Below are 64,788 nucleotides of genomic sequence, written 5' to 3'. Positions count from 1 at the left end.
AGAGAGAGAGAGAGAGGGAGGGAGAGAGAGAGAGAGAGGGAGAGATGAGATGAAACGCTTCAAGAAATATTCTTGAAAATGAATATTTGTTTGTTCAATAACCTCCTGAAGATGTAAAGAGTTTGTTTGCAAAAACCGATAAGTCCATATTTGCCAAATGGAGATATTTGCGATTAAAGGTCAAGAAAAATAAAGAGAATGATAAGAAAAATTTTGCTTCTTTTGACCATAACTTCAAATTATAGTGACCAATATATCATTTAAAAGGTATCATTATTTTTGTACTTTATGAAAAAGATCGTACTTCAAAATCTTTAAAAATGGACTTATCGGTTTTTGCAAACAAACCCTTCAATATTGTATCCCTCCTCTTAATTCTATGGAAACTTTATTTGAGGCATACAAACCCGAAGTTTTGTTTTGTCTTCCTATATTTTGTTAAACAATGTAATTTGCTTCAACCCTTGGCATATTAAGTCAACAAATTGTTTTGTTTTTTAAAGTTCCGCTGTATTTATTCCACATAGCTTGATTTGAAACAATTTTTTTGAATAAAACATTAGTTTCCATTCAAAGCTCCAGATATATTGTAAATTGTTGTGTGCGTTTTTATCATTTGCACTTGATGATGTACCTGAACAGATCAATTCAAGTTCCTGAAATAATGTTCATTTCCATATCTTTATTTATCAAACATCAACAAATATACAGTAAAGACATAGAATACCAGATTAAAAAAAAAAACACTCACACACATTCATGACATACAACCCATTCAATGTTCACAACTATTTTGTAAGGTTATGAATAGGAAAAGGGACATTTACAACAGAAAAAGAAACCACAAATCCTGATAAAAACGTAATGTTAGCATCAGGAGGCAATAGAGTATATAGGGTTGTATACATGTACGTGGAAATCACAATAGAATAGCTTACATATTTTGTTTAATCAGTTTTATCAAGTCAGGTACCCGTTTTATGATAATGCACGCAAAAAGTCACGATCCAAAACACTGCATTCTAAATTAGTGGTCAATCACGAGAAATAGAAATTAAGTATTAGCATCATTTCATTTTCAAATTTATTTTCATATCAGCTTTTAGAACAGAAGTTATCTTTTTCCACAGTTATTTGTTTTCAACTATCACTTTATTTCCAAGCAACAAAAGGTGAGAATTTATACTCCGACAAAGTGAAATATTGATTAACACAAGGGCCGCATGGCAGATGTTTTTTTTTCTGTGGTTGGACTCAAGTTTTGAATCGGATACTGATCACCGATTAACGAGTCGGAGGCACAAGTGACAAATGCTTTTGTTTTTATCTTATTTTCCCTTTTATTTTCAACGTACACGCGCATATTACCTGATATCTCATTTACCATTTCGGCCTTCATCCAAACAAATCGAACAAAATTCGAATTGATATCCTCTTGTTGTATATACACGCCATATCATATTGGCCTCTATCTTGTGTATATCCTTTGACTATATAGAATTTGGCAAAACTTGATAAATTTAAGGGGAAAACACACACGAAACCACACAGAGGTAATTTAATCACTAACAGAATACTGAATACTGAATACACAACGTAAGAGATGGATAAAATTTAGGCCTTTCGTTTTCAAAAACAATTAGCACTCGTGATGAGTTTGATTTATGGTGACCCAACATTTGCTCCTGCGACATTATGCTCAGGTCTCATTCTCTTCAAGGACTTAGGATTAGAGTTAGGGTTGAGATAGGGTTTAATTTATGTTTAGTTTGATGTGAGGATTAGGGTTAGGGTTTAATATGTTTGTTGGTAGAATAATTTATGTTTGGCTTAGAGTGTGCAGATATTTCACGGGAGAATTGTCGCAGAACGTCTCATGGGCACGGGGAGTTAACCGATAAGTGTATGCTCGTACCGTAATCTTCCGAGATCCAACCGATCTCTAGGGATTATGTCGATATCCTGGTAAATAGGTTGCCATTGTTTGCATGGTTAATCCGAGAGTCTGGCCAACTGCTAAAATTTGGACGCCATGTCGTTACCGCGCGTATTACGCGTTACAGGTTTAGCGTGTACGCTCAGACGTAACAAAATAACCAAGCCAAATAAGGGGTAGTTAACAATGGGCACTGCGTATGAGCGCACTTCAGTAACGACATGGCGCCTGTAGATCACGGGACCTGCTTTTGACCAATCACAGGCTTCAAATCACATAAGCCAAAAACCGAGTTGGCGGCCAGACTCTTAATATACGGCACTGGTTAATCCGTATCACGTACATAGCGAGAATAGGAATCGGATCATGGTTAGAAATTTAAATTCAAACCGAACTCACACTCAGAGCAGTAACTACAAGTGTACCAGTGAGTACTAACTTCTTGTATTTTTCATAGAGACGTGATGAACGTGCATTGCAACAATTCTTGCACAAGAAACAGTTCACCTATATTGTATGAACTCGATCTGTTTTGAAGTACGACCTAACCAGCGCAACCAGCGGTTCATAGTTATCACGCCACCCTGGCCTACCGGCGTGCTGTTTCTCATGTGCCCGTTGAACTTGAAGTGCTGCACGTTTCTCACGTGCCTTGTACTGCGCAAGGAAAGAGGTGGTGCCATGCATGCATGCCGTGGTTGGTGGGAACTGAGCTGTGCTGTGTGTTGTTCTGTTATTGTCGTCATCGTTGTTTTCGGTGGTTTTGTTGTTGTTGCTGCTGATGCTGTATTGTATTTGAATTGGCCAAATAATTGTGTACAATGTAGGCCCATGGCTCTCTAACCCCGTCGCGGGGCGCTGTAACACACGTATTTGTCCGTATGGGGTCGCTGCTGCGGTTAATGGCTCTCCTACTAGTGGCTAGATCTAGTTGTTTTTCGTCAAATTTTCGATGTGCTTGTAAATATCTGTAAATAAATTGTATTATAATGTAAATAGCACCAGTCTGCAAGAATCTTCAGTCTATTGAAGGAGGCAGACTTAATCAGAAGAAGAAGAAGAAGAAGAAGAAGAAGAGAGAATCAAGAATAAATAGTTTGCTGTCAGTTTCCAACTGCCTGCCCTGAACCCAGTGCAAAGTTTGCTCAACTTGGTCACGAGCAGTGCATGTGTGTGCACAGGGGGGTGTTTCATCAACGTTTGTCAGCGCTGACAACTTGAATCACCATAGTAACAGTCAGTGACCAGAGCATCTCAGCCAATCAAAACCAAGGATTTTGCAGAAACTGACTACTTGTCAGCGCTGACAAACGTGGATGAAACACCCCCTGGATTGTGTATTGTGACCATGCATCACAAAACCAACAAAGAGTCACGCCCATTGATTTTACATGAGGGCTCAAAAAAGGTGAAACAAGTCAACCAAGTCAATCTTGAGTTTTTCACATTATTCCTCAGTTCGGGATAATAAATGCATGGGAAAGTGTGTTTTTAGCAGTTTTTGTAATACAACCTTTTTTTTTTTTTTTTTTTAGCTCACCCGAGCTGAGCCGAAGGCTCAAGTGAGCTATTGCGATCGCTCTTCGTCCGGCGTCCGTCGTGCGTCGTCCGTCGTGCGTAAACTTAAAACATTTTCATCTTCTTCTTGAGAACTCCTTGACCGATTTTCACCAAACTTGACAGGTAGCATCCCTAGGGGGATAGGATCTCAATTTGTTCAAGTGGGCACCATAGCCCACCTGGGGGGCCCAAAATTAAGGAATCTCAAAAAATCTTCTTCTCTAGAACCAGAAATGATAGAGCTATAAAAGTTAATACTATGAATTAGTACATTGATGAATGTAGTTTGTTCATGGCGGAATCAGGGGTGCCCCCCTTGTACTTTTTGTACATTTTCATCTTTTTCTTGAAAATGCCATTATGAATTTTCACCAAAGTTGGCAGGTAGCATCCCTAGGGGGAAAGAATCTCATTCCCATCAAATGGGCACCATGCCCCACCTGGGGGCCCCAGGGGGCCTAAATTTGGACCGAAATTGTAAATTTTCATCTTTTTCTTGAAAACCCTATCACTAATTTTCACCAAACTTGGCAGGTAGCATCCCTAGGGGGATAGAATCTCAGTTCCATCAAATGGGCACCATGCCCCACCTGGGGGCCCCAGGGGTCCCCCCCCCCCCCCCCCCCCCCCGGGAATCTTCCTAAAGGAATCTTTGCAGATTTTCTCTAGAACCAGTAAGTGATTGAGCTAAGTGAATACAATGAGTCAGTATATTGATGACTGTTGTTTCAAGTTTGTTCATGGGAGAATCAGGGGTGCCCGCCCCCTCCCCCCACCACCTTGGGACCCAGGGAAGCGGGATGGGATGGGGGGGGGGGGGGGGGGGTCCAAATGTGGGCATAAATTTTCATCTTCTTGCTGAAAACAACATAACGGATTTTCACCAAACTTGTCAAGTAGCATTCCCATAGGGATAAGATCTCAAAGTTTTGAATGGGTTCCCTGCTTTCCTTGGGGGCCCCAGGGGGTCCAAACCTCCTAAATTAATGAATATTTGATAATATTTTTCTCTAGTTCTAATCAAATGTGATAGGGCTTTAAGTCTTCTTTCCTAAGCTGCATAATCCAACATTCTGTAAAGTATAGTGTACTTGGCAAGATTTTTTTTTCACCAGTGTGATGGAATATGTAAATGGACACCATACCCCCATTCTCAAAGCTATCCCCACCATAAGTTTCCAATTTTCTCAGGTAAGAGTCTGCAAGAATGCATGGAAGGTGAACTTGCGATACTCAGGTGAGCGCGTGACCCCCGGGTCTCTTGTTTGTAGAGTAGTGTCTGCAGTGAGATCAGGTAGACATCTATGTTTTATAGAGGCCCCTTTTCATTTAGCATTAACTCGAAAACCCTTTGCACACTCTTCACTTTCAACTCTTAGAAATCACGTTTGAAAGGATAATGCTACTGCTTTGAAAGTTGGCACTAATCATAGATAGAATGTGTTAATATAAAAGCACGCTCAATTTCAGCTTCAATCTGATAATCCCATTCATTGTTGTTGCTCTGGTGGCAGTGGTTTACATCCTGTCTTTTTGACCCATTCATCAAACAGCTAGGGCGATTTGGTAAGGATTAAATGCTTGAATAGACCCTGTACTTCAGAGCCTCTTTTCTCAGTTCACACTTTTCAGAGTGTGTGCTTCTTTCTGATGTTTAGATGTACCGGTTAGGAGAGTCCATTTGAATTGAGTTAATACACCATTTTGAAACTTAGATTCTCCACTTTCAGAATCTGCCCTCAACTAAAAATCCATGTATGGCGACTTTTTGTTGGTTTTGTGATGCAGGGTCACAATTGTGCTTTTAATAGCTCATAATCTAGGACCAGTACTGTAAAAGTGGATATTTTCACGCGACTAATTTTTCACACTTGGCTGGGTAAGAAGAGTTTTGCTTGTTTTTAATTCCGCGAAATCCAGACGTCAAGTACTGGAACACACGGCAAGCAAAAATATTTGTGTGCTTTTATTATTGCACTGATTTCGGATTGCGCGAAATGCGCAAAACTTTCAACACCGCAAAAATTTCCACTTTTACAGTATGATGCATACACGCTGCTGAATAATCAAGCTTCACTAGAGTTGACCATCAATGATGAGCATTATATGCTTCAGTACACATACTTGCTGATGACAAATTCTATTCTAGCAGGCTTGCACCAGTCATGGTTTTTTAATTTACCATGGTGAATAGCAAGTTAACGGAGACCAGTCCAATGATAGAACCATGATATCTGGCAACTACTACCTTTAACCCCTTGAGGACGGGCTGATTTTGCTATAGAAACATGCATATCCCATCTCAAAGACACCTGCCTGAGTATACTCAGGACTCATCCTCAGTGGGTTAAAGGGGTGTTTCCCCAAACAATATGTGCTTTCAGTGAATACAGAAGGAAATATTCAAAGAGTGAAACACTCCAAATACCTGCTCATGGAAGTTGTAGGAATTTTAGTCATTCAAAAGTTGATAAACTGTTCAAGTCTAGTTCATTCAATGAGCTGCCACAATTAGTGATATGACAGCAATATACACAAAATGTGAGCAGAGTTTCACACAAATCAAATTTTTCAAGGACATCACTTATCAAGACATATTCTATGTAAAATAAGTAAGTTTTCTCCTCTTATACATGTGAGCGAGTGCGACGTGCGTAGACGAACATCTTTGACGTCTTGACCCACAAAGGTACTGAAAAACGCTGATATGTTAGTCTCAGATACAGGATTATTTCGTGGCTATCCTTGCAAAATCTAAAATGAGCTGTTAGTGATATGACAGCAATATGTAAGAGTTTTTTTTTCTCACTTGACCAAGCTAGTTTGATAAACATAATTCAGTTACTTTTCTTGTAATGTAGTTTGATAACCACAAACTGTAGGATCCCCATCTACAGAGGGCAGCATGCAGGAATGTAAACTGTTGTAACTTTTGAATAACTCTATGAAATTTTCCTCATACTTCCATACATGTGCATAGTGTTATAAAATACCAATCTTTCTGCATTTGCTGAATACATATAATTTGGAGAAAACTTTCCCTTCAATAAAATGCATTGATCTGTGGATTTATCACTACTGGATCTGGAAGACATGGAATGTACTGTGATGTTTCAAACTGAGTTCTAAAGATACAGTTCAGGTTTTTGGAAATGTACATGTGTAGAAGTTACATCAGAATGCTTTCCTGGTGTTATTGTATTTTTTCTGTCTCTCTCTTTCTTGGGATCATTAGAATAAAATTTTAGTGAAGTCAAAGTAGACAACCAGAAGTCACAAGTCATCCAATTGACTCCTTCATGAAAATTGAAAAATTATGTTTCTGGTTAATGCATTACATATATATAGCTGGGGGTTAGAATAATATTTGCTGTGTGGGTTATGTTGCAACAAAGCAAAAAATTGAAGGCTTCACAGTTTTTTTACTTCATGTTGAAATTTAAGGAACTTAGGAATTTTTTCTAAAGGTCATTAAAGAGAGACTTGTGAGGCATAATATTGTCACCACATATAATTTGCATATATATGGAAGTTTGTTTGTGTTAAACTGTTTCATGATCAGTCAGTAAATTGAAACTATTCCACAAAAATTCACTTTTTAGCATAATGAAAGAGCGCTTGACTAAATATACTTTAGCACAGAATAAGCTGTGCAGGCAAACATCTACAAAGTGTACAATGTAGTTCATTCAGCATACAAGTGCACTGCAGCTGATGTATGCATCCCAGTTTCAGGGCAGAGTAAGGGATAGAATAATAAAATGAAGATTGGCCTTGCTTCTTTAAGGGGAAATCCAGTCCAAATATAATTCTTTAAGGGGAAATCCAGTCCAAATATATTAAGTTAGTCTTATTTTAAAAAAAAAACTTACGAGTAATAGTTCAGCGGTGAAAATTTGACTGAAATCGGATGAAAATAAGGGAGTTATGACATTTTGAACTTTTGCTAATTTTTCAGGAAACAGCTCTTGAACGGTCAATATGAATATGCACATATGGCAAAGTGAGCATGTCGTCCCCTCACAACTGCCATATAGTTCGTAAATAAAATTTTGAAATTTTCAGTTTTTCATTCAAATGCAATTATACCTGAGGCTCAAATCCTGTATCTAACTGATCACTGTTCTGAAGTTATTCAACCAGGAATAACATCATGTTTCAGACTTCAATGACAAACATTGAATTTTCATTATTTCTTTTTTTTGTATATGATCAATGGAAAATTGTGAGGTTAATCGATGACATGGTCAGCTCACTCATTTGCATGTGCGATATTCATTTTTATAAAATGGGTTCAAGAATGTAGCCAATTGGAAGTGCTCACTGAAATGAGTCACGTGTGCGTGTATTAATTTCTCACTAACATGCACGGCCTGACGTCACAATGTTTACACTAGCAGTGTGCACTCAATCAGTTGTTACAAGTGCGTCGCGCGCTACTATACGCGCTGTCAATCAAATACTATCCACTGTACAAGAACTGTTTTGCAGAAATAAGCAAAACTCCAAATTGTCATAATTTCCTTATTTTTCTTCCAATTTCAGTCAAATCTGTACCGTTGAATTCATAAGATTTTACTCCTTTTTTTATCACACTGACTTATAAGTTTGGACTGAATTTTCCCTTTAAGTTGCATTCGAGAAGGATAACTTGCAACTTCAGGCAAGAAAGTACAACTGAAGAAAGGCATTAAAATTCATTATTCTCTTTGTTTGAGTTGTTATATAGAAATATGGACATCCCCATTTTATTTGAGATTTATATCCTTATAGAATGTAATTTTCAAGACTGAATGTGTCAATTGATTCCCCATGCACTTGGAAGCATGCTGGAGGCAAACTCCCCCCGCCCCCTAAAAACAAAACAAAACAAAAAGCATGCTCCCGTAACATGATATCAGATTTGATATTTGTTCTTTTTATTTTGAGTGGTTTTAAGAAAAGTTTTATATCTAATACAGCTGAAATATGAGATTTTTGTCATTTCTGTATACATAATATGAAATGAATAGGAATTTGTGAGAGCATGACATCATCAACTTGCTGATTTAGATATTCATAAGGACTAATCAAAAAAATGTTTTCTGAGAAAATGTTAATTTTCAAAGTGTTATACCTTCCTTATTTCTTATCTGATTTTTGTCATTTTTGCACCGTTCTGTAGGGAATATTTTTCTCTTTGTTTTGAAGTTTATTGATTTTGGGTGGATTTCCTCTGTAATGATTTTTTTCCCGTGTGTAATCTGATCATTTTTAACATTTCATTTAATTATATTTTGTTGTCATCATAGTAGGATGAGAAGGCTTACATTTCGAGACATGGCAGAACAACAGTATAAAGAAATAATGAAGAGAGTTCTGCAAAATTTTACTTTTCTAGCATACTGAAAGAGCAATTAACTTACTTCTTTCAAAAAGCAGGAGAAATGATAGTACCTTTTTATAAGTCAGTGAACACTCAAAGAAACAAGTCTTTTTCATTAAAAAGTGAAATTAAGTGGATCCTTTTTAAATATTTCCTTTATACCGTTGTTCAGCAGTGACGTCTCAAACTGTTGTAGTCTACTCCCAATCCAGAGATGGCGGCACCAAAATTTGAAAAATCCATAACTTTTGAACGGATTGTTGAATTTTCCTCAAACTTCATGGATGTGTTCTACTTCAGATATTGCTGCATTTACGTAATCCACTTGGGGAAATGTCCCCTATAAGAAGATCAGAGTTGTTGTCCCTGCCGAACGAGTTCGAGCAGGGGACTATGAAACGGGCTCCGAACATGTGTGTGTCCATGTGTCCGTCCGTCTGTCCGTCCGTCCGTCCGTCCGTCTGTGCGTCCGTGTGTGATCAAAATGTTCAATTTGCTACTTCTCTGTCATTTATGAGCCAATTTTGATTCTGTTTGCTTTATATGATAGCACTGCATAGGAGCTTTGAAACTTCTACACAGAATTTCAGTTGTGACCTTTGACCTTGACCTTTGACCTATATTGTACATTTTGCTTCAAAATGCTACTCCTTCGCCATTTCTAACCCGATTTCGATTCCGTTTACTTTATGTGATGGCACTAGGTGAGGGCTTCAAAACTTCTACACAGAATTTTAACCTTTGACTTCTCTGACCTTTGACCTTGATTTTTGACCTATATTGTACATTTTGCTACAAAATGCTAACTCCTTCGCCATTTCTTACCTGATTTCGATTCCGTTTGCTTTATGTGATGGCACTAGGTGAGGGCTTCAAAACTCCTACACAGAATTTTGACTTTTGACTTCTTTGATCTTTGACCTTGATTTTTGTCCCCGCCGAACGAGTTCGAGCAGGGGACTATGAAACGGGCTCCGTACGTGTGTGTGTCCGTGTGTCCGTCCGTCCGTGTGTCCGTCCGTGTGTGCGTCCGTGTGTGATCAAAATGTTCAAAATGCTACTCCTTCGCCATTTCTAACCCGATTTTGATTCTGTTTGCTTTATATGATAGCACTACATGGGAGCTCTGAAACTTGTATACAGAATTTCAGTTGTGACCTTTGACCTTGACCTTTGACCTATATTGTACATTTTGCTTCAAAATGCTACTCCTTCGCCATTTCTAACCCGATTTTGATTCCGTTTGCTTTATATGATGGCACTAGGTAAGGGCTTCAAAACTTCTACACAGAATTTTGACCTTTGACTTCTTTGACCTTTGACCTTGATTTTTGACCTATATTGTACATTTTGCTACAAAATGCTACTCCTTCGCCATTTGTAACCCGATTTCAATTCCGTTTGCTTTAAGTGATGGCACTAGGTGAGGGCTTCAAAACTTCTACACAAAATTTTGACCTTTGACTTCTTTGACCTTTGACCTTGGTTTTTAACCTGTATTGTTCATTTTGCTACCAAATGCTACTCCTTCGCCATTTCTAACCCGATTTTGATTCTGTTTGCTTTATGTGAGGGCACTAGGTGAGGGCTTCAAAACTTCTACACAGAATTTTGACCTTTGACTTCTTTGACCTTTGACCTTGATTTTTTTACCTATATTGTACATTGGCTACAAAATGCTACTCCTTCGCCATTTCTAACCCGATTTCGATTCCGTTTGCTTTATGTGATGGCACTAGGTGAGGGCTTCAGAACTTCTACATAGAATTTTGACCTTTGACTTCTTTGACCTTTGACCTTCATCTTTTTACCTATATTGTACATTTTGCTACTAAATGCTACTTCCGGCGGGGACATATATTACGCACCGCGTAATTTCTACTTTTCCTTGTTTACCTATACAGTGGAAACTCGATGTAACGAGATGGTCGGGACCGAGTCGTTTTCCTCGTTATAGCCGATATCTCGTTATATCAGTAGGCAGAAAAGAAAGCATAACATAAAGACATTAATTTGCACATGTGGGACTACCCATCATATTTCAATCAATACTGATAACTTGATATTGTGTGTGAGGGAATTACTCACCTTTATGGGTGAGAAGATGTTTCTCGCCAATGAAATCCAACATCAAGAATGTGTTTCTTATTAATTGTAGGTGTTTGAATTTGTAAATTTATACAGCTTGCGATTGTGTCAAGATCGTCTGTGGATTGGTACACGTGTATGTGGTTATGGTGTGGATGTGTGTTGTGTGGAAAGATTGAATACGGTCTGCACAATGCTGTGTGTGTATGTGACACATTCTGTATGTACTGTACATAATGACTGCGTGTGTGTGAAGATGGGGATTTCCCTACGTAGAGAGCCAATCACAGCATCAGATTGCCTCGCACCTGCTAAACGTCATGATGATGTCATGTATATGGCCGTCCCACCACATTTTCTGCATGTATCAGTGTGCGCGCACACACACACTTACACGTACAACATGCAGTGCTAGCTGGAGTGCACTGAAGAAAAGAATTATGTGTGTACAAGACAGTTTTTGGTGCATCGAGCTTTACAATCTCGGAAGATGATAGCACAGGCGAAGTAAAGCTTTACCGAAGACATTTGCTTTACCTCGTTATAACATGTTTGATTGGCTATGTTTTTCTTTGTTTGGAAGTCACAAAATTTATCTCGTTATAGCAGTTATTTCGTTATAGCCGATCTCGCTATAAGAGTAGCAATTTACATAGACTTGTGTGGAAGGGGATTTGGGACCGGGAACATTTCCTCGTAATAACCGATATCTCGTTATAGCAGTGTTCGTTATACCGAGTTTCCCCTGTATTTGCTTTATGTGATGGCACTAGGTGAGGGCTTCAAAACTTCTACACAGAATTTTGACCTTTGACTTCTTTGACCTTTGACCTTGATTTTTGACCTATATTGTACATTTTGCTACAAAATGCTACTCCTTCGCCATTTCTAACCCGATTTCGATTCTGTTTGCTTTATGTGATGGCACTAGGTAAGGGCTTCAAAACTTCACAGAATTTTGACCTTTGACTTCTTTGACCTTTGACCTTGATTTTTGACCTATATTGTACATTTTGCTACAAAATGGTACTCCTTCGCCATTTCTAACCCGATTTCGATTCCGTTTGCTTTATGTGATGGCACTAGGTGAGGGCTTCAAAACTCCTACACAGAATTTTGACCTTTGACTTCTTTGACCTTTGACCTTGATTTTTTACCTGTGTTGTACATTGGCTACAAAATGCTATTCCTTCGCCATTTCTAACCTGATTTCGATTCCGTTTGCTTTATGTGATGGCACTATGAGGGCTTCAAAATTTCAACACAGAATTTTGACCTTTGACTTCTTTGACCTTTGACCTTGATCTTTTCACCTATATTGTACATTTTGCTACTGAATGCTACTTCCGGCGGGGACATATGGTCAGTTTCACAGTAAAGGGTGTAACTTTGATGTGGCAAGGGTCAAAAATTAAAGTCGTGTTTCCATTTTTATCTTTGCCTTTATTTTATATAGGAATGTCTATATTTTCAATATTTTGTCATTCCAGAGCTTAATTCTTTGGTTAAATATGAAAAATGAAATGACTATTATGGAATTTTAGATAAATTTAGGTAAAAACAACAAGAATGTTTTGGTCACCCACAGCAACCAAATGAAGATAAATGGTGGATGTAATGCAACTTTTCATTTGCTGTGAACATGTCTTTGAAATATCAAAACACTTTTCCCCCAACAGATATTCGCTCTTGCAATTATTTGGATGTGAACTTCAAATTCCAAGGTAAAAATGGAACCTGACAAACTATTTTTAAGTTAAAAGAATGTTCTAGAAGCAAGAGCCACTCTAAACATAGCCCTAAATTATCTCTTGGTAACAAACATTTATCAACCAAAATCCCAAAGAAATTCGATTATTTTTGACAAAGTTAAAATTTTCAGACTTGTGAGTTTCGGAGGCTTCAGTTAACAAACTAGTGTGTTTCGGAGGCTTCAAAACTGCTAACACAAAGTTCTAGTCTTGTATTCACTTAAAATAATAAAACTACAGTAAGCAACTATCACTACATGCTAGAATAACGACAGGGCATCAATAAAATGTGAATAACAGTATACAGATGTACATTTTATGGCAGTGCATAATGTTTACCCTTCATACTTATTATTATATTAAGGAAATTGGCTTCCACAAAAGTGAATAACAAACTGTGTACACTTTGAGCAATGCTAAGTTCAAATTTTTAATATGACATTACATTGTATGAGGCAATATGATTCTAAAGGGAACTGCAACAGTAGCAATAAAAGTACACTGATTAGGAACATCTTCTTCTTTTTTTTGCGGCTTAAAGTTAGCAGCAATGCATGTTTCGGAGGCTTCATCATAACTGTTAACATGCAAAAATGGTCCATTTTAAGGTGATATGAAGTACATTAATGCAGCTGATTGTTTCCAAATACACAACTAACAATGTTGTAACATGTAAAATAGTATTTATTTGTATGCAGAAAAAAGACTTTCCAACATATATGTTAAGAGACAAAGAAAAATATTTTAAATCTTTATGCTCAGTTGTATACATACACTGTATTTGCTTATGCATGACTTTGGCAATGCAGAACATGATTAGGCTACACACGTACAGCTGTATGCATTTGTCAAACTTTTCATCATAATGCAGTAAGAATTACTTTCAATGAGTTAGAACTGTAGCTAGACTTAATGCAAAGACTATGCTTGCTTGCTTTATAAGTGCAGTTTGTGGGATGTATATTGACATAAACCACCCATCATAATTGTTTTTATGTGAAATCAATTTCAAATGTTGATGAGAAAGGGATAGAAAATAGACTATGTGATGGCATGACGGTTAGATTACAACATAGCATTGTAAAATATAGAAAGGGGAAAAAGGCTTATAAACATTCTTTTGCATATGGACCATGCCTGATATCCCCTACTATAGCTATCAAATGCAGTGATCATGGTCATAGAACAGCAATCTTAAACACTGATCAGCCATTCCATGTAAGGGTCATCATCAAACTGTCATCATCAAAATGGAGTTGGAATAATCAATATATTGGTGATATTGTCATGGAGCTCAATAGAAATTGAAATGGTCAAGATCTCATTCATCTTTTTGAATCGCCTGTTGAAAAGATAAATGTACATACCCTACCCATGACTGTGTATGAATTTGAATTAAAAAAAAAATGTTGACCAAATGTATAGTTCCCTATAATATATGATAGTTAGAATTTTACTTTCTTTTGATGTGGTATACAAGTCACCCCTGTTTCATATAATTTGATTTTTAATTTACTAATTCTTCAAAGGCTTCTTTTTTTATAGTTATTTTATAAAATTCCAATTTGTGTGACTCCTGTGACAGCTAGGAGGCCTGTTTTTGAAGGTACACATTGAGAAATTGCTAACAGAACTTTTACTGTTTCTAAAAATGACAACCTTTTTAGCAAAAAATTAAAAAGCAGCAAATGTGTTTAAATATCTAAGTTTGTTAGAAACCCACAAGTTTGTTTTAAATAGTATATAAACCCACAGACTACAGTTTTAACCCTTTGAATTTCAAAATAGTTAGGGGCTTGTAACTTTTTCCAGAAAAGACAGGACTAAACAGATTATAAAGATTTCAATCATTTCAATATTGTTCTTCATGAACATAACTTCTCCAGTCACCCATCCATGTAAACTACATGTACATGTACCCCATGACAACAGGCTATTTATAAGTAGAGGTCTATATGCCATTTATAAACAATCCTATCCCAACCATTACTGTCCATTTACTGCACTGAGAACTACATCCGCAAACATGTCATAGAGTCTCACACGTGTATGCAAAGAGATGTTTCGTAACACAAGTTACATTTTGTTTAATCAAAAATAGTCAAGTGGTCCATGCCAGCATGATAAAGTATGGAAAATAGGGTATAGTATCAAGATTGTGTTGCACCTAGCATGCATTAGATCTGACATACAGACTGACATGAAAACCTGTCTGAATGAAGTAATCAAATGTCAAAATTCCAAAACAGTACCCTGTGATCCAAGTCACACCACAGAAATGATAATCTGCAAGACGTTAGCTATTTTCAAATCCACTCACAAATTTATTGATTAATTACTTTCCTCCAAATAAGTATTGGAAATGAAAGCCAAAGAACTTGTTAAGAAATGGAAAGCTAAAAAAGTCAAGATTTTAGTATGGCAAAAACAAATGCCATGTGAGTAACAATGGAATGGATTTGTCAATGGGTTAATGGTAAATGGACATGTAAAAGATTGTGTTTCGAAACTATTACACTCAGATGATAGTGAGTCGAAAGTGTAAAAATCCAAAAAAATATTTTCCACCATTTGCTCTTGATCATGCATAAAAGATAGAACCTTAAATTCAAAAGTAATATATTTCTTAGTTAAGTGCATGCTTCCCTCTTGAATAACCATCTATTAAAGTCCTTGAATCTTCAGGACAGGAATAGTGTTCAGTTCTTTTAAAAAAAAGTGTATTTAACACTAAATAATCAAGTAATTGTTTGGTCTTCATCATCAAAGTGTAACCAGTCAAAAGAGTGATACAAATATGGTCACAACACTTCAACTTCTCTCAAGAGTAAAAATGAGTTATCCAACTTAAGAACATTGATGTAACCACAACTACTTGCTTTGTTGCACTACTGTTGCATGATGTGGGCATGCACGCAAGCTGGAAGTCACTTTCATTACTCACAATATCTAGCCTGTTCCATTGTTTCAAAAGGAAACCTACAAAATAAATGCTTTTCATACATTTAAACAACTATCTACACCTTGCTTTAGGAATCATTACGTCTCATTCAGTCGAAACAGTTATTTGATAGACTTAGAATTACACAATTGTAATCAAAACATTCCATTTACATGCTGTTAACATAAAATGAAGCCTCCGAAACATCTGGAAAATTAATTTGGTATGCCGTATGTTTTTATGAAAATCATGTATGTTATGTAGAAAGTGATGGATAAATTGTGTCTTTTTTGGTTGATATACACTGTTTAAACATATTTGTAGGGCAACATCCTCATCTGCTCATATTTAATTGCTGAATGAAAAGGTGAGTTATGTGTGACACGTCTGCACTGTTTAAGAAAAATAGGTAAATCGTATAGTAAATCTATATTGGTGAGTAAACAAAGCAGCCAGAAAACTGAATGTGATTAAATATCTTTAGATATGTCATAAGCAATCATTGGGTGGGTGAACAATAAATCTAATTTGATTTTGTCCAGAGAAAATCACAAAAATGCAGTGTTAAAGGACAAGTTCACCTTCATAAACATAAGGATTGAGAGAATGTAGCAATATTAGTAGAACACATCATTGAAAGTTTGAGGAAAATCAGACAATCCGTTCAAAAGTTATGAATTTTTGAAGTTTTTGTGCGGTACCCGCTGGATGAGAAGACTACTGCAGTGTATGAATAACTTAGATGTCACATGCGTACAACAATATAAGGAAAATATAAAGAGAATTTCACAAAATTCCATCTTTTGAACAAAGTACACATTCCCCTGACTCGTTACCGACAAATGTTATGGGTAATATTATTCCCCCTGCCTTTAGAAAGAGGCAAGTCAAGTGCTCTTTTATTAGGTGAAAAAAGTGAAAATATGTTGAATTTTCTTTTACATTTTCTTTATACTGTTGTACGCATATGACTCACAAGCTGTAGTAGTCTCCTCATCCAGCGGTTCCAACACAAAAATGTAAAAAAAATCATAACTTTTGCATCGATTGTCCAATTTTCCTCAAACTTTCACTGATGTGTTCTACTAATATTGTTGCATTTTCTCAATCCTTATGTTTATGAAGGTGAACTTGTCCTTTAACATCCGTTTGAAGAGTCCGAAACCACTTTTTCTCTATAAAGTGTATTAGCTCAAAAAATTACTGCAGTATCATAATGTTTTTATCATTTTTGTTGTCTGTCCATGTCTGTTGATGATTTCATGGCATAATTTGGGGCAGACACTCAAAGAATTTATCAGAAATATCAAATTAGATGTTTTTGCTGTTTCGGAGGTTTCAATGCGTCTCGGAGGCTTCACGTGTTAACGGAAAATTTGTATTGTCTCCTATTTTCAGAGAGTTTGGCGGATCTTAACTATTTTTGGTCTATTAAGTTAGGGCCCCATATCCTACATTTCGACATATAGATTAGGTCGCTTCTCTTATCTATATTCATATTATTTGACTAAACACTTTGTTTCGGAGGCTTCAAAACTGCTAACGGAAATTTCACTTGATGGAATCAAATTATCACAAAATTTCAAATAGCCCTAGAATCAAGTAAACTTTGATGTAAGTCTAAAGTTTAGATGTACCTTACTATTTTCAGCATAAAAGAAAGTAACCAAAACACACCCACTGCTCATTACTGTCCATCAAAGTTTGTAAACAATTGTTAACGGAAAATGAAGCCTCCGAAACCTCAAATTTGAAGTCATAGCATTCTAAAATAAAGGGCCAGATGCAAACCAAACTAATTTGGTCATTTCAATTGACCATACAACTATGCTTTTAACATAAAAAATTAGATCTCTGCAGTTGCTGTAGAAAATTATTAACATTTCAAAAATGTTATATAAATTTCAATGCAACAAAATAGTCATTTTTAGGGTGCATATGTGACTGTCAAAACAAAACGCATCAATACCTGGACCTGATTATGCTACCCAAGGTGGCTACTCATAAGGTGACTCACATGGGAAAAAATCTTTGAGATCTGTAAATCTATGTGTTCAGGGTGGGCCAAAAGGCTAAAAATTGAAAGTTACACCCTTTACCGTGAAACTGACCATATATTACGCACCGCGTAATTTCTACTTTTCCTTGTTGTTTCTGCTTTAAAGATTAAATCACCTTTTTTGGTAAATTATATTCTGATTTTGTGTTTCTCCACCATGAGAAATGCAGAGCAATTCAAATGAGCCAGTCTAATGATAACAAGATGATGATTTCACCAATCAAATTCTTCCAGAACTTCATGGATAAAAAAATCAAAGCATCATTTTCTTTATAATTAGATATTCTGTTACTGCGCTGCTCTATCTGTGAAACTATGTGTAAACTATATCTTGGTTCCCATTCCTCCACAGGATGTACCCAGTGCTTTAATAGAGGTCTTGATGTGACCCAGTTTTCTCTAGTCTGAATCGTCCTGATAGCACCATTGTAGCTGTGATATACCCAAGGCTACTTAAATGATTCGAGCATTAGTTTTAAAAGCAAATGTAGGATTGCCTGAAGGGTGAATCCAAGAGACAGGAGAGGAAGTAAGAGCGAGAAAAAGACAAAGAGGAAAGAGAGAGAAAAAAAGAGAGATAGAGCGAGCGAGATAAAAAGAAAACTGGTAGTGATGTGCGCTTTCTCACGCTGGGGACATTGAACTTTGGACGATATCTTGGCTAGCAGCTCTCACTGGGATCGTCTGGCTTACCGGCTCTCTTCCTGTTGACTGGAGGCACACTGTTATGACGCACCTTTAGCCCTTGGACCCTGTTTAAGTCTTAAACTTCACTCCGGAGATGACCTTGCGACTGAGATAATACTAGCAGCAGTAAAGAAAGACCAGAAGAGATGAGAAAGAGAGAAAGTATGAGAGATAAATTGATAGGGAAGAAGAAATAGAGAAGAAAAAAAATAAGACATTAACAAGCGACAGAGGTAGAGTAAGTGGTAGGCCTATAAATGGAAATTCAAGGGTATCAATAGGTTACGAGAGAGAGAAGGAAAGAGAGAGAGGAAAAGAGGGGGAGAGAGAGAAGGTTAGAAGGGAGAAGAGAAAGATTATGAGGAAAAAAGATCTGAAAATGGATCCTTTCTTCACTTGAGTGAATCCTAATTTAAATTTGCTGGTAGCAGTAAACAGTGTGTGGTGAAGTTTTGAGGGCATGGTTGTCCATGCATTGTAGGGCTTTTAACAAACTTTGCTCCTGTCTGCATGTATGAGGGGGTGTGTTTGTGTTTTGTCTCAGTGTGTTAGGGGGGTGTGTCTACCGGTCTATCACCGTGTCCCATGGACGTCCCTGGGAGCCCGTTTGGCAGCAGCGCCGCCAGCAGCCCGCCAGCAGTCAGGCGCTGCTGCAGGCACTGTCATGAACTTGATGGAGGGCGAGTAGAGAGTAGCGGTCGCTGCAGTGGTGGTGGTGGTGGCATTGGCATGGCACAGCACGAAGTCATGGAAGAGATGGTGCACAATGGCAGCAGGGCGGGGCCCAGCTTCTCGGACCGACGCAAACGTTTGAGAATGGATGATGAGCAGGAGAGTGAGATGGAACAACTACAGAGGATGCTTTCAGTCAGAGGTGAGTGACGGAAAATAAACATGACTTATTATCGCTTTTCATGATTCATAACTGCAATTGTTTGTATTCACTTTCTTGAGTTGTATTTATCGAAGCTCCTGTTTGTAAAATCATGTGGTGCATGAATAAATGTGTGAATACATGTATATGTACATACAATATGTACATATATTTCTCTCAATTCAATGCAGTGAAGAACCCATCTGTGCAAGTTGGAACAAAATGTTTTAAGCAAATGTAGAAGGGCTTTCAGATTTTAAATGTTCCTCAAACTTTACTGTTCTGATTTTCACCTTTGCTTTTTTTTTTTTTAATGTGATGATGGTTCATATCTTTTTCTTCTTAATGAGTTACTAAGTGTGCAGTGCAACTGTTCCGGTTGATGTGGCATTGCAATTACCAATGAGATATTATCTTGCAAATATTACAAATAATATGGTAGCTAACCTTGAAAGGAACTTAGCAAGAGAGTTCAATGCAACAGAAACCTGACAGCAGAGGGAATTTCCAGCATCTGGTTCCGTTTGACCTCTTTGACTCTCAGCTGCTGATAGGAGGTCAGAGGTCACATGGCAGAGGGGTCATTTGGGGACATTTTTGGTGCAGTCTTGAATGAGACATTGGCCGCCTCTTTTTTTTGCAGCTGTTCCATTCTCAAGAAAAGTTCATGGGTAGATGAAATATTGCCTCCATGTAGACTCTCTCAAACATAATGTGTTCAAATATGCTGTGTACTGTAAGTTACAATCCCACACCACATTGACTCTTATAAGGCAAATAAATGAAAGCAAGTAAACAAAATGGCAGAAGTTCATCAAATTTGGCCATGAAATTGAAAAAAAGTAGTAGTAGTAGTTATAGTAGTAGTAGTAGTAGTAGTAGTAGTAGTAGTAGCAGTAGTAGTAACTACTACTACTACTACTACTACTACTACTTCTACTTCTACTACTACTACTACTACTACTACTACTGCTACTACTACTACTACTACTACTACTACTACTACTACTACTACTACTACTATAACTACTAAAGTGTAATGTACCCTGAAGCAGGGGCCATAAGATAGCCAAGCCTCCCTTTTCAAAGCCACTTTCTTTTCACTAGTACTGATATTTCCTTCAACATTAATCTTCACTGTCTCACCATGGACTATTCCCATGTACAGTGATGAATTCCCGACTCTGAATGAAATGCGGTAGGTGTAGTGGGAGGAAGAATTGAAAAAAGCAAAACAAAACAAATGTCACATGGGAGGGGATCAACAAAGCTGTGAAATATTCAGAGACAGGTCACACTATCTCACTGTGTCATGGGCAATTTCCTGGGGTCAGGAACCCTCACATGATTCAAAATATGAATGTGGCATCTGGGTGAAAAGACCTACTGCGTCGTAGAATAACATTTCCGCTTTGCCTGAAGCCTCTCCACGCGGCCTTGACGCAGCGGGAAATGCTGGTACATTTTGTACAGTGTATGATTTTTAGATGGTTAGCTGTGCACAGCAAAGGGTTCATGCCTGTTTATTTACCTGACAGATTAATCATGGATTTGAATACAATACTGATGTCCCACCATTATAACTCCACAGCTGAGTGTGTATGTGTGTGTATCATGTGTGTCTGTGTTTATGTTTGTGCATGACAGTTTTTTTTTCTGTTTGAACCAATAATTTAGCTTTGCAGAATTGCTATATTGGTTTCCTAACTAAGATTCAAGTATAAAGGCCACCACACACAGTATGACTTTCTGTCGCACGACTAAGCGACTTTGGATCTGAAATGAACAAGTGTGTTTATTCTGAGGCTAATGTGATTTATTTAGGATCCAAAGTCTGTCAGTTGTGCGACTGAAAGTTGTATAGTGTGCGGCAGCCTTAAGACAAAAGCTGTTGTCTCCTTGGAATATTGAAGATTACATAAGGACAAAACAACAACAAAAACAACAAAAACCACAGTAACAGGTAGTTAATTCTCCATCTTGAATATATAGGCACGAAGGCAACTCAAAGTCAATTTGACAGCATTTCAATAGCACTGCTGTAGGAGGCATATTTCAGATCATAATACATTCTAATGAATACCTTAGTATAATACTGAACTAAGGATGTCACTGTCTTTTGACACAGCTTAGGTTGGAACCAGGTGCGAGCATAGTTAACAATGATATGACGTTGTTTAGAGTCAGTTTCCATGGCAATGAATGGCTATGACATCATACTTTGGTACTCTATGTCAGAGTGTAAGGAAATTACATGTAACAAGCCGTGAAACCTTTACTTTTGAGGAACATGTACATTGTAGATCAACCGAATGTATTAGTTCATGTTGTATATTGTATGTTTAAGTTGTTCATACATAATAGAATGTGTGATGTTGTGGTATAGTATGCTGTGCCTGTTAAATTGGCATGATGCAACACTATTAAGTTTCATATTCTGTTAAACAAATACATGAACATGTTTGTAGGAAAATAAATTTTACTTAAGATTCATAGGTCTTGTAATGTTGTATTGCATGACTGTCATCTGCATAATATCATCAAATGGATTACAGTTCATAAATAAAAACTGCCAGTGAAGTGGCTGGGGGGGGGGGGGGGGAGGGGAGGGGGGGCTTTAGTATAGACACTGATGTTATGAATTACTTTCAGAGTCTTCTAATTGTTTGTCGTGACATGAAATGTTTCAAGAGATATGTTTTATAGCAACCTCTGGTTATAAATTAAAGGACAAGTTCACCTTCATGTACATGGGGATTGAGTGAATGCAACAATATTAGTAGAACATATTAGTGAAAGTTTGAGGAAAATTCGACAATCCATTCAAAAGTTATGAATTTTTAAGTATCTGCGCAATTACTACTGGATGAGAAGACTACTACATTGTGTGATGTCACATGCGTACAACGACATAATGAAAATAAAAAGACAATTTCACAAAATTTTACTTTTTGAATAAAGTGCACATTTCTTGGACTTGTTACTGATGTATGTTAAGGATAATATTATTCCCCTTGCCTTCTGAAAGAGAGAAGTCGAGTGTTCTTTTGTTATCCGAGAAAAGGGAAAATAAGGTGAATATTCTTTGTACTTTCTTTATACCGTTGTACTCATGTGACATCACAAGCTACAGTAGTCTTCGCATCCAGCCATGACTGAGCAGAAACTTTAAAAATTCATAACTTTTGAACGGATTGTCGGATTTTCCTCAAACTCTCACTGATGTGTTCTACTAATATTGCTGCATTCATTCAACCCACATGTCTATGAAGGTGAACTTGTCCTTTAACTTGGTGATAAATCTAAACAACCGTGACTGGACATGACAGTCATGACAAGACATGTTCGAAAAGGAGGCTTTTACAGCCTGTCTTTAATACATACAGAGTAATTTTCAAGTGTGTGGGACTCTTATTGAGTGTAATTAGACACGACATAACCAAATTTATCAACTGACTGCACTCTTGATTAGCAGTAAAATTTAGCATGTGCACTCCAAGGAGCAATGGGTAGCACTACACATTATGTTTGTTTTAGAGAGGAGAGTACCTCAACAGCAATGATTAATGACCAATTTCATTTTTGGAAAAATGAGATGATATGAACTTCAGTTTGTTATCTATTTGTGTTTTTTTTCAAGGTTTGGAAAGTCATGCCCCATCAATTTTAGAGGTATGGTACTCAACAGAATGCCTTAGGATGGTCTTTGCTGCTGATGTAAGATTTGAGGAAATTTTGGTATTTAGAAAAATAAACATCACTGCTTGAAGCAAAGTTAATGAAATGATGGGGAAGACATAAGAAGAGGAGACAACAAGCATAAGAAGATAAAAACATTGAGGATGAGGAAAGAACGGAGGAAAGGGAGGAAAACAGGAATATAATAAAGAAGAGGGGAAAAGAAGGAAAGAAAGATGGAAGAACAAATATAAGAGTGAATGATTCATTTTTCTCTAAGGATCTCGGCAATAAAGTCAAAGTGTGGGGAATGTGGATGAGGGCAAGTCCAAGATAAGGTCCCCTCAGAAGGCAAAATTTCATCTTTGCTCAATATTGACATGTTTGGTATCATTTTAAAGCTTATGAGTTGAAGTTTTGGTTTCCGTGAAGGAAAAAATGATATTATGTAAATTTATGCAAATTTCAAGGGCTTCATTTGCATAAATGTGAAACACAGCGTTACGTATGGGACATTTATAAAAATTCATATTAATTTGAAGGAAAGCAAATAATAATTGATTAATATGTGGACATAAGAAGTTCATCACATAGTTTAACTTGGTATGAAAATTTAGGGATTATGCAAATGATTATGCAAATTAGCTCGTGTCCTATCATGAGATGTCCCATACGTAACAAAATGAGGTCATTTTTTTAGGTTTTTTCTGAAATTGCTAAGGTTATTTTAATGCCCTTTTGGAAAGTTCTAATTTATTGTTTAGAGAAATTAAATACCAGAGAAAAAAGAAAAAAAAAGTAAAAGAAATACTTTTTATTAGGCATTGAAATAATGTTACGTTTGGGACAAATGCGTTACGTATGGGACATCCTCATACATATTGCATGTGAATGCATGTAGCTAGCTGGGAAGGTCCCTCAGTACACAAATGGTCAATCATCCTGAAGAAAGCATCCCAACATTGTAGCTACTTTTTGAGTTATAGACACTTGAAACAATACATGAACTTGACCGAACAATTTTCAGAAAGGGGAGGGGAAAATGGCAAAATTATTACACAATGAAAAATCAGCATTAAAGGGATGGTATAGTTTTTTGTAGAAATTGGGATTCAGTTTTCAACATTTAAAGAGATGATTGGAAACCAATTATACGAATTACTTAAGAGCATAAAATCCTAAGACTAGAGGAATTCAAAGTTTATGTGATGGAGATCCAATTTGAAATGGTTGTGATAGTATATATATAGAAGAAAAAAAAGTAAAATGATTTTTTTTTTTATTGCAAGTGATACACAAATTGTCCTTATTCAGTTTTCAGTAGTAGCCACAACAAAATTCATGGGTATACATACTGAGTTGTGACTCGAATCAATGACCTGACTGCTAGACAGACATCATATATCTACTCGATCACTGGGGTTCCACGCAGCAGGTATTGCTTATTTATTAAACTTAATATTTCTTGTGTCAAGTTGTTTTTTATTGAAACTAAATGGCAAACTGCCCATCATCAATGCAAGTAAACACTTTAAACTATTCAATTTTTCAGTAGTAACTATCCTGATAAAAATAGGGCATACTTGTACATACTCAGGTTGGTCATAGAAAATATAGAATATGATTGAATGTGATTATGATGGTAAATATCTGGGGAATATTGTTCCCTTGTCAATCTGGATCAGTATTTGAGTAATTTCAACTGATTCCACCTCAATAATTATGCAAAAATTTGTTTAAATGGGTATTTTGCAAAATTATTTTGCAAAATACCCATAAACATGGTTCTCCACACACTAAACGAATGGGGAACAAAGGGCATGCATACCCAGGTTGGTCATAAAAATATAAAAATATGATTGAATATGATTATGATGGTGAATATTTGGGGAATATTGTTTCCTTGACAATCTGGATCAGTATTTGAGTAGTTTCAACTGATTTTACTTCAATAATTATGCTAAATACCCATAAACATGGTTTTCACACACTAAATGAATGGGGGACAAACTGTCCCATACGTAACTGTCCCATACGTAACACGTCATGTCTGTCTTTAATTAGAACCTGTAATTAGAGCTTTTTGCCTAATGACATGAAACTTACCTGTGATAATCTTGAGTGTTGTGACTTTCATCACAGTGAGTTACAAGTTGTAGAATGAAATACTTTCAGAGAGTTTTGAGGTTGAAAAAAATGTTCAAAAAAACAAAATTTTTCTGGTCCCATACGTAACGGCACATATTTTCTCTTCTAGAATATAATTGTCAAGGTCATTTTTCTCAATTTTTTACATGATTATACTTCTTCTAGATATCAATCACCATGATGAAGTTCAATATGATCAAAGGCCATTAACACTATTTTTCAGGTCATAAAAGTCTCTGAATGTCCCATACGTAACATGCGCGTTATCTTGGACTTGCCCATGAAATCTCAGGATAATCCACTGATGTTTGCAGAATTTCTGTTGTGTGCATGTCCAATGTATGACACGTCTAGTCAAGAGGTGCCCCAATGCAAAGCTCCGTGGGAAGCATTGAAAATATTTCATATGAAAAAATTTACTAACTTGGAAGAAAAACCTGTTATGGCTATGTTTCAGTTTAGACAGATTCTGTCATACATCAAGAGGGAAGGGGGTATTCTGTAGTGTATTTTTCCACAAAAAAAAAAGAAGAAAAGTATGGTAGCATGAAATTACCCCCCCCCCCCAATAAGCAGAAGGGTTCAGGAATGCTGGATGTAGGACTCCCCCCCCCCCCCCCCCCCCCCCCCCATGTGTGAACAAAAATATAGGCATGCAAGACAACATGAAGTTGCTGCACTCACTCATTCATCCATTCACTCATTTATTTATCTATTTATCATTCATTCATTTATTCATTCTTTTATCCATCCATCCACTTGTTCATTCATGCATGCTTTAGGAGAGAGAGAAGGGAAAAGACAGACAGATGGGGGGGGGGGGGGTAGGAGTTAAATTTAAAGGTTTAGGTGCATTCCCAAAACTGTATCATCCCTTCAACTACATCGCTGTTTCATGACTTTCTGGGAATGCACCTAAACCTTTAAATTCCGTATACACTAATGAAGATACAGAATGAAGTATATTTGACCTTTGACCCCACTTTGCACACCCAAGATGGCATCTGAGCAAAAAGTGGTTATATAGTGAAGTGATTATTGTAACATGCCCTTTGCGTGTGCAAAATATGGGAAAGACAGGACATGTATTCACCAACATACAGGATGAACAATTTGTGACCTTTGACCCTAATTTACCTACCCAAGATGGTGTCTGATCAAGTAGTTGTTATTTTATGAAATAATGTACATGACATGAACTAAACATGTGCAAAATATGGGGGTGATAAAGGCTGTTTTTCTTGAGTTATTGCACAGAAAGTTTCAGAAAAAAATATCATAAAACATCGAAGATAAGCTTTAAATTCAACCAAGTTTTTTGACATGATGCCGACGTTGTATGAAGAAACGAATTACACATTACGATAGCCCAAAGTCTCAGCTACAACATATTAAAATCTGGGAGAAATTCCCTTAAGGGTATGTGAGCTAGTTTTCGATAAAGACAACCATGTCAATTTTCACATCTAGAAAAATTTCTTCCCATAGAGATAACACGTCATAACGAAGATAGAGAAAAAAAGTACATATGACCTTTGACCCCACTTTGCACAGACAAGATGGCATCTGAGCAAAAATTGGTTATTTTGTTAAATGATTCTTGTAACATGGTCTTTGCGTGTGCAAAATATGGGAAAGATAGGACATGTATTCACCAAGATACAAGATAAAACATTTATGACCTTTGACCCTAATTTACATACCCAAGATGGTGTCTGATCAAGTAGTTGTTATTTTATGAAATAATGTATGTGACATGAACTAAACAGGTGCAAAATATTATGCTGATAGAGCTTGTTTTTCTTGAGTTACGACAAAGAAAGTTGGAAAAAGAAAGGAATATCTCAATACATGGAAGATAAGCTTTAATTTCAACCAAGTTTTTGGATGTGATCCCGACATCAAATGAAAAAATAGAGGGCACAGTTACGATAGCCCAAAGTCTCAACTACAACATATTAAAATCTGGGAGAAATTCACTGAAGCATAAGGGAGCTAGTGCTCGATAAAGATAGTCACGTCAATTTTCATTTCCAGAAAAACTGCACTCCCATAGAGATAACACGTAAACTGGTCAAATTTGACAAGATTACTTTCAATCCATTTTTACGAGGTGATGCCGTCATCCAATCAAAATGTTTTGTTGTTCTCTCTCTCTTTAGGAGAGAGAGAAGGGAAAAGACAGACAGATGGGGGGGGGGGGGGTAGGAGTTAAATTTAAAGGTTTAGGTGCATTCCCAGAAAGTCATGAAACAGCGATGTAGTTGAAGGGATGATACAGTTTTGGTTGAGATGGGGATTCATATTTTCACCCAGGTGAGATAGCTAGAAATCACATTTCAATTCTATGATATATTAAAGAGCGTACAATCTTAAGAGGAATTCAAAGTTTATTTTGAGACAGTCGGTTTTGAAATTGCCTAGATATCACAAAAAAAAAACCCACAAAAAGTAAAACAGTGGTTCTGATAAAAGGTGGGTCACACCTTTTATTATGAACCATTTCTGTTTTTATATATATCTCAGCCATTTCAAAGCCAATCTTCATCAAGTAAACTTCAAATTCCTCTTGAAATTGTACACTCTTAGTATATTTCATGAGATGTTTCTCATTATCTCACAAAAAAAGTTGGAAACCTGAAGCCCCATCTCAACCAAAACTATATCATCCCTTTAATATTTGACATTGATCAAAGCATACAATGGCATGACAAGTATGCATTAATCCAACAGTTCAAGTGAACATGACTCAACACTTGGCAGTATAAAATATGAAGGGAAGAGAATAGAAAAGAAAGGCATAATTGTATGAATTTAGCTATGAATGGGGGGGGGGGGGGAGGAGTAACATTCTACCAAGTGATATTGCATTGAAAAAAAAGGCACCAACAGCCAAGTAAACTAGAACCGGAATTTGTCAACACTGACAAATTAGGTGATCCGATCTCTTCGAAAATCAATGATTTGAGTCCTGATCCCAATAGGCATGACCATACCGGTTTCATTTGTGTCGAGGAGACATTGGCCGTGTGATGTTTGGATTCTCATTTAGAAAAGGATATCAGACTTGCCATCTTTGGTACCGAATTCCGTATACACTAATGAAGATACAGAATGAAGTATATTTGACCTTTGACCCCACTTTGCACACCCAAGATGGCATCTGAGCAAAAAGTGGTTATATAGTGAAGTGATTATTGTAACATGCCCTTTGCGTGTGCAAAATATGGGAAAGACAGGACATGTATTCACCAACATACAGGATGAACAATTTGTGACCTTTGACCCTAATTTACCTACCCAAGATGGTGTCTGATCAAGTAGTTGTTATTTTATGAAATAATGTACATGACATGAACTAAACATGTGCAAAATATGGGGGTGATAAAGGCTGTTTTTCTTGAGTTATTGCACAGAAAGTTTCAGAAAAAAATATCATAAAACATCGAAGATAAGCTTTAAATTCAACCAAGTTTTTTGACATGATGCCGACGTTGTATGAAGAAACGAATTACACATTACGATAGCCCAAAGTCTCAGCTACAACATATTAAAATCTGGGAGAAATTCCCTTAAGGGTATGTGAGCTAGTTTTCGATAAAGACAACCATGTCAATTTTCACATCTAGAAAAATTCTTTCCCATAGAGATAACACGTCATAACGAAGATAGAGAAAAAAAGTACATATGACCTTTGACCCCACTTTGCACAGACAAGATGGCATCTGAGCAAAAATTGGTTATTTTGTTAAATGATTCTTGTAACATGGTCTTTGCGTGTGCAAAATATGGGAAAGATAGGACATGTATTCACCAAGATACAAGATAAAACATTTATGACCTTTGACCCTAATTTACATACCCAAGATGGTGTCTGATCAAGTAGTTGTTATTTTATGAAATAATGTACGTGACATGAACTAAACAGGTGCAAAATATTATGCTGATAGAGCTTGTTTTTCTTGAGTTACGACAAAGAAAGTTGGAAAAAGAAAGGAATATCTCAATACATGGAAGATAAGCTTTAATTTCAACCAAGTTTTTGGATGTGATCCCGACATCAAATGAAAAAATAGAGGGCACAGTTACGATAGCCCAAAGTCTCAACTACAACATATTAAAATCTGGGAGAAATTCACTGAAGCATAAGGGAGCTAGTGCTCGATAAAGATAGTCACGTCAATTTTCATTTCCAGAAAAACTGCACTCCCATAGAGATAACACGTAAACTGGTCAAATTTGACAAGATTACTTTCAATCCATTTTTACGAGGTGATGCCGTCATCCAATCAAAATGTTGTTAATACATTAATGAAAGAGTATTTATTAAGCTACGTCATACTGAAATCTGGGTGAAAATTGGCCAAGGATAAGTGAGATACGCTTGAGTAAACTTGAAATTTGATGACGTCATTTTGAAAATTTGCTATTTTTATTTCATTAAGAAATTTGATATCTTTTCATCATTTTTCCAGCATCGCCAACCCATGGAATGACATGTACAACTCATCAGCTTTCAAAATATGTAAAGAAAATGGGGGGTCATCGTCCATCCTGGCGAGTAAATTCGGATTTAAAATTGGCGGTTTTTTGGCATTGTTTCACTGTATATCGCCATTGACGCGCGCGCGGAATTTCAACTTTGATGGGCCCGTATGACGTCATATTGAGTCGGATTGACTTGAAACTTGGTAGAAATATTCCTTGACATTTCAGGCATCCGATAAGTGTAAAAAAACGGGAAATTTCTATTGCACAAGAGCTGTGGATGTGTATATGTGCGCGCACGTACGCGTCCGTCCAATTTTTTCAATTTTTCAAAAAATGCTCCAAATGGTCTGAAACGTGTGCAAAAAAAATTTGAGCTCAATTGGAGCATACAAATATTTCAACACGCGCGTACGTGCACGTTTTAAGAGAAAATATGAATTTTGAGAAAATGAATAGAATGGGCATAATTTGAAATATATGTGACGTAAATTTCATTGAAAAATTTCCATTCCATTGATGAGATATGATTGAGAATGTGTTTTCATATAATGACGTCATAGTGACGTCACGGTCGACTGATCACTATGATTTTATTAGACCCGTCGTCTTTAGGACATGATACATATATGGTATAAGTTTGAAATTGATAGGAAGAACACTTTCTGAGCTAATTGATACACAAATTTTGTCCAGAAATAAAGAAAGAAGAAGAAGAAGAAGAAGAACCACCAACAAAGAATCCGTACAGATACAGAAGGTGATCCGAGAGGATACTCGGATCACCTAAAAAAATATAGTTGATCAAGGTTGGTAAATGAGTGCGCTACCTTCTGAAAGAGACAGCTTGCTGTTTGTATGATTTGCATACCTTGATGTGATTGTCCCTGTGGTCGATGGGGAATGTCAAACTTGACCAAAACAATTTCTGCTGCAGTGATTGTGCATAATAACTTCCCTCTTTTTTTGACCTGGTTTTGACTGGCTGTTTATACAGTCATTATTTTGACCACAGATTCTTGTTGCAGCTCCTGTGGAAAGTTAACCTTGATTCCAGGCTTTGTGATACCGATGTGTATTTTATTTCCTCTTGTTCATTGTAGCTCTTTAGCCTCGGTGAATGACAATGGCCATCAGTGCTAGTACCAAGTCATATTGTTGGGTGTGAACAGGGAGGTGGGGCTCGTTCCCACTTCCCTATTGTGAAGCATTACAGTGATGATTGTCAAGTTCACTTTAACAAGAAGAGAAGAAGGTCACATGTTGAGTGAGGAAAACTTTTTGACAAGGAAATAGAACCATAGGTGAGAGAGATTTCAGTCTGTATTGACGTTTCACACTTTGCTCTACACATGTGTCATCACAAGCTGTAGTACTGTAGTCTGCTCATCCAGTGATGGCAGCTCTAAAACTTCCAAAATTCATAACTTTTGAACGGATTGTCCTATTTTCCTCAAACTTTACTGCTGTGCTTTACTATTGCAGCATTCTCTCAATCAACATGTATATTTCTAGACGTGTATTTTTCCTTTATGATAAATGGGAGTTAGATTGTAGCTAACTTCAAGTAGAGTTCTAAAGTATATTAACCTTTCAAGGTAGGGTTCATGTTTAAATGCTCTCCTAGCACAATAGCTTCAGATTATCTGTGAGTAAACGTGATGATCTTCATGAGAAGATATTCCATGGTGAAGCCATGGAAAGCTCAAATATGGGATACCTAGTCTTATGGAGTATCATGGTTAGCAGCCTTTGAAGGCACTTAATTGTAAATGAGCCATATCTACAGTTGTATGTCTGTCCCTCGTGGCTCAACAGATGAACATCTTAAAAATTTTCACATACAAGCAAACCATACATATTGTACGCTACATACAGTAAGCCCTACATTGTAAAACATTAGCATTGTGGGGTGTTTTTTTTTGGGGGGGGGGGAGGGGGAGGGGGAGGGAGGGGGTGGTTGAGTTGTAATCAGGAGGACAGACACTATCCTGAAAGTTGGCTGTCTGAATTCGTGATTGTGGTAGCTAAGTAGTTGCACTGTTTGCTTTGTGATGAAGTATCACATTTTACCATGAATGTGCCCTATGGATGCAACAAAGGTCATCTCAATCTACACACCTAACATATCTTACACTTTTATCCTCAAGTGGTACTTGTTGATAAAAACTACAAGCCTTTATCAAGGATGATAAAAAGCAAAGTGTGAATGAGCTTTTGTTCAAAGTAGCAAATTCCCTTGTGTAGCTTCGACATGTAAGTTTAGTAATGACAAGGTACTTGAACACAGCAGGCATATTCTTGAATCAGACACATGCATATTCTATGTTCTTTAATCAGACACAGATATATATGACAATACAGCACAGCCTTGAAGCTAGACTAAACATGGATAACTACTGGTATAGGGTAATTTAAAGTTGCCAGTACTTTGCCAATATAATTCAGCTATTAACTAGGTAATTTGCATTCCAAAGTACCCATTTCATAAACAGGAGTGCAATTACTGTAAGCCAGCAATAATTGCAGTTGCTACAATGTATGTTAACAAACAGGAATAAACCAATTAGCTGAAAGGATTTGAATCACTGCCATTGCAAGACTGCAGTGATTGTTACCTACAACAATTGCAAATGCTTATAGTTGTGATGAAGGTCCCAGATCATCATAATAAGGCAAGAGATTCAGTTATGCCTAGATATGGTGAACAGTTATGATGTGCCAAACTGATCAACTAAATGCACATTAGAGATGGGAATTTATTCACCTGATCTAGATGCAGTCAAAATGGGACATAGTGCAAACTGGTAGAATGCAGAATGTAGCTTAGTCACAGACTGTGCAAGTTAATCACAGCTGGAAATAAAGTTTTCCACATTTTTGATCAGAGGAATAATTAGAAAATTCAGTTTGCTTGCTTAAACAGTGCACTGTAGTGTCAGAATATATACTCAGGTTAGAACCATTGGAAATGAGGGAAAGGAGTTTTGTAACTGATTGGCAAATTGCCCCCTATTGGCAAAAATGTTCCCCATTTATTCAATGTTTTGTGAGTACGAGCCATGATGAAACTCATGGGCATATTACATACTCGGGTGAGACCCATATCCATGCCTCACAGGTGATTTCCATCATGGCTTTACCCCAAGACACTGAATAATTGTGTATATTTACGATGAAGGGCAACTTGTCATTGAGTTGCAATAAAAACAAAGTTTAGTATACATACAGGAATTATTCATTTGAATCTATAAAATTGAAAAGGAGTATACTGTAAGGACTGGTAGTTTCATAAGTTTCTCCAAACATAATCAAGTTTGGGCCGATTCTATGCACTGCCCTTTATAAATAGGAGGGGATCTCTACAATAAAATGATATTTATAAAGAAATTATTCAGTGAATTTCCCAAGAATTACTTTTTTTTCCTTGGGACAACAGGGAGAACAGAGCTCTACAACAGCTAGAACATGATTCCATACTGTGATAATGCATTATAAACCTTAACATGATTATCACACTACGCATTGACTTTACCTGTATACTACTGGTCAACATTTGTCCAAGATTTCATTCATTGTAGTGCATCATATAGAGAAATATTACTTTTACTTCCATCATTGTTTCATCATTAAAATATCAAAGCTGTTTTTCATAATTGCTGCCATCTTTGTCTCATTTATATTCTAAGGTCGCAATTTTGTGCCCATCCGAGCTTCACCGACAACATTCCACACAGAGACGGTGAAACAGACGAGCGAGACAATCTACATCCCGCTGTCGGACGACGTTCTCGTCAATGTTCGAACTTCAGAGCAGATCAGCTATGGCGCAGGCGTATATTTCATCGGAGACCACAGGGGCAGCTATGTTAGGACCAGCGAAGGTGAGATTGTTTTTTTTGGGGTGTGGATGCAGACCTACCAAGAAATAAGCACAGCTAAGGATATAAAACCTTTGCTGCCAAGAGCCAGATACAGCTGTAGTGTAGCTTATGTGTAGTCCAAATTTCTTACAGCATAAATACAGTGTGTAGTGTTTGGCATCAATTTTTTTTTTTTTCTAAACTGATGTGTCTTGTGATTTTGTGTGCAAGTGTGCTCATTCCCATGGTTAGTTTTCATGTGATTGATCGCTATGAATGTATTTTCTACTTATAGTGCAGGCCTACACCCAAAGCTCCAAACACTGGCAGTGCCAAATATGCCAGTACCATTCACAGTTTGCTATGTAAACAGATTGTACTTTCATGACAATGTCAAAGTCCGATCAGCTGAACTGAATATTGTTCAACATCATTTTTTTTGTGTATTGCATTTGTGTAAAATGTGTTTTTGTGCATGTGTGTGTGCATGTGTTTGTGTTTGTGTTTGTGTGTGTGTGTTTGTAAGTTTGTGTGTGTGTGTGTGTGTGTGTGTGTGTGTGTGTATGGGTGTGTAGGAAGGTGGGGGAGGGGGTGACAGGCACAGAAACGGAAAAAGAGAGGGTAAAGGGGATAGAGCAGTGTAGGTACCAGGGTTAATTATGAGGGCAGCTACAGAGAGCTGCTGGATGAATGAATGGGCTTTAGTCTACATTTATCTAAAAAAATTCTGAGGCAGAATGACCATAGTATCCTAATTGCGTTTGAGGCATTTTCGGGGGTTAGATAAACGCAACCATGCTTTCAAACTCATTTAGAAATGTGCCAAATTGAAACAGCATTCAAAGGGCATTTTGAAATATGTTTGAGACCACGATTGCTTTTCTGCAAATAGATACATTGTCACTGCAATGCCGTCTTGAAACGCGTTTATATCTCAAGGTCAACTTCCAGCTGCTTCTGGTTGTGTTTTCTACCCTTGTGTGTGGATGAGGCATGTTTGGTGGTACGCAGTTCACCTTTGCTTCCCAGGTCGAATGGCGCAAAGCAGCTGCACAGTGACAACATCGAATCTCGATTGTATGATCATGGTTAAAGACAAATGCTGCACCGAGAATCGCGTTTCAAACCACATTCGCAAACACCATGCCAAATGCATTTTAAAACGTGATTCTCACTGTCAAGTGAGATGAATGCAGCCTATAAAGTGTGAATGACTCCAATCTAGTTTGCTGTACAATTTTATGATTATTTAAATTGTTCTAAGTTAATCAAATGAGCTGCTATTTAATTTTGATTTGTACTTCTCCTACATAGATGTAAAATAGAATAGTACACAGGAAAGGAAATATTTTTGTCAATTATGTCCAAATTGTGTATACAGTTGAACCTCTCTTATCCGGCCTCCCTTTATCCGGATCTCTCTATTATACGGACGCAATCTCGCCGTGATTTTTTTTTAATGATTTACAGGAGGAAAGGGGGATTCCCAACTCCTTGAGAACTCCTACACAAACACACATGAATTACATATTACTTCCAACATGATTAACATACATTACATCAAATTTCCTTCCAAATTGCTTACCTTCAGACATTTTAACATCCCCGAACATCCCCAAATGTAACAATGAAAAGTTGCAGTATACACATTACTACATGTGGTACTACAATGGGCTACATCAGTACATGTGTATGTATATGTACATGTATAAAGCATTGAGTCTCCCGTATCCGGCCAAATCCCTTATCCGGATGAGCCCCGGTCCCGACTTGTCCGGATACGAGAGGTTTAACTGTACTTTGTACAGTAGTACTAGTCCTTGTATTTTCTGAATAGTGTGGAATAGAATGAAAATCATTGGGAAAAAAGTGTTGTGTCATTGAGTTTGGCACAGGTTCAATATTCAGTGGCCTGAGCAACTTTTACTGTGTAAATGCTTTTTGCGTTGTCTATGCAAATGTCAATTTCTATTGGTCTAGAGCAAAGAGTACTTGTGAATCTCTTCAAATAAACTGGATCTGGAAACAACCACTTTTCACCATGGATGTGACCAGCAAGGTCAATTCTTATCTTCCTGGCCACAATTTCTGCCCCCCCCCCCCCCCCACCAAAACTTAACTTATTTTTTTGCACATAACTGTATTTCATATGAGATAGATATATTGATTGATTTTTCTTTTATTCATAGGTCTGAAATCCTATTTTGTATCTAATATATGCCTCCGCCACGAAGTGTCGCCAGAGGCATTATGTTTTTGGGTTGCCCGTCTATCCGTCTGTCCTTCCGTCCGTCCGTAATCAATATTGTGGACAGCGTATCTAAAAAACCGTTAGTGGTATCCTAATGAAACTATATATGTACGAGGTGGCGAAGTTGTGTTTATCAACTTTTGGGTGCACATGCTCAAGGTTAAAGGTCAAAAGGTCAAGGACGAATGCTCAAAATTTAACTACAGTATACCTCGCCTAAGTCGACATCGCATAAATCGACAACTCGCTTAAGTCGACAATATAAAAAAGTCCCGATTTTTGCCTTTGTTATTCCTTGAAAGTCTCCTCGTCTTAGTCGACATTTATAAGTCGACAACTCGCGTAAGTCGACCTGATTTTTCAGTGCCAACTGAGCTGAAATACGTGTTAATTCCCTCGTCTAAGTCGACATCATTTTTCGCTCAAAATCTTGTCGCCGTTCTCTGAAAAAGAATTGTTTTCCCGCTCCGATTCGCTGCATTTCTACTCGGTAATTCGCTAGTGTACGGGGCGGTAGCGTTCGCGCCATGTGTCCATTGTCTTGTATGCCAGAATAAAAGGGCATACACTCATTTACACTGGAGTATTACATGTCAGTACCCGAGACAGTTCATTTTACCCCTTTTCTCCCTCTCGTTTTTCTCAAAACGCACAATTTTTGTACACTTATATGTCCCAGTAGGTATTCATTATAAGAACATGAAATAGGCGTTTTTGTAAATCCGAATATTCTAACGTTAATTATTCCGAAGCGGTATTAAAACCTAGGCCCTTTCTAAAAAAAAAAAAATTATTACAACGCAACTATTATAATGCAACTCAAAAAATAAAATGCAGGTGTATCAAATCACACGCAACTTTTGCATTTGAACGCAAGTGCGTTGCTGAAAAGACTCGCGTTTGATAATCATATGAAACTAGAGAATAATTGTACGAACCTGAAACTCAATTGCATTTTAAACGCAACTCTAAAAATCAAATGCAAGTCCATCAAATCACACGCAACGATGTATTTAAACGCAAGAGCGTTGCAGAAAAGACTTGCGGTTTTCGTACGAAACTAGAAACTACGTTTAAAAGCATCTCTATACATCTACGGAAGTGCGTTATTGTTGAAAAGACTTGCATTACTTTTTTTTTTATTTCGTAAGCAAAATTAGAAATTTAACGCAACTCTGAAAATCAAATGCAAGTCCATCAAATCAAACGGAACACTGAAAAGACTTGCATTTGATAATCACACGAAACTAGAAAATTGTATGAAATTTAAACTCAATTGCGTTTAAACGCAACTCTAAAAATCAAATGCAAGTCCGTCAAATCACAAACAATGCTGTATTTAAAACGCAAGAGCGTTGCAGAAAAGACTTGCGGTTCTTGTCCGAAGGTAGAAACTGCGTTTAAACGAATAAAAATTTACGGAAGTGCGTTATTGTTGAAAAGGCTCGCATTATTTTTTATTTCGTAGTTTCGAAGTTTGCTATGCCGAAGGTTTAAATCTCAGTCCAAAGATGAATTAGTCCGACAATGGAAAGAGGTTTAATTTTATGAAGGTAATAGTAGTCCGAATGAAGATGTCGTTTTCGAATGAACAAACTTTTCTCCTTCTTTTTATTTCAGACGGGCCCGCGCCGTACAGAGCGGTAATGTTGCGAATCGGAGCGTGAGAACAATTTATTTTCAGAGTATGGCAATACAAATTTAAGCAGAACAAATATGGCGACTTAGGGAAGGAAAATCACACATACCGTGTATTTCAACTCAGTCGGCACTGAAAAATTATCTTGACAGAATCATGCGAAATCACACGCATATCTTCGCAACAACACACTTGAATTTAAATCGCAAAGTTTAATGCAATTTTGGGGAATTTGCGTTTGATATTTCAAATCAAATTTAAAACGTAAAGTGTCTAGAAACGGACCTAGGTTTCCGATCCCGCTCTCTCAAAATCTCTCTAGAGATTTGGGAATTGTGCGTTGTCGTTACTAACCCGCGCGAGAGTTATGCATGAACTAAAACATTTTTGTTGCTGATGTCAGTAGGCAGTTTTGGCGGCAAAAGGAGTAAGATTTGGGTAGCGATCCGCATAGTGATCCAAATCTTACTCTGTACAGGGGAAATTAGTTTTCATTTATAAGTCGACAAAATGTCGACTTACGCCTAAGTCGACATTCGCGTAAGTCGACGTGTTTTGCTCAGTCCCGACTATGTCGACTTACGCGAGGTTGACTGTATTTCCCGGAGATTGATCTCTGCAATGGCTGGAGGTATTTTCTTAAAACTTGGTGTATACATGAACTACCAAATAAAGATTCCATAGAGAGAGTTTTGGGTCATGAAGTCAAAGGTCAAGGGTCAAAGCTCAAGTAAAAATGTTAACATTTCACTTTTTTCTCCATATCTCACAATTATTTCATGGTATCTTCATGGAACTTACTATGCATGTACTGACTGACAGTGATCATCCGAGTAGGGAATTTATGGGTCATGGGTCAAAGGTCAGGGGGTCAAAGGTTGAGATCAACTCATTAAATTGTCATTATTTCCCTCTTATCTATGCACTGCTTGCAGGATTTTTTCTTGAAACTTACAATGTAGTGTATGCATGTATTACCCAATACAGATTCACTTGGAAGTTTCTTGTCAAAAGGTTAAAGGCAAAAAGGTCAAAGGTCAAGTGAAAATGCTAAATTTTCACTCCTTCTTTAAACTTATAAAAGGGTCAAAAGTTGGGTACAAATCCCCAAATACGTGCACTCTTCTTAGACAGTATAGCTATTCATCCAAATAAACCTAGTTCAAGGAAAGTGAACATTCAATGCATTTGTAACAAGCCTGTCATTTTTAATATTTTGCCAGTTTTGTGAAACTGTCATCACACATTGTCAAGACATTGTGCTATAAACCTATTCGGAGAACCATGCATCATGGCAGAGGCATACCAGTCGCCATAGTGACATTTCTAGTTTAACTCTGCAGTGCCAGTCATTGGTCTATTTCTGTGTTGTATGGTTCATCATATCACTATTGGGTCATGCTTTAGACTGTATAGTCATGCTCTCGTAACACTGTATAGAATGCCCCATGCCCTTTTAACTGTAGCTCACTTGTAATGCTTGCAAATTCACTAGGATGCTATGGGTGTACCCTGTTTGTAGCACCTTTCTGGAAGAAGGAAATATCAATAAAGTTAAACTAGTATTTTCTAAGAATGCTGATTGTGTCTTCCAACAGTTTATTAAAAAGAGAAGGAAAAACAAATCATATGTTGTCTGTGATATTCATCAGATGCATCAAACTTCTGTACTTCATGGAGTCGATTTTCACTTTGTACTCCCCAACTCTATCACATCATTTTACTCATCAGGGCACACATCCTCAGAGACCGGTGCCACAATCTCTCCAAACTCTTTCCAATGATAAACTCTGACCTCTTGTCTCTTGTTTTCATTGGTGCTTTGCCGCAGGTCATGTGATCAACTTGTGGCGGTACAGCGAGATGACCCAGAAGCTCTTCATCTCCCGATCGTTCCTCTTCCTCAACGTTGTGGACTTTGTCCAGATCAAGGAGATTCTGGAGAACATTTGAAGGACACTCTTGGTTGCCATGGAGACCTGGAAGAGGAACTTGTTTTGTGTTTTTAAGCCTGTTTTTTAAACAACTCATACATCTCTTGTGCTCCTCATAGAGAAGAAACTAATGAACGTAACGGCAGCAGATACAAGAGTTGGAATCGTTGAACCTTTGACCTTCCCCTGGATGCAGGAGATCCTGATTTTTGTCTCTACTGACAAAGATGATTCATTCCAGTCAACAGGAGGTACACTGTAAACAGGCCAAGCAGTGTATGCATACTATACATTATGTGATTTTATCTAGAGTATTGAGAACTGGTCAAGACAAAATCGATTCATCATCATGTCTTAAGAATCAGTTTCATCTTGAAGGAAACATTCTTTATTTAGTTGTTTGTTCATCATGTTTTGATTGTAACATTCAATGCAAATGTTGTTAGTTTAAGTGTCTTTTTTAGAATCATTCATTATTTAAAGAAGTGGCTGCTGATATTACCCTTGTGAAGTTCAATACAATGTATCTATATGGCAAGATTTGTCCAGAGTATTGAGAACTGGTCAAGACATTGCTGCAAAATGAATCCACTAACGTGTCGTAAGAATCAGTCTCAACTTTAAGGAGACATTCTTTATTTTATTTGTTTGTTCATCATGTTTCTGATTGTAACGTTCAATGCAATTGTTGTTAGTTTAAGTTTCTTCGTTAAAACCATCAATTGATAAAGTGGCTGCTGATATTACATTTGTGAAATTCAATATATGGCATATAGAAATCTTCACACTAGTGCAGGTGCAATGCAGTTGAAAAATTATGCAAACAACTCCCCTCCCTATGCCAGAAAAGAAAAGAACAAATGATTAAGATGGAATTTGTTCTTTCTGTTATGTATGAGATGCCAAATAAAAAAATGTAAGCTTAATGCCTGTGTAGTACCCAAATATGCATGATATGTTAAATGCATGTTTTACAGAGCTATATTGATTTCATGATATTTCATATTTTTAATGTATACATTGTAACATGATTTGTTAATGGTTAAGTAGGCATTGCACCGCATTCATTGTTTTTATTGTAGTGCACAGTCATACAATATATAATCTGCACATATGGAGTCAATATTTATGTGCATGCACTACAATAGGTGTATGCTGTGCAGTACACTTTTCTAGATTATGTGCACTCACAATGCATTTGTTTTACACCACAGCCTTCATCCATAAGCCAATATTGCATTTACCATGCATATAATCAGGTAAAGTGCCCTTCAGATCATGCATTATAACATGCATGACATGTTGTGTTGGCAGTTCAGCTGCATTTAATAGTACTCCTTGATATGCCTTTGAAAGAGTTAGAGGGCTGGTGTCATGATATATGAAATTCTCTTTTGCCAACAGTGTAATCTAGTGTACTATTTTATGATTATGTCCTACATGTATGTATCTATAAAAAGATACAGTGTTGGTATTTTAGGAGCATAAGGTCCCCCCTCCCTCCCCCCCCCCCCCCCCCTCACCCCAAAATGAATAAATGATTACATTAATTGATGTTGCATTGGAATAACATGTCACTGAAAAGTGGGGTAGGTAGGGTATAGGTAGGGCATCTATTTTTGTTTTTATTTCTTATATTTCTTATTAATTGAGCAACATAGACTATGTGGTGTGCATGACTTTCATTGAGCGAGATATGCAGCAATATGGGTGTGGATATCATCCAAGCAAGTGGCGTTGGGCATGCTCACACAAGTAGAAAAAAAGAAAAGAGCTTTACTGTCACCAAAATGGTGCAAAGTACATATTTTATGATGAGAAAATAGCTATTCTGTCCACAAAACTTCTGGGTTTTCACACAGTAAATTTGATTTTGAAGGCAGCCTGATCATTTGTGATATTGATAGAAATGAAAAAAACAACAACAAAAGAACCCGAGGTTGTAGATATTTTAGGGTCAGGCAGGTTACACCGTAACCATTTTTTTTTTTTTTGGGGGGGGGGGGGGGGCGGCTAAGGACTCCCATCCCTGGATATTTGCCAAATATTAATTCTGGTGTCATTCCGTGGAATTCATTGTGCAAAGAGCGCAATAGACTCACTTCCAAAGTCATTGAAATATACACAAGGGACTTTAAATGGAAATGACCAAAGTTTGCTAATGGCTGTGCTAGATTTAGTCCTTCGAAATCCTCCTGTGTTTATTGGCTGAGGTGATAAAAGTAAAAATGGGTCAACCTTTGATGTCATGATGTCAGGTCTAATTAGCATTAGGTAACAGAGGGGTGCACACTAACCCACTTTTTTTCTACTGGTCCGACCTGTCTGTCAGACCAGTACAACGTGTAGGTACCCAGTTTTTCCATGTTTAACTGGTCCATTCCCCCCAAAAGTTAATGGTCTGACAGTGACTTTTACTTGTCAGGGACTGGCAGACCAGTACCAGTGTGCAGCATTGAGTAACATGCAGGTGAATGTTGAGTAATGGTCTGTAAAAGTGGAAATTTATGCAATGTTGAAATTTTTGCGCATTTCATGCAACCAAAAACCAGTGCGAAAATAAAAGCACACAAGTATTTTTGCTTGCTATATGTTCCAGTAGTACTTGTCTTGATTCAGTGGAATTAAGAAATAAATGAAATGTGACACTCATCTTACTCAGTCGAGTGTGAAAAATTACTCACAGGAAAATATGCACTTCTACAGTTTCATTATGTGACAAAATCAGATTAATCCAGGATCGTTTTCTCTTTAATATTATCATACAATGAAGATAAAGACAAAGATTGGGTTTCATCTGGAATAGCATACACAATTTACCCCTTCACATACTTCTGCAAATGTATGTCCTTGAAAAAAATTAAGACCATGAAATGTTAACATCCAATGTTGTATATTTATTTCTTATAAAGGGAAAATAGAGAGTGCTAAAAAAACCTCTTTCATCCATTGATGGCAGCACTGAATCTTTAAAGATTCATAACTTTGGAATGAATCTTCTGATTTTCCTCAAACTTCTATGATTTTTTCTCCTAATACATGTATTGCTGTATTCAGTCAATCCACATAGTGTATATATTTGGTATCACTGAGTAACAGTGAAATGAGGATAAAATTCATTGCCATACAGTCTGTATAACTTTGTGTTGATACAGTGCACTCCCGTTACAACGAACACGGTTATAACGAAATTTCGTTATTACGAAGTAAATCTTCTGGACCCAAAATTATCACCATTAAAGTCTATGGTAAAAAATTCGCTTATAACGAACACGGTTATAGGGAAATTTCTGTTATAACGAAGTCTTTTCCGAGCGCCACAGACAAAGAAAAACAAAAGAAATGTGCTCCGTTATAACAAAATGCGAAGTGCTTTCGAAAATACGTAGCGGAACATGCAATTATAGCGTCTCTGCATGGGTGAACGCTTCACACCACTGTGTGTTCGCTCCTTGTGTCACGCACAGTTTCTGAAGGGAACTTGCGTTTATTATTGTAATACAGTTATCCCATCACATTTCACATAGCTTTCCTGTGTTTGATGAGTATTAAGCAAACATATGATATATATACGTGGTTCCTTGTTTTCGTATTATATTGTATTTGTTCGGTTATAACGAAATTTCGTTATAACGAAAGAAAACTGCCGGTCCTGAGCATTTCGTTATAACGGGAGTGCACTGTATGAAGTGAGATTCTTTAAGAGGGTCAAAGGTAATGTCATTGCTTTTGTAATGTTTGTAGCAAGTGTTAGCAGTTATTAACTAGCAACAATGCAAAATTAAAGTATCATTCCAATCATTAAATTGCTCCACATGTTTCAGTTACTGTAAAAGTAGAGATTTGCCCAGTGTGGAAATTTTTGCACATTTTGCATGACCAGAAACAGTGCAAAAATAAAGATGTGAATAATTACTTTTTTTATGCCTCCGCAACGAAGTGGCCGGAGGCATTATGTTTTCGGGTCGTCCGTCCGTCCGTCCGTCCGTCCGTCCGTACGTCCGTACGTCCGTCCGTCCCGTTTTGTTTTTGTCGATATCTCAAGAACCGTGTGGTGGTTTTACATCAAACTTGGTATGAGGGTATATCCTTGGGGGATAATACTTTGTGTGGATTTTAGGGTCACAGGGTCAAAGGTCAAAGGTCACAGGTTTGTGAAAAAAAAAATTGAAATTTCATGTTTTTCTCCATATCTCGCGAATGGTTCAAGGTATCTTCATGGAACTTAGTATATATGCTTTTACCGATGGGCAGTGATTATCTAGGGAAGTTGGGGGTCATGGGTCAAAGGTCAGGGGGTCAAAGGTCGAGGTCAACTCCTCAAAATATCACTACTTTCCTTAAAATGCAATATGCCTGAAGGTTTTTTTAAAAAAACTTGATGTATGGCATGTATTACCCAATATATATTTTTGGGGAAGTTTCTTGCCTAAAGTCAAAGGTCAAAAGGTAAAAGGTCAAGTGAAAGTGCTAAATTGCACTTTTTCTCCCACATCTCGAAAGTAACTCAAGGTATCATCATGAAACTTACATATTTATGCATGTTCAACCTAACAGTGATTCTCTTTGGAACTGTGAGGTCAAAGGTCAAAGACCAGGTTTAGATAATGCTATTTTCCCATTTGATACTGAAATTATACTTTTTCTCAATACCTTGAAAATTACTCAATGCATAAACTTATAAAAGGGTCAAAAGTCAAGTAAAAATCATCAATTCCCCAAATACCTGCACTCTTACATTTTAATCATTCATCCAATTGAACCTAGTTCTAGGAAAGTGAACATTCAGCACATTTGTGTCAAACCTGTCATTTTAATATTTTGCCAATTGTGTGAAACTGTCATCACACATTGTCAAGACATTGTACTATAGACCTATTAGGAGAACCATGCATTATGGCGGAGGCATATCAGTAGCCGTAGCGATATATCTAGTTTTTTACATGCCATATGTTCCACAGCATGAATGTCTTGATTCTGTGGAATTAAAACAATGCAAAATTGATCTCATCCAGCTGAATGTGAAAAATTACCCAGGCAAAAATATTTACTTTTACAGTAACTGCACAAGACTGTTATGCAATTGTTTAAGTTTTTGTGGAAGTCATTCCTGTCATGTTTTTTTATGCCTCCGCAACGAAGTGGCCGGAGGCATTATGTTTTCGGGTCGTCCGTCCGTCCGTCCGTCCGTCCGTCCCGTTTTGTTTTTGTCGATATCTCAAGAACCGTGTGGTGGTTTTACATCAAACTTGGTATGAGGGTATATCCTTGGGGGATAATACTTTGTGTGGATTTTAGGGTCACTGGGTCAAAGGTCAAAGGTCACAGGTTATTTTGTGAAAAAAAATTGAAATTTCATGTTTTTCTCCATATCTCGCAAATGGTTCAAGGTATCTTCATGGAACTTAGTATATATGCTTGTACCGATGGGCAGTGATTATCTAGGGAAGTTGGGGGTCATGGGTCAAAGGTCAGGGGTCAAAGGTCAAGGTCAACTCCTCAAAATATCACTACTTTCCTTAAAATGCAATATGCCTGAAGGTTGTTTTTTTTTAACTTGATGTATGGCATGTATTACCCAATATATATTTTTTGGGAAGCCAAAAGGTCAAAGGTCAAAAGGTAAAAGGTCAAGTGAAAGTGCTAAATTGCACTTTTTTCCTCCATATCTCGAAAGTAACTCAAGGTATCATCATGAAACTTACATATTTATGCATGTTCAACCTAACAGTGATTCTCTTTGGAACTGTGAGGTCAAAGGTCAAAGGCCAGGTCTAGATAATGCTATTTTCCCATTTGATACTGAAATTATACTTTTTCTCAATACCTTGAAAATTACTCAATGCATAAACTTATAAAAGGGTCAAAAGTCAAGTAAAAATCATCAGTACCCCAAATGCACTCTGACATTTTAATCATTCATCCAATTGAACCTAGTTCTAGGAAAGTGAACATTCAGCACATTTGTGTCAAACCTGTCATTTTAATATTTTGCCACTTGTGTGAAACTGTCATCACACATTGTCAAGACATTGTACTATAGACCTATTGGGAGAACCATGCATTATGGCGGAGGCATATCAGTAGCCGTAGCGATATATCTAGTTTTTGTTTTTTTTTCTGCAGTGCCAAAGCTTGTTACAGTAAGCACCTCCAGTTGACTGAGGAACAACTGTGTGTGTATAATTATTATAATTATTCCTGTATATTTGTGTCTATAGTACTGTACACGCTATGTGTTTTGCGAGTCTAAATTTTCACTAATCAGGAATTTCTGACGATTTCGCGAGTGGTTAAATTCGCGATCGTGGAGTTCTGTACTGAATGGAGTAGTGTAAATGCATACGTCACATTCATATCGGGATCAGAGTCAATATTTTCGTTTGTCTTTAATTTCGCGAATAGCACCCGATTCGCGAAATTGGCGAAAACAAAAATCTCACGGAATATTTGGTGTATACAGTATGCAAAACAATCACATTTACTCATCAAATGCTACTTCAGTGGTGTTTGTGTCAATAACACCTCCTCCCTAAAAGGTGTAGGAAACATATCATATATCATTTTGTTTTACTGTAAGAATCATACATACAGTAAGTATTTGATTGCATGCCAAATGTATAGCTCTCTTTTGCCACGCTTGGTTGATAAAAGATAAGCATGCTTTGCATTTCACCTTCATTTTGTATTTCACAAGTATTCCACTCTTGATGTTCAAGCGTGCAGCTCTTTTGTTCAATGGCAGTAAACTAAATTGTACCTTTGTGTGTGAATATCAAGTGCCTGCAAAGTTTTGAAGGAGTTACGAGTGACGGTAAGCTCTTGTATAGAGCACCAGTGCTTTAGAGTCCAAAGGTTTTGTTCTACCGTTTATACGTTGTACAACATGTACATTATATTTCCTTTTCAGTGTGTGTAGTACAGTTCGACCTTGATTATCCGGCCATGTCGGGACCGGCGCTCATCCGGATAAGCGAATTGGCTGGATATGGGAGACACAATGTTAATGTATATAGCTGCCGTCCAAGCTGCCGTCCCAGTGCACTGGCAGCCAGGCAGGTAGCGTACCCCGCAACGGTGGTGATGACTGCTTACTTTTGTGATGATAATGTGGTGTGAATTTATATCATAGTTCTGTTGGGAATATTGTAGGTAAATCGAGTGAGTTTTGTAGAAATTTTAGTTGAGTTTAAAGTCACCGTCTTTTCTCAATTTTTGGATGAAAAAAAAAAAGTCCTTCACTGCGTGAACACGTCCAGATAATAGAGATTTCCAGATAAAAGGAGGCCGGATAATCGAGGTCGAACTGTAGCTCAATTATGAATGTATACATTACGTGTATATGTGAGCAAAACTGGAAGCAAATGCAAAGAGCCGTAGGAAATGTGTTACAACTCACTTCAAAAGTTTACTTTTTGTAAAGGGATGGTATAGAATTAGTGGAGATGAGGATTGGGCTTTGAACTTTCAGCCAGATAGCAAGAAACCACCTACAAAATAATACAAATCATACCATTCTAAGAAGAATTCAAATTCATGAGCTGAAAATCGGTTTTGGAATGGCTGAGACCTCCAAAAACAAAGAAAACAAAGCGATCGCAATACAAAAAGTGGGTCCCACTTTTTATAAGGATTACTCTGTTCTGGATATCTCCGCCATTTCAAAACCAATTTTTATCAAATAAAGGTTGAATCCTCCTTGAAATTACTTGGTCTTTCATATTCTATATAAAAGGTTTCCCATTATCCCATCAAAAAATCTTAGGAATCTGAAGTTATGTCTCAATCAGAACTATAAGATCCCTTTAAGAGTCAATGATTTATTTTCTCATTTCTTTCACTGCTGATGTAGGAGCTGCAGCTTAATTAAGTGCAATATTTTTTTTGTAAGCATGATGGACTGAAAATGCTAGTGTGGACAGTACTTGCACCACTTGAAAAACCCCATATTTGTAAATTTGCAGAAAAACACTGTTGTACACTGATTTTTAGGCTTTTGTTTTTATTTCTAGACTTTAACAAGTGACATTGTATCTGCATTTATTGAATGATCTGTGTGTACGTATTCTTGTCTTTAGAAAAAAAAGTGAAATCTGACTGAAGAGCAAAGAGGGGAACTTCACATTTTACTGGTTCAGACAACTTGAACAGTGCCTTGAAATCACCAGCCATAATTATATGCCCACCTAAAAGTCCACATAAAGAAAATGGTGCTAAGCATTTGTTGTATATTTGTGTAAATGTAGAGCAGTCATCATAAGTTTGCTTTTTCATGAAATGAACTCTGCTGCACAGGCCTTGGTGGAATAAATGTACACGTATAATAATGTGGTTCACATATTTGTGATGCAGATTTTTGTTTGTAGAATACAGAGTGTGATTGTGGGACCGATAGAGCGAGAGCAATGGAGCAAGACGCCGTGGAATCTGGGCTGGTTAGTTAGTATACAGAGGGATGTTTTGGTATTCAGCACTGAAGCATGGTGAACTAGAAAAGAACTTGGAGAGTGCAGACCTCTGCCAAACAGCTCATTTCACCCATAACATGCATGCTGAAAATCGCCAAATATAGAAGCCTTTTGTTTACGTCATCATCTTCAAGCTACGCGGCACATCGCCCAAGCAGAGCATGTGCTTGAGAACGCATATGCAAATTTCAAATACTTCCTGCTCAAACTCCCAAATTCATTGACCCTATCTGCCAATAGAAATTCCCAGATCACTAGCAAAATTTGATAATCTCTTCCCTGTGTCACTATCAACTTTTTCTGCAATTTTCATTCAAATCTGTTCACTCACTCTTTGAGTTACTATTTTGCAAACAGACAATAAACAAATGTCGATGAAAACATAACATCCTTTCTTGGCAGAGGTAATGTGCCAGTACAGGGTATGATGCAACCACATAATACAAAAATGTAATGGACATCTAAGATAAATGACCATGACAATTGTTATATCAGATTCTTCATTGCATCGAGAAACAAAAAAAAAAAAAGAAATATAAAGTTGAGGTCTGCAAAATCACCTTTGCTATCAAAGGGTCTGTTATATTTGACCTCTTTCATCATGAGGTTCGAATGCACAAGTCACTGAATCACTCCATCAAATGAATGATTGAGCGTAGGAACAGTACGGTGAACCATAAAATAAGATGATGAGAACATTAAGGAGAATGAAACCCAAATACACCTGAATATGTGGATTGAGTTAATGCAGGAAGATTAGAAAAACACATCTGTGAAGTTTTTAGAATAATTGCACAATCTGTTCAATAGTTATTAATATTTGTTTCAGTGCTACCAGGGCTGGACCAGAAGACTCCAACAGTTTGTGATGTCACCACAGGACAACAGTATAAAGAAACTGTAAAGACAAAGGAACATTTTTTTTTTTTTTAGCATAATGAAAGAGCACATGATTTAGCTCTTTCAGAAAGTAGTGAGAATAACGTCACCCATGTCATATTTCAGTATCAATTTGAGGGAATGTGTCCTTTTCATACTGAAACAAAAAATTAATCTTGTGGAATTCTCGTAAATAGCCCGGTTCATACGTACAAAATAGCGGGATGACGATCGTGATCCATATCTTGAGTTTTTTTGCGAGCGTCCACACGTACCAAATTAGCGGGATAGCGATCGTGATGCTTATCCCGCTAATTGTCACGTTTTTTCTGTCCACACGTGCAAAAAACTAGGGATGATGATCGCGATGCAAATCTCGAGATTTGTATTCCGCTAATTGGTGTATGTGTGAACCCAGCTATAGTGGTCCTATGGTGACATTACAAACTGCTATTTAAGTCTTCATCATCCAGTGATGGTGGCACCGAAACTCTATTAAAACAAAATGAATAACTTTTGAATGGACTGTCTATAATTTTCCCCAAACTGTGCTGATGTGTTTAATACTGCTGCATTCCCTCAATTCCGACATACAAATTTGTACATACAACTGTATGTACATGCACATTGTATATCAGGGTTTCATTTAGCGAAAACACAGATATTTGTCAAGCATTACCACCTTCATTCTCAGCAGGTGCATGGTTTGTTAACCCCAATATCACACCCTGTTAAAGTTGACTTCAACACATGCAGAATAAAATTAGGTGAACACAATGGTAGATTTTTTTTTTGTTGAAAATAAAACAGAATTTGAAAGTTAGGAAATACAAATTGTATCAAACTGACTTTTTTTTTTTTTTTTTTTTTTTTTTTTGCATACAGCTGTATTCTATCACATTGGCAATTACACCTGCCAAATGTTGAAAATTTGACTCTGCATTTTAGAAAGAAGTATATGAAAAATGGCTCCAAATTTGGTTATTGCACAATGAGGCCCCCTGGATCTACCATAAACAAGTTAATGAAACTACACTATTACGAATGTACTGTACATTGTATATACTCAATGTGTTTGTGGTTTCATTTAAGATCTTTTTAAAAGATTGTGTAATTTTGGGGTTCTGGGACCCTTTATAACTGCCAAATTTGGTGAAAATATGACCATGCATTTTAATCAAATAAGATGAATATGTGAAAATTGGGCTCCAACAAGGTTCATGCTAAAGAAGATTTTTTTTTAGATTCATATTTCAGGGGCTTTGGGACCCCTGAAGGAGGCATGGTGTGTATTTGAACAAGATCCCATCACCCTTGGGATGATATCTACCAAGTTTGGTGAAAAATTTATCCCAGTCCTTTCAAGGAGAAGCTGAAAAAGAAAGTTGGGCTCCAATTTGGTCTCCCATGGTCCCCACGGACCCCAAAGGGACCATCTCCGGGTCTGTTGTGAACAACAAATATCAAATTTCTATCTAATTTCATGTGAAGGAAAGAGGAAACTCTATGCAGGGTGCACAGTGCAGTTTTGTGTATATTTAAATTGGCTCTTGACTAACAGTAGACCTTTAGGGCATATACCGGTAAATAGTTGAAGCTGATGTCACTGTTTCACGAAAGCATGTAAAAAGAAAAAGAAAAAAAGAATAAAATCTTCCATGATACCACTGTTATTCTTTTTTGTTTGATTTTGATCTACAGTGTTTTTATCATTGTACAGCCAATTTAAGCAAGCTGTGGACTTGCACTACACTACAGTACAGCCTATAATCTCCATGGATGTATAATGTAAGCCTATGTCACCACACAAATACACATTACGTGTGTACATACAAGTTCATCTCAGCACAAACTTGCTGTCAGAGGTTTGCAACAAATATGACCTTGATTGCACAAAGGATTGTACACATGTATTTACAATTTTATTTCAACTTCATCCAATAGTAAGTTGACATATGTGAGCATCTTTATAAAACATTTTAATATATATATGCATTACAACCTTGACACATGTTTACATGAGTTACATGGTAACTTAAATGTCACAGTTTGGAAACAAAGATAGGCAATGCACTCAACTACCTCTAATACCATAAACATGGAATATTTTGTGGAACTATTCGTGGTTTCCACCCTTTGGAGCTTCTTTGGAAAAAATACACAAATATATTTGTGAGATACAAATGTATTAGGATATGTGTAGATAGACATAAGGCCTAAAATGTGCTTTTATCCAGGGAAATCAAAGACAAATGAAGAGCACAAAAAATGGCAAAAGCAGAAAAAACAAACAAACAACCTCAGACATCCATTTTCTGTTGTGAATTTGGTGATTTGCCTGGATGATAAGAATTCTGTCAGGTTTTTCTTTTCAAGGGGAATCCCCATGCCACAATTTCTGTAAGATTGATTAAAGGACTTTAGCACGCGATAAGAAGATAATAACCAAGATCCTTTCTCTAAGTCCCTTGTCCCATCTTTAAAAAAAAAAAAAATGTCGACAGACTTCGTTCTACACGTACATTGTACTACCTTTGACGTAAAGCAAACCAACCTCGTAGCAATGTTAAGTACATGTACATTGACTGCAAAATACACTGTCTTCAACCAACACAATGTAAAATACAGTTATCTACATGTATGCAGTCTCTTCGGTTCTGATGGATGCCCAAAAGTGATCAATGTTTAATCATCCATAAATGTTACAATTCTGTAAACTGGGCTACAGGAACTTTCCAGACCGAGTTTCTTATATTCACAACATTCAGTGATGAAAGGGCTACTACAAATGTTTACTGGTTTGCAACTTACACTCTGCTTGAACAAAAAATTAAAAAGCCAATGACACTAACGATTCATTCCCTGAAGAAGTATTAGAAACACTATGAACAAAGAGTACATTAAAGTACAATATGCCTTTTATAAATAAATACATCACAGTGTTTTCATGCACTTTTTACACTAAATCCTTCTTGGTTATCACTTCCATAATTATTATAATACAAACATGTACTTGATGATTTGACATGTGTGTTTGCCTTTTTTGAAAAAAACAAGACAAAACAAAAACACCAAACTATTATTACCAAAACAAGAACAGTCTTAAATCTAAACCTTGCAAACCATGATCAGATGGTTGAAATATACATACAATTTCACCAGTCTCAGTTTTAGATGGATAGCAAAGTGTCAAAGTCCAATTTCTTAGATAATGTAAAAGTCCCAGTCTATATTTTCCTTGTGAACCTTTTGCAATCCTGGCAAAGAAAACTGTCCTATGTCAGCAACTTCGACACCCTGAAAATACAGTGGAACGAACACCAAATATTGAGGACAGGAACTGACGGTGCTGTCCTAAATCTTCTCTTTAGCAGCTACAGGTCACTGCAGACAAGGTGAACTTGATCATACAATGAGAATATTGCATCATTCTACTTTGTATTCCTTTTCAGCACAACTCTCTTGTAGTGACTACTTATAAAGATTTTGGCAGTAAACACCCTGCACATGTGGCAAATGTTTGGTGATTTTCTTTTTCCCAGAGAGTGAACTTTCTTGGGGGCAAATCTCACAACCATTGGTGGCCAGGTTTGGGATGTGAATCTACATGTATATACAGTGCACTCCCGGTATAGTGAACATGGTTATAATGAAATTCCAGTTACAACGAAATATAAATCCAGATCGCCAAATCATCGGCTCTATGTCTTTTGCTGTCTATTTGTTCGGTTACAACAAAATTTCATTATAACTTCGTTATAACGGGAGTCCACTGTATTGGTATTGTGGTGGCTCTAAATGATGATTTTTTTTCCAACAAAAGATGAAGGAGCCTCGTCCGCAGAGTCAAGAGTAGTTTCTCGCAGTGAGTTCTCTGCTAGCTCTCACAAAGTCGACCTGCTCTCAGCGTTTTCCAGGTCCTCTACAATGTCCTGCAATTTTTTCAGAATTGTCAATGAAAAGCCTTCAAACTCCCATGTGAGGAGCTGAAGAAGGGCACAGGTGTCTTTATTTTGTCCAGCTGACCTTTGGAATGTCAAAATGTTCTGTCAGGGTGTCCAGTTTGGCGTTGAATTCCTACAGTGTGAAACAAATGGGAAGAATTTCAGGCACATACAGTATGATTACTTGGGTCAGTCCCTGTTACAGCCATGTTTCTGAACACAAATGAACCACAGGTTAAAAATATATTGAAGTAAAAACAAGTGCTTCCTGAGGACACTTTAGTCTGTGTAGTTGCCTTTGTCATTCCTATCCATCACATGTTTATCAAATAAGCATCTTTAGCCTGAAATTTTATGTATTTATTTATTGTATTCATGCACTAATATTTTATACAAGTTATATACTGCAATTCTACTAACATTTCTATGTTTAGAGAAAAATTCTCCCAACTGAGAAAGAACTTGAATACCAGGGTACTGAAATACAGAAAGCATTAGTGACACTGAAGACAACTATTGGTTACATCAGAACCACATGGCCAAATTTTGTGAAAAGTCAAACATTTTATAGTCAGCTATTATTACTCCTAGGAACCTGGAACTCTCTGTTTTTATGCCTCCGCCACGAAGTGGTGCCGGAGGCATTATGTTTTCGGGTTGTCCGTCCGTCCGTCCGTACGTCTGTACGTACGTCCGTACGTACGTCCGTACGTACGTCCGTACGTACGTCCGTCCGCTTTCATTTACGCGATAACTTGAGTAATATTTATTGGAATTTTACCAAACTTGGTCCAAGTATGAAGTATGATGGGGCAATGATTTGATTAGATTTTGGGTGAAATCGGCTGAAGGTCAAAGGTCAAAGGTCAAGGTCAAATCATGAAATTGTATCCGTTTACGCGATAACTCAAGACTGGATGGAGCAAATTTCACCAAACTTTGTTGGAGGATGATGTATGATGGGACAATTACTTGATTAGTTTTTCAGTGAAATCGGACAGAGGTCAAAGGTCAAAGATCAAGGTCAAATCCTAAAATTTATCTTTTTACGTGATAACTCAAAACTGGATGAAGCAGCTTTCACCAAACTTGGTCCAAGGATGATGTATGATGGGACAATTAGTTGAGTAGATTTTAGTGACATTGACAAGAGGTCAAAGGTCAAAAGGTCAAGGTCAAATGCTAAAAATGTTGCTATTTCCCCATATCTATGCAATGCCCGCAGTTATTTTCTTGAAACTTAGTGTAGACATGTCCTACTGCGTTAAGATTCTCCAGAGAGAGTTTCATGTCATAAGGTCAAAGGTCAAAAGGTCAAAGGTTTGGTGAAAATGTTGCAATATCACTTTTCTCGCAAATGGTTCAATGTATCTTCATGGAACTTGGTACATATGCATGTACTGACTGGCAGGGATTATCTAGGGAATTCAGGGGTCATGGGTCAATAGTCAGGGGGTCAAAGGTCAAGGTGAACTCCTCAAAATGTTACTATTTCCCTCATATACTATGCAATGATTGCATTATTAGTTTTAAAATTTAATATATGGTCAATTCCAGCGTAACGGACATGACATTCAGACCACTTTTTTGTGATTCAAACCATCACACAGTAAAATTGGGAGTCTCCAAAAGATTCTAATTGAGTTTATCAGACACATTTAAGTATATGTAATGTACACAGAAAATTTCATGGAAATTTATCAAGTGGTTGTTGAGAAATTGCATTTTTAGCAAGCGTAACGGACATGACACTAAATGGACAAGGCATTTTGATCTACTTACCATTATGAAAATTCCTGTGAATTTTTGGATAAGATGCAGCTAGTTTTGGTCTTGATTAAACCTTGAGGTCATGCTTTACTCATAAAGTCCTAATTTAGAGTAGTTTTACTGTTCATTCTTTTTTAATAGTTTAAAATATTGCATAACGGACATGACACATCGAGTGTAACGGACATGACAGTTTTGTCCACTTTTTGTAAGCTAAGAGAATTTTGTTATTACAAGGTATAGCAGATATTCAATTGTTGGCATAGTAAGGTTAGAACATAGGGACGCACATCATAACGGCAATCATGTAATATTTCTTAAATTTATATCATTTTAGGGGGGTTAGTCTTTGTATATATTTACAAAACAAAGAAATATAAAACAAATTCGCTCCTGCACCAGCTAGCTACAATTAGTGACAAATTTCCAGTTACTACCACCCACCATAGCAAAATAGGACATATTACTATCTTATACTATGGTTATTTTTTCCTTAGTGGCCTAATATTTGATACTTAGTATTATACACTAGCGTAACGGACATGACACCCTTGTAAGGTGAACCATATTTTCACTTCTTTGTTTCAAAATAAAAAGATTAAAATAAATGCACACTGCTAACTACATTATGTTCTTGAACAAAACATCAAAAAGTCCTTTTATTGCAGGTTTCAGTGATCTAACAGCTACTCTAAAGCACATGGAGTACAATGCCCAGAGTACCACAATGGCATACATGTACAACACAGAAGACCATGTCTCCATATCTGCGGATAGGCAAAGAAAACAGAACGAACCAGATCTGTATGAAATAAAAAGTTTGAATACAACATCATTAAAATGCACTCAGGATTGCATCAACTTTTATGCAATGAAACAGGACCACAAAACTGTTTGGTACCATTATCAAAATAGTGTTATCATCTGAAAGAAATAAGGTATGTAAATTTCATTTCTGCAAAGTTCTTTCATTTGGCATTAATGTCATCCTTGGAGTAGAATCATCCTCTGTTATCCAATCTTGGATAGACTATTGTAAAAACTTCCACTGCTAGTACCAGTACTTTATCATTGTCAACAAATGCTTTCTTTTCTTGGCTAGAAGTGAATGATCAAGCCCCCTTTTTTTCTGAGAATTTTCACGACATATAATCCATTTCCATGTAGAGTGGTCACCTGGGCAACAAAGTATTTCTTGTTTTCTTCACGGCAAATTCAGCTTGTTCAAATTGTATAATCAACTTATTGCTTGCCTAGGCACTTCTTAGGCTTGCAAGAGTGGTGTACTGGTTACATTATTCTCACCAGCTTGTGAGTAGGACTTTTTGAAATACTGGATGCTTTCTGTACCAACTGGTTGTACAACATTGTATATGAATTATGATTATACAGTGTACCTTTAAGTGGATAAACATCTTCTCATTGCATCTCAAAATTGTGCTTTTTGTACGATTCTGTGCACTGTCATATATACCGGTATATCCCTTGGCATAGAGGTACATCTAGTTTAGTTGTATTGATGAAATGGATAGGCAGCATTCAGACTGACTTTCTCTGACGATAGAGCTACATGTACTGTCAACAACAAAGCAAACAATTCCATTCTCAGCCCTCTTGGCAAGTGATATCTCATTAACGTGCCACTGAAGGTGTGGATTTACAGAGTCATAGAGATGAGAGAGGTATGTATGGATGTAGCACAAACTTAAAAAAAAAAAAAAATTATGAGGCAACACCATCATTGAAGACATTGATGCTGGATTCTTTGTTGTTGTATCATCAGTGATCATGTTCATTGGATGCACGAGGATCCATTTGTGCAGGAGTTCCTGGCTGTTGTGTTGACTCCATGGCGGATATGTGTTAAATGTGGTCTACAATGTACTTATGTAGAAAGTGCTCATTTTAAGTATTGAAGGGAAGGCCAGCAGTGAAAACTCCATTGTCTAAATACTCCTTGGAATGACAGCTGCTGTTTATCAGTCAGGATTACAAGAGGTGGGAATGGATCAAACCGGTGTAACAGGGTAGCAAGATCATCTGAAATCAACAGTCTTCCAGTGGCAGAAAGCATAGTCTGCTTGTTTTTGTTTTATTGAGTGATGTGCAGACTTAATTATTTACTCAAGTATAGAAATGTCCTACTATGCTCAAGCAATTAAAACTAATCACCACCCTGTTTCACTGGGCCACAGTGTTATTTCTGCAACTTGTCTAATATGAGGTGTCATGTCCGTTACGCAAAGTGTCATGTCCGTTACGCCATTTACAGGAAAACTAGAAGTGGTATAGAAAAGTGGTTTTCACACATGCAAGGGGATTCAATCCTAACATAGAAAATGAATTTGCAGCAACTTTACACTAATTTCCTCTTGGCTATGAAAACTTGTAGTAAAAAACGTAACGGACATGACGCTTCAAATGTTATAGAAATCACACAACTTTGAGGATCAATGGGTCAAAAACTGATGAATGCTAAGGAAGTTGGTTGTGATTTTCCGTTGATATATACATTGGATTATAATTTAAAAGCTGAACAAGGCCTCTAGGACATATCTGGCCTTCTTTAGAGACAGGAACACTAAACTCTTTAAAAATAACCAAATTTTTGCATCATTGCAACACATCATACAGTATTTTCATTGACTGAGAAAAATACACAATTTTGTAATGACAAAGATGCGACTAGTGAAAAATGAAAATATATATGTTACTTTCTCAGAATATTTGAGAACTTAAGTGAAACTCAAAACTTCATTTTTTCACCAAAGTGAACATTTCTCATGGAATTGCCCATATTATGTATTACTTAATGGAGATTCTCTTGGAAATTTCCAGCCAGAAGGTCAAAGGTCAAAGGTTAAGGGTCAAAGGTCAGGTTTAAATGAAAAAAAAGAGATATATTTTGTACTATAATTACACTCTTCATACCTTGAAAATTATACTCAATGCATAAACTTATAATAAGGTCGGTCAGAAGTCAAGTAAAAATTTTCAATTCCCCAAATATGTGTACCTGCACTCTTTAATAGACAATTATAGCAAACCCAGTTCGTGAAAAGTGAACATTCAAGATATTTCTGACAAACCTGTTATTCCGATATTTTGCCAGTTATGTGAAACTGTCATCACACATTGTGAAGACATTGTACTATACACGTATTGGGAGAATCATGCATTATGGCGGAGGCATCAGTCGCCATAGCGACATTTCTAGTTTAAATTTGTTTTGCCACATATCTACAGAGAATGTTTTGCGCATAGTGTTTCTAAAATGCATTGTTCAAAACATGACCATAAAGTGTTTTATCATTATTATTATTGAAGGTGCAGAGTATCTCTGCCACAGATAAGCTGGAACATCCCTTTCATTTATTGTGAACAAAATCTTTAGGTGCGGTCAGACTGGCAAAAGATCAAGAAGATTGCGTTCGCGATCTATAAGATCTCGAAATTTTGTCAGTGTGACCGCAAACTTCCCGCGAAACTTCTCACAAAACTTCCCACTCCAACTCAGGGATATTAATTTCCCTCATCCCCGCTAAACTTCTCAATCTGTTTGTGGGCAGTGTCTCCGAAGGGCACGGCCATTGTCATACAGATGTGCATTGTTACTTCACGATCAGTATCCATTTGACGGCACGCTATTTCCTCTTTTTTGTGCACGTGTACCAATGACCCAAACTTCTTGATCCAGCTGGCTGCCAGTGTGACCGCACGACAGAAGATCTCGAAGACTTCGCCATGTTAAAATTCTCGATCTTTTGCCAGTCTGACTGTGTTTTTCGAGCGCATGTTCCTCTTGTGAAAGCCTAGTTGCTATCTGTACATATTACTAATGTTCACTGACTCAATGCACTGGACTGCATGCTTAACTATTGTGTTACTGTTTTCAAACAAATTGACTGCCACTGCAGCATGCCACCTTGTACAGACTGGAATCAATTTTGCCCTTTTGGTCAAATCAACATAGCAATAATTTACTTTCTGCATCCTATCAAATTGATGGGCCTACCAAAACAGCATGTGGTATGGTTTGCTTTGAGAGAGCTGTCCAAGGCACCGATAATCATCATAATTATTTCCATCAATACAATTTTTTGAGAGGCTAACACTTACGTTGACTCTTTCCTTATGCTTCTTGGAGGCCTTCTCAAGAACCCTCTCAACTTGCTGCAGAGTGAAAAACAACATATAGAAAACAAAAGTATCATTTACAATACATGGCGGCATGCACTGTGTGTCTAGATGGAAGACACTATTTGACTGAAAAAAAAAAAAAAAACCCAAACAGTTTATTCTACTTGCAAAGGTAAGTTTGGGACTATGGGTCAGAATTGAGCTGTTTCAAGTACCTACATTGTAAGGAAGATAATGACACATATCAAATCCACTTTATGTCAGCTAGCAGTTCCTTGGATGCCTGTAAGTATATCTTGCACTTGTATTTATATTTGCTCACTGTAAAATTATACTTTTTATACTTTATTATTATTACTATTATTATCATTATTATTACTATTATTATTATTATCATTATTATTATTATTATTATTATCATCATTTACATAATTTCTCTAATCAGTAGCATGACACCTAAGTCCTTCATTTCAATCTCACAATTTAACATAAATATTGTATCTTAAACTAAGTGGGATGCAAGTACATAAAATAAATATAAACTTCTTTTCAGATCACATTTCAAAACTACTTGCCCTCTGTGATTTCTAAACACCGAGCAGTGCTATGCCTCTCAACTTTATCTTGGGGCATAGCACTGCTGAGAAATCACCCCTTGGCAAATAGTTTTAATCTTGCCCGTCAAAGTAGTCTACATTTGTTTAATATATTCCTGGAAGGATATTAACTGACTATGAATCTAAATCTGAATGACAACACAATGGAGGCGTGTGATACCTCCTTGACTGCAACATCAAAAGGCAACTTTTGCAACTGCTGGTTTTACCCTTTGCTCCTGGATCTTGTCAAAGGCCTTCTGAGCTGGGGTCCGCTGGTCCCTCTTCCTCTTGGTGCTTTCATCTCGCGATTCTTCGTCTCTGATGGATGAAATCTGCTCCAGGATCTTCTTGGCCTCCTTGCTCTTCTTCTTCTTCCTAGATGAGTTCAAAAGGCAACAATGTTCGCATAAATACAACATAATGAGCAAATGAATAAATGACCTCATCATCCTTTTTCTTTTAGTTTGTATCAGGCAATAAGTTTTGCCCTCACATACGATTCCATTCCAAGCCTTCAAGAATGACTTTCTCAAAAAAAACAACCCCAAACCAAACAAACAAACAAAACAAAACAAAACAAACACCAGGACATCCTCCAGCCAGCTTGAGAGACCAAATCGAAAGAGACTTGGGCATTCCCCTGAAAGAGGCTGAACATCAAGCCCAGGGAAGACCAAACTAGAGAAAGATCACTCGTAGGGGAACAACGGGACACACTGTCATAAATGCAATTAAGTCCTGTCAAGTCAAATAACTTTGCCACAACATTCAGTAAATACTGATGTTTTCTCAACTATATTACTTTAATTTATTATTATGGTTCTGTGGTCCCTGGTTATACAAGCTATTGGCTAGGCAAGATACAAATTTGAAATAATTAATGCACCTTTCAATCATGCCAAAATAAAAGCTAGACAATTACTTCAACCAAAGTAAGGATTGGCCATACAAATTATGTAAGGTGATGTCCACTACTATACCAACACTACTGTAATTCAACTACATGTAAGCTTGTAAAACAATTACAATTCCTCTAGTTTGTGCAGGGCAAGTAATAGGGATTAATTTCATCTTGAAAAATGCAATGGCATGGCAATCTTAGGTGAACTAAGATGGGTTTTTACCAAACTGCTGTACAACAGTACAATTAATTGCATAGTTCTGCAGGTCTGTAACTAGTGCCAGTATGTACAGACTACAGTCCTGTAGATTCTAGTCTAGATGCTTTTCTAGTAGGTGTAGATCTAGGATATGTTATACATTGTATTCATCAATGCTGCACACTGGTCCAATGGTCCACGACCCAGTTAGAACCCTTGTCGCAGTAGGGTTCCTCGTAACTTTTTTTTTTTGAATGGACCAGTGAAAAAATAGAATATCTGGGGAAATTTACTTATACTTCTGGTCTGACATACCGCTGTTGGACTAGTCTAGTAGAAAAAATAAGTTAATGCGCAGCCCTGAATCAATGTTGAACAATTAGACACTACGTATTACGAATAAAACCTTTGATTTGATTTGATTTTGATTTGATTTGATTCGATTTATTCTCTGTAGGCATATGCCATTTTTTCAAATACATCAACTTTCTGCAATTTCATTAACAAAGTATGAAATAAAGTACTCAGTAGTGTACTTTCAACAATTATCATCATTTTTAATTATACAATACATAGATCTGTAATTACATGAGGAACATGTTGCATACAGAACGATTGCCAAGAATAGGCACAAAGCATGACTATTTGGCAACCGATAACGAATAACATTACAATGAAGAAAAACAAGAGGGTCCAACATGACGCTCATGAAAAAAGGGTTAGAGAGAGAGAGAGAGAGAGAGAAGAATAGAGAACTTTGCTATAGTTACTTTGGAAGGAAGTATTTTCAGGTAGTTTATAGCCAATCATTAATTCTGTCAAGGAGGTACATCTGTATATAATATACCTCCTTGATCCTATAGTCATTCATATATGTACAAGTAAAATGTACATTCCCATTATAACAAATGTGGTTATAACAAAATTCTCAATCTCATTACAACAACGGAGTAAAATTCAGTTTAACTGAATTTTACTCCGTTAGCAAAATTTTCATCTTCAGATTCCCATTCACAGAATCGCTTACTAATTTATAAGTTATACTTTATAGTATGATTCTATGAATGGGTATCTTTATTTAAGATGAAAATTTTGCTACCGTCTATCGTGGATTAAATTTATAAATAATACTAACGATGTCCGGGATCATCAATGAAAGAAATTGTTCAATCTGATGACTTGGGAAATCATAGTGTGGGTGGATCTATACTATGTACTAGTCAGATGGCACCCGTGCTTGCTTCGCTTGACCGACAAGTAAGTTTATGTCTAATTACGCGACAAACAAAATGACATTTGCTGGCTGGGTCAGTTTAGTTTTTCGCTTCTTCAGTTTTTCGCTTCTTATCAAAGAAGCGAAAAACTGACCCAGCAAATGTCATTACTATAAATGAGAAGTTTTTCGCGGAATTAGACATACTTGTCGGTCAAATGGCGGCATACTCGTGAAATAGGCCCCACCACTGCGTGTCCGTACAAATACTACGGCGGCTCGCCTGTTTATACTCGTGAATTCAGCCCCACCGTGTGGCGTTCATCGGTAGATAAGCACGGCGGTGGGGCTTTCTTCCACAGTATAATACTCGTGAATGCGGCCCCACCAAACGGCGTTTACGCGAGATGCATACGGCGGTGGGGCCGATTTCCACAGCATAGCATCTTTCGTCCTCCCTTTCTCCCGTTTTTTTCTTTGGTCTTCTACTTTTTATTCTCGGAAGGACTCCCTAATGTCCCTTGACTAATTTAATGGCCAATTCAACCATAAATACAACTCTACCTAACCCTAAACCCTAACCCTAACCTAACCTTGCTTGCTAACGCACGGGTGCACGCGCACTGCGGTGGGGCCTATTTCACGATTTTGCCCAAATGGCACCCGGAATTGATTGACGAGTGGTGTAAAAAAAAAAAAAAAAAAAAAAAAAAAAAATTGTTTATTTTGTTTACCGCCCGGCCCGTCAGCGTCACACTTTCTATTTTCATTTTCAACAGCGTTTTTCCCAATAGGTGGGACTAACATGAAATAAGAAAATCGAACACTCGGCTCATTGTCAGTGATCACCACAAAAAAGCCAAAGCACAACTTACTTTTTGGATCCTAAATCCCCTACTCCCTTCAGCTTTAATGCCCCACCAGCAGATTTATACGCCGACATCACGGTTTCGAGTTCGGTTATTTGGTCTGCCGTAGTCGACTTCTTTCACCAAATTAATATCGACGATCGCAACGATACGTAAAAAGAGAAATCAACGAAACAGCTAGCTCGGGGTAAAAATAAGAAGATAACAAACGTAGAGGGCGCAAGTGCTGTTCTTGTTTTCTTCAAAAGAGATTTTACTCATATAGGTTGTAGATTGTACCCCGACAAGATCTTTGTTTTACTCTCTGTCATCTGGTCCAGTAGTTATGTGTCTATCATTCACTTCACTATGTCGCAAATACAGTAAAGAGCATAATACCGTACTCTTTAAATAATACTTACAAACGAAAAATAATTGTCGCCACTCTTTTCATCTCCCTTGGGTGACCTCCTCGTTTGGTTCCTGACGGAACGTTGAGGAGTATTTTGAAGAAGAAGAAAAAGACCGCTGTGGTTAGGTTTGACTGTATACATTATTACAGCATATTATAATGTGGACTAAATTTTCTATACTGTGATGTGTTACGTGTCTTGTATGTCAATGTAATCATGTCATATTTAATAGCTGGACAGCGTGTTAAAAGAGAAAATTTAAAATTAAGGAAAGAGCGTTCTGGAAAAAAAAAAAGGTTGTAGAGGGCTAACTATATCATATTCACCTGTATTTACCTGTCTTGTCGGGCCTCTGGAAAGATAATCTTGTAATACCCTCCCACTTTCAGCAAGCTTCCACTATGATATGTTAACCTTGAGTACCCTGACTTTTTCATTGCAGTATTGACTGTCAGAGTGCTACTGTTTGACAAAACTACTATTGTACTGCTCCCTGGTACTTTGACAGGAATGCATCAACTTCTGACTGGAATCAGGGGGGCGTTTCATCAACGAGTTCGTCGGAGGTTTTCACCGACAAATTTGCTATCAGCCAATCAAACGCAAGGATTTCAGTAGCTTTTAACAGTTGTCAGTGTAAATGACTGACAAAAAGTTTCATGAAACGGTCCCCTGTTAATTGTACTTGCTTCGAAAGCTGACTTTGGTAGCATTATTCGAGTGAGATACTATTCTGTTAAGTGAAGTTATTTTTCCTGATGTTCAATCGTGCGTGTTGCTTCCGAATCTCGAGGTTGTGACCGTGAAGATAAGCATCTTTGTTTTGAAAAGTTTGGAACTGTTGGTGTCAGCAAAGCCACTAATGATTTTAACTGAAGCATTGTCGCCTCCGAGTCTGACAACTCGGTAAAATAAAGAGAGCAAAAAAAAAAAAAAAAAAAAAAAAAATGTAGAGGGCATAGTACTATAGTAAACTAAAATGACAGTGGTGATGATATAAAAAAAAACCAACAACATGACAGATAATCAAAGATTTAGTGCAACCCCCCCCCCCCCCCCGGAAAAAAAAAAGAAATCAAAAATTATTATGATGAACAAAAACACTGTATTGATGGGGAAGTTGATGATTTATATGGGATTACAACAGAGCTTAGTGTTGGATATGTTCAGTGATGTTTGGTAAATCATCCTGTGGTAATCTTCTTACCAATGGAAAATGGATTATTCCCTCCTTAATTTACTTGTTAAAGTTGTACCTGTACTTAAAACAAATTCCTGTGGGACATAATCAATTTTTAAACGTTCTACATCTTACTTTATAGTTATTGTGTTATTACACAGTACAAGAACAACTTACTCTAGCAGACACTTCTGTTCTTAATGGTTTTCAGAATAACGGTTTAACTTACATGAAACAAAAGTTATGTTATTCAGATATCGTAGTGGTTAATGGAAAGCCTTTTGGAAATTTGTATGCATGATAAACCCTTGGAAATTGCCAGAAGACTCAAAACACCTTGGGGTGATCTCAGGGGTAATCTTTGAACAAACTCTTGACTGGTCTCTCCATTGTCGATCAGACAGTCAAGAAAGTTCTCGTTTTATTGTACGTGTACAGGCCCCACGAAGAATCAATCAATCAGTTTGTATCTTTCTTTTATGCTTCCACACATAGATTATCGTTATGGTATATAATACTATGCGAGTTAAAGTTTTTAACAGAATGGATTTAACCAGGTTGCAATAATGCCAAAAACAAGTTTGCTCGCTTGGAATATACAATGTAGTTATATTATGGAAGTTATTGTACTGTGTCATTACAAGCTCTTTCCAACTAAGTACATAGGCCTTACTTGTAAACCTATAGAATACAACAAAATGAATTCCTTCTCATACAAGCAAGTTACTGAACCTGTTACCCATCTTTCCATCAAACGAAACGCATGTAGAAAGCATACAGTATATAATATCAATTTCTTCTTTGACATTATTTTATACTCACTGCACTATAATGGAGTTGAATACAATATCATGTCATATAACTTGTTTTTATGTTTGTATGTTCGTCTTTGTTTTAATGCTCTCATAAACATGAAAAATCCATTGTTAATTATTGTATCTTTTATTATTCATACTTTTTAATGTAACATAA

The 64,788-nt window shown here is 37.0% G+C and overlaps 2 protein-coding genes across 2 annotated transcripts; one reads left to right on the top strand and one right to left on the bottom strand.

Annotated features, from left to right (window-relative positions):
- Positions 1–18,972: 18,972 nt before the first annotated feature.
- Positions 18,973–39,790, top strand: LOC139745515 (uncharacterized). The gene is made up of 3 exons (XM_071655905.1): positions 18,973–19,261; positions 33,265–33,459; positions 39,160–39,790. Exons 1-3 carry the CDS (start codon positions 18,973–18,975, stop codon positions 39,279–39,281), a joined length of 606 nt encoding a protein of 201 aa, XP_071512006.1. The 3' UTR covers positions 39,282–39,790.
- A 12,757-nt stretch (positions 39,791–52,547) lies between these two features.
- Positions 52,548–62,383, bottom strand: LOC139745502 (protein FAM32A-like). Its single transcript, XM_071655890.1, has 4 exons — positions 62,251–62,383; positions 59,290–59,437; positions 58,443–58,496; positions 52,548–52,686 (listed from the first exon to the last, which is right to left on the bottom strand). The coding sequence occupies exons 1-4, from the start codon at positions 62,316–62,318 to the stop codon at positions 52,618–52,620; spliced, it is 339 nt and encodes a 112-aa protein (XP_071511991.1). The 5' UTR covers positions 62,319–62,383; the 3' UTR covers positions 52,548–52,617.
- Positions 62,384–64,788: the final 2,405 nt, after the last annotated feature.

Source organism: Diadema antillarum, unplaced genomic scaffold (assembly GCF_040938485.1).
Source record: "Diadema antillarum isolate AM-2024a unplaced genomic scaffold, OU_Dant_1.0 seq00001273_RagTag, whole genome shotgun sequence".
Classification (NCBI taxonomy): domain Eukaryota; kingdom Metazoa; phylum Echinodermata; class Echinoidea; order Diadematoida; family Diadematidae; genus Diadema; species Diadema antillarum.
This window is presented reverse-complemented; position numbering and strand designations above follow the sequence as displayed.

Bases quoted from the DNA above. Each gene is read 5' to 3' on its own strand.
- LOC139745515 (XM_071655905.1), top strand. From the start codon at position 18,973: ATGGACGTCCCTGGGAGCCCGTTTGGCAGCAGCGCCGCCAGCAGCCCG. The intron at 19,262-33,264 runs GTGAGTGACGGA...TTATATTCTAAG, and splicing joins GAGGATGCTTTCAGTCAGAG to GTCGCAATTTTGTGCCCATC. The intron at 33,460-39,159 runs GTGAGATTGTTT...GCTTTGCCGCAG, and splicing joins CTATGTTAGGACCAGCGAAG to GTCATGTGATCAACTTGTGG.
- LOC139745502 (XM_071655890.1), bottom strand. From the start codon at position 62,318: ATGTCGGCGTATAAATCTGCTGGTGGGGCATTAAAGCTGAAGGGAGTA. The intron at 59,438-62,250 runs GTAAGTTGTGCT...GAACTCATCTAG, and splicing joins GGGGATTTAGGATCCAAAAA to GAAGAAGAAGAAGAGCAAGG. The intron at 52,687-58,442 runs GTAAGTGTTAGC...TTCACACTGTAG, and splicing joins AGCATAAGGAAAGAGTCAAC to GAATTCAACGCCAAACTGGA.